At 40.3% G+C, this 72,089-nt stretch overlaps 1 protein-coding gene and 1 long non-coding RNA gene across 2 annotated transcripts; both read left to right on the top strand.

The window, feature by feature from the left end:
• Positions 1-1,556: 1,556 nt before the first annotated feature.
• On the top strand, positions 1,557-5,782 carry LOC123632087. Its single transcript, XR_006733281.1, has 3 exons — positions 1,557-1,826; positions 3,240-3,391; positions 5,546-5,782. It is a non-coding gene; the product is annotated as an uncharacterized LOC123632087 (long non-coding RNA).
• A 25,635-nt stretch (positions 5,783-31,417) lies between these two features.
• Positions 31,418-48,048, top strand: KLHL31 (kelch like family member 31). Its single transcript, XM_045543760.1, has 3 exons — positions 31,418-31,645; positions 44,227-45,431; positions 47,160-48,048. The coding sequence occupies exons 2-3, from the start codon at positions 44,260-44,262 to the stop codon at positions 47,890-47,892; spliced, it is 1,905 nt and encodes a 634-aa protein (XP_045399716.1). The 5' UTR covers positions 31,418-31,645; positions 44,227-44,259; the 3' UTR covers positions 47,893-48,048.
• Positions 48,049-72,089: the final 24,041 nt, after the last annotated feature.

The raw sequence follows: 72,089 nt of genomic DNA, 5'->3' as shown, positions 1-72,089 counted from the left end.
GGGCTGCAAAGTAAGCAAGTGCTGCTACAATGGGCCCCTTGTAAAGGTTTTTGTTTGATTGGTTTTATTTTATTTTTATCCAGGATGCCCCCCGCAGCTTATCACATAGGGAGAATAAGTGAAAATTTAACTAAGGTAGATTGATGGATGGAACCCTGAGAAAGGGGTAATCTTCTCACCTTCCAAAGATCCTTTCATGTAAAGCAGGGTTCTTTCTTTAATTACATTCTATCCTTTTGACTTCTCTTATTGTACCCATCTGTGACATTAATCTTGAGAACCGTAGCTTCTGACTTTTTCCATTGACCTTGTTCTCCAACCTAATCCTGGATTTCCTTCCTAATTTAATCACAGATTTGGGGATTCTACCCCAAAGGACCAAGGATGACCTCTTTCTAGCCTGTTTGACAGCCTTCAGGGCCCAGACATAATCTGTCACAGCCCAGAGCCCGTATGGAGAAGGACAGCCCACAGTACACAGAACTAGCCAACAAGCTGCCCGCTCTTCTCCCCACCATTGCTTGAGTTCCTTGCTGCCTGAATCAGCACGCACTTGCCAGATCTTGGGCACAACTTTGGGAGAAAGAGGAGATGACTTAGATTTATAAGTCTCTCCTGCTTAGCACTAGACCACGATCTAAGTTCATTATAGATTTGATGTAAACCAAGATCGACCTGAATTCTGAGGATTTATGTCAAGACTCTCTAACTGGCTGTTAGGGCTGAATCCAGCCCCATAAAAGTGTGCATTTGTTCAGAACAGCATTTAGGAGGTGGATGTGCATGTCTGGAGACAGGGCCGCGCCCCCCACACCCACGCCTGCTCAGTGCTTCCCATCTCTGCTGTCCTACAGCAGCCACCACACCCTCTCTGCACACACAATGCGTGTCACACGGTCCCTGGTGTGGAGCCCACTGGATCGTGCTCATTCCCTCCACTGCTGATAGTAATGGCTACTCCCCCGTTCCCACAGTTTCCTTTACTTATTACAGGGTCTTTCACCCACCCCTGTTGGTTTAAGAGATCTTATAATTTTTTTTCTCAGACTCTCCTTCCACCTTTCATCATACGTTCCTTTTTACTGTTCACTCAGCCACAAAATCCAATTGTTTTGGAGCCTGGTTGTGTCCATAATTTTTGTAGAGCGGGAGCCAGACTGAATCATGAGACCTGGCTTTATTCCGGACTCTGCCCTTGAGGAGCTGAGTGACACTGGCAAGTCACTTGGAACTCCAGCCTCTATTTCCCCATCCCAAAGTGAAGGGATAGGAGTCACGATCTCAGTTTCCTAGCAAGCGCCCCGTGGTGCACGTTTCTGACTTTTTTGGGTCATAATCCAAATAGAAGAAAATGTCAGGGAAAAAGCAATATCCACTTAATTCACTCGACAACTATTTGTTGAGAAAGGGGTAGGTGCTGGGGTTCCAGAGGCTTAGAAGACACACTAGGTCACAGCCTCTGTTGGAGGGAGGCGGTACACGAACGAACAAAGCGTGCCAGACCGTGGGGACGCTCTGCAGGGAGTGCAGCACATTAACCTGATGCAGGGCGACTGAGTAGTGATGAAGGAGGCCGGGGAGGGCATGGCTAAGCAGATGACATTTGAGCTGTGACCTGAGAGAGAAGTAGCAGCAAGCTATGCGAGGAACATTCATGGCCAAGAAACAGCGAGTGCAAAGGCCACAATGTGTGTTTGAGGAACAAAACGCAGGCCGGTGTGTCTGGAGTGTATTGGGCAAGGGAGCAGAAGGTATGAGGAGAGAAGGGAGAAGGACACAGACCATGAAGGGTATAGACGCTGACAATGGAAATCTACTGGAAGGTGGTAAGTGGGGAAGTAACGTGGAACTTTCTATGCGGTTGTTAATGGGTGCGAGTGGATGCAAGGAGATCAGTTAGGAGCTACTGGAGGAGTCTGTGGCAGTGGAGATGGAAAAAGGGGGCAAATTTGGTTATATTTTGGAGGTGGATCTAGCAGGACCTGCTGAAAGGTTGTAGGGTAGGGAAAGAGAGGGAGTCATCCAGAGTCACTGTTGGGTATTTGGATCGAGGAACTGCATGATGCTGGTGACACAGGGGCTGGTATTAACAGACCCTCAGATCACAAGCAATCAGTCCACAAGCCCTTCCAGTCTCCTCATATCTCCCTGCTCATCTCATAAACATGGGTTAAGACAGCTTTATTCTTCCATGTGGCATATAGTTATTGATTACCTACTATGTTTCAGGCACCATTTTAACGTAACATAGCTATTTGGTTAATTTTCAGTATGGTTGTTTTAAACAGCTTAAGTTGGAACCTACTTAATCAGTAATCTAAGCTACCAATGAAATGAATTCTTTTCTTAGCCTTGGCAGACCATTTGCAACACATGAAGAGGCCTTAGCTCAGTGCCAGCTGTGAGCAAATAGTTTGGGTTCTCAATTTGTACTATTCTAGAAATTCATAGGAGATAGCCAGGATGAGGCTGGGAATGTCTTGCCCTTGTCAGACGCTGCCCAGCTGTGTAGCTCAGCTCTCTCAACTGAAAATTCCATTTGCCGGACAGCAAAGGCACAGACTCAAAGGACTCTCCTGGAGCCTGTCATGGTGTCTATTAGTAGGGGATATGCTCAGTCCCACGATGACCCTCACTGCTGCTTTTGTAGGGTACAGGTCTGAGTAAGCTCCACGCAGTGTTTTTAGATACGCAAATCTGAAGCTGAGATCACCACTTATTAAGCCTCCAGGCATATAAAGTTACACTAATGAATTAAATGAGACCCTTTATAACTGAAGCAAGAGAAAAGTGAAGGTTGCTTAACTGGCTTGAAGGAAAAGAAAAAAAGAAACCACATGCAATTTCTGACTTATTCAACTATAGAAATATTTCTGCTCTCTTGGGATTATCATTTTAAGATTCTTCAGATAAACAGGTGCAAAGCCATGCATTGAGGTTGGCTCACTTCCAAATGGCAAAAGCCTCATCTAGACTTTGAGTATTTTCAGCTGCTGTTTGCAGACATTTCAGCTCATTTCCCCCGGAGCAAGGGCAGGGGCCCACGCTCATGTCCCAAGTTTACTCCTGCCATCAGTCCCTGTGTGATTGCAGCCACATTGGAAAGGCATCTACTTTCCACAGTCGAATGGCTCACAAACGCCTCCTCACACCCCAGATCTCTCCCTGCAAAACTCCTAGAGTGATAGCTATTACACCAGAGCAATAAGATATCAAGTAAATGCTTTTTCCTGTTGTAGAGAATTTTGCTAAGGCTCAAAGAGGAAGAAAATAGGTACCGCTATATCCTATGTCCGGCAGAAGGAGCCAGCCACAGATCGATGGAGAAATAACACTTCAAGAACTGATTCTTCTGTGCCCAACCCCATCCACTGCCCCTACCCCAGTCATTGTAAGAAGACAACCAGGTAGCAGGGGAAGGTGGTCCTCTGTCCCCAAACCCTGGGAAGAAAGGAAGCTTTGCTTCTCTTTCCTCAATTTCAATAGATCTCTCCAGCTGAGCCAGGGATAGAAGAATCGAGAGAGATGTGGGGCTGAGGGGGCAGTCGAGGAGCACCCTACATGCCCACTGTTTGGTAGGGTGGGCTGCACAAGTATCCCTTGAATGGAGAGGAACATGAAGTTCACTAGGACTCATTGTCTTTCTGGTGGCACTGGGCAAGAAGTGAAAAGGTGTGGGGTGGAGTAGGGCATTGGAAAATTCAGCATTGAAGTTAATTTTAACACAATACAGATAGTCCTCAATAGCCTCAAAACACATAAATATTACAATATTTCCTTCCTCTAGGATGTAGGGGGTAGAGAGTAACTAGGATAAAGGAAGTGCTTTTTGATATTTCAATTAGATAGCTCAAATAATTTAAATAATAAAGAAAGTGGGGAGAATTATTTGACAATTCACAGATAAGGAAATCTCCATGCCCCTACCCCTAATGGTTTTGTATATGGGGATGAGCAAGTGATATTTTTCTGTAAAGAATTTTTCTTATTACCAAGAAACTGAAATCGTCTTTACCAGGATAAAATTCTTCTTGAAGCTTATTATTTTCTTTAAACACATGAAACACCTAGGATTTTCCTTTATGACTTTGTTAAGAACATGCTGGGATTAAAATACACATTTTGAAGTATTTTCAGGCCCAAACTTCTGAGTGACAATGGCTTTGTGATACTGCAGTTTTAATGTTTGGTGTCAATTAAAAGACCACACAAGTCGCATTGAAAAAGATCTTTTCTATAAACTTGATCATCTCTCAATCATATATGTTGACATCTGGTTCCTCAAAGGCTAGTCAGATTCATTGCATGGTTTATGTGGACACATGAAAACAGTTTGGATATCACTTAAATTGTTGTGAGTTGGAGTCAGGAGGGCAAGCCATGCTCAATATGTAAAAATCATGTGAGTGTGTATGCATATGGAAGAATTTTATATATTATATATTTGCCAAACAAACCCAGATGCTGTGTGTATTTGCGAATACAGATATGAAAATAATGCACACCAAAATATTTAAATTTGAACCTTGCAAACGGGTATGGGCCAATATGATGTTTACCTTACATAACACCTGCTCTGCAAGTAAAGCATATTTTAGTCTTTTTTGGTTTTTTTCAATTAATCAACATTTTACCATATATCCTTTTGCATGGACTGAAAAAAATCATAAATGTTGTATAATAGAGCAAGATTCAGTCAGTAGCATAAGAGACTTAGGAGAAAGCTTGGAGCTGGACTATTGAGTGTGCTTACCCAAGTTTTCTAATACGTGGCATTTCTTGGTTTGGCCTTTCTTAATACACATTAATTCAGAACTTAGGTTCTGCTCATAGTGTGACAGTCAACTTGTTGAGTTGAGTGGACTATCCATTTTGATCTTGGTATTTAGATTTTATTTGTAATACAAGGGAGACCAAAAGAAGATGTGAATAGTACACATGTAACTAATCTATTTAAAATATATTTAGAATCCACTAGATTCTTCAAAAGCATTCGTAAGCTCATTGCAGGTAAATGAAAAAAAAAATGCTGGACGTCATACTTTCGCTGTTGTTGGTCGCATGACAGCCATGAAAGCATTTTGTACAGTGCAAACTACTACTTTGCTGGACATTCCATGTTAAACAAATTGGATCCCATGGCGCAGTCACCATCAGCCATAGGCCTAGTAAATCCTATGCCCCCTGTGCTTCCTTATCCCCCTTGCTCGGTCTAATTTTTCTGCATAGCCTTGACCACCATCTGATAGATGTTGAGAACCAGCCACTGCACAAGAGGATCCCAGGAGCAAGGGATTGCTGCTCCCTCTGCCTGGAATACTTCCTTCGGCATGGCTCCTTGTCAGTCATTGCTCAGTTCAAACATAATTCCTTGGAAAACCTTTGTCCTCTGGATCTCATGCTCAGAGCAAGAATGTTCACGCACCACTGGGTGGGGGACTGCGGGAAGGATGGATGGCAGGGGTGGGGTGAGGTAGGGGTGGGGTGAGGTAGGGAAGTGTTTGTTTATTACTTATTGTTTTTCTATCCCCCGCATTCTCTTCAGGAGAGCAGATGTTCCTGCCTGTTTTATTCATTGCTTCCCCTGCTCCAAGGACAGAGCCTGGCATGTGGCACCAGAGACAACCAATAAATAGTTATTGAATTCAAAAAAAGATGGAAAGAATGAACATGGGCTTTACTACTAGAGACAGGTTCAAAATGAACCTACACCACTTGCTGGTTGTGACCTGGGCAAGTCATTATTTTTATATTGTTAATAGCTTTTTATTTTTCTGATCATAAAAATGACACGTTTATTATAAAATAGATAATACAGAAAATGATAAAAATAGTAAAAAAAAAATACCCATAATCCCAACCCCTAAAAGTTGTTAGCATTTTTTAATATATAGCCTCTAAATGTTAAGTTTAGTTTCTATACATGAGAAATGGGGGATTATATAATGGCAATCAATTTTCAGAACTGTTGTGGAGATTAGAGATAATATATGGAAAATGACTTCCCCTACGTGCTCAAAAAATTAGATAGTTGCTATTATTTACCTAGATGGGAGACAAGCATATATTTATCTCCAGACACAAAGGAGACACTCTATAATTTTGAGACAAGTTCAAAAAAATTTAGCTCCATTTTCAGAGGTTTATGAGAGGTTTATTATAGAAAATAGTCACCATCAGAGATTATCATATCCCAAGGGATAACTTCTAATGCTGCTGGTAATATGAAGCTTGAGGAGAGGGGTCCTCTTGTCTCCTTTAAGAGATGATTACGTATGCAAATAAATAAAGATTACATTATGAAGTGTTTACTATATGCCAGGCTTTGTGTTAAGCACTGTTTTCAGGTATCTTCTTATCTAAGAGGCATAATCATCAGGAGCAGTAGTTACTAGTATTATCCCCATTTTACAAATGAGGAAACCGAAGCTTAAAGAGTTAGGTAGGGTCAGGTGAGGTGGCTCACACCTATAATCCCAGCACTTTGGGGGGCCTAGGTGGGAGGATTACTTGAGGCCAGGAGTTTGAAACCAGCCTGGGCAACATAGTGAGATCCCATCTTTATAAAACATATGAAAAATTAGCCGGGTATGGTGGTACACACCTGCTGTCCCAGCTACTTGGGAGGCTGAGGCAGGAGGATTTCTGGAGCCCAGGAGTTCAAGGCTGCAGTGAACTAGGATCATACCACTGCACTCCAGCCTAGGTGACAGAGTGAGACCCTGTCTCTTAAAAAAAAAAAAAAGATAGTAACTTCTCCAAGTTATAGGATTTGAAAGTAAAGAAATAAGAAATAATAATGTAAACCCAGGACCTGAATCCAGAGTCCTCACTCATAGAGCATTTTAGAGTAATATTCAGGGTGAAGGTGTTATAGAAGAGTGGGGGTCTACATGCAGTCTTGAGGATGCAAACTAAAAATGATGTTCAGAGGATGGAGGGGAGGGGTCTGTCTCATAATCAACAGGCAGGAGCATTGCGTTCCTTTCTGCTATAAATTTGCAGTAGGATTAATCAGTCAGTTGACTTTTATTAATATGAATCTGGCCCATAGATCCTGATCACCACTAGACAAACTGCTGAAAATACCATTCTTCAGACTCCAAAGTTCAGTTTCCAACCTTGAATTCATAATGACATCACTAAGGTGCAGCTCTCCACTGATGCCAAGATGGACCAGTTGCCCTATCTCAGCAGCAGTGTCGGTTATCTGATAGTGAAATCAAGAAAGATGACTGGAAAATGTATAGTTATGGTCAACAAAATGTCTTTCTGCAGTGATCAGAATCAAATTCCTGACATGTGAGTTAGCCCTTAGCAGGCTAATAATGGAAGGACCCTTTGAATGTCTGGGCAAACAGATCATTGTGATGGCCCGTCTGGGTAGAAGCTGGAGCACCCACAACTCCAGCTGTGTCCTCCTCTCCCTCCCAGCCCTAGCCTGCTTTCACCCCTGGGCCGCTGAACTCACATTCTATTTATTGCCTCCTGCTTCACCCAGATGCCGGTATCCTTACATCTAACATCAGTCCAGGACCCTGCCTTCTATTCTCCATGGCTCCCTTTGCTTGAATCCTTATTAGTGTTCTTTACCTTGGACCCCATCTCATTCTACTTTAACCCCAAAATTGGACTTTGCTGACAGTGCACACCCAGAAGGAAGAAATATTGTTGACAGATATAAAAGGACTTTAGTGTCAGACTGACTTGGACTGGAAGCTTTGTTACTCACTAGCCATGTGGGCTTGACTAAGTCCTGGGAACCAATTCCCTTTCCTGTGAAAATGGGGAAACTACCTGTCATCCTGTAGGCTATTGGAACTAAATGCAATGATGAGTGGGCAAGGGTCTGTGGCAGTGCTGGGACATTTTAGGCTCACAATAGTTGTAACTTTTTCTCTCAGAGATGCCTGCATGACCTTCTAGACCAGGGGTCAGCAAACTATTTCTGTAAAGGACCAGGGAGTAGATATTTTAGGCTTTGTGGGCCCATATAGACTCTGTCCCAACTGCTCATTCATGCCAGCACAGCTAATTAGGTACATAAATTTGGACCAAGTTGTGCATGAGTATTGCATTCCAGAATCAAATTGCAGCCCGATACCAGAATTACTTTAATTCAATCACTAAGAGATTCTCTAACTTTTTCTGTCTTCCTATAAGTCTTATGTACAAATATAAATTAAGAAGATCCTTTGTACCTCATTCTGCTTTTAATTTAGAGGCAAATCTATGCTGGCTTTGGGATGGCATAAACTGTCCTCAAATCTGCCCAGCTTTTATGGTCTTAGGTGTGAGTTGTCAATATGTGATAGTTTTCTGCTAGACACAGAATGTCTCCTCTTTGTTGCAGCACAGGGTAAAGCTACTCTAGGTATGAATTCTGGTCAGAAAAAATAATCAGAGAAAGTAAAATATGTCTATATTCCTTATAAGAGTTATTAAAAATTTTTATAAAGAAAACATATCACACATATGTGTAACTTAACTTTTCACCTTCAAAGAGCCTGAGTATATAGAAATTGCACAACACCTCCTCAGTCTCACCTGAATGTAACCCTAGTGGAGCTCAACAGCAATCACCAAAATCATTTTTCTTCATTCTTGACTAAACAATTCTTCATGGCCAGCAAATAGTTCTGGAGATATCACTGTGGTAATGAAAAGGACAATGTCATAAGGTTTATAAAATGACAAGAAGCAGTGCTATCAACATTTTATGGAAACTCTCATTAAGGACCTACTAAGTACCATGTATCCTTTAAAACAACCCTTCAGGATAGGTTGTCCCCATTTTATATTTGAAGATACTAAGGCTCAGAGTGTTTAGACATCTGCCCAAGTTCATCCAAATGTCAGTTAACCAAACTGGATTTAATATCCTGGACTTCCCAGTGTTGATGATCATGTTGCTTATATCACAGCTTAGATGTGTGTAAGATGTTCCTTACAAAGACTGGGAAAGTAATTTTATAGCAAGGAACTTTGAAAAATCCTTCTCTCAATGTGCCCCTTTGCGTTCTAATTAAAACTGTTTTTATTAATACTTAATCACCAGCATTCAAGAATATAAACCACTTCTTGAATTCCATTGTGCCTAATATTTTTCTATTCAAACAAATAGTTCAGCTACACTATGGGTTATATAGGGTTTCTTAAGCTAGTCTGAAAATTTAAATTTCTCTTCCCTTTGATAAATCTGCATAATTCCCAAGGTAACTGACCTATAAATATACATTTAGAATAGTATGCAATTTACATATTAGGGACTTCCAATGTCAATGAGTAAATATTGCCAGAATATTACATAAGAGTATTGTCAATAAAAAAAATTCTGCATTTCATTTGCATTTGTTCATTTTATTAGATTTTTAGCAATTCTGGACAGCTGCGGTTTATGATTAAGAGAGATGGGACAGTAAGTTAACATCAACATAAATCATAACTTTGGCTGTGCCTTGGAAGCACTTGGGCAGCTTTAAAATATACTGATCTCTGTGTCTGACACCTAGAGATTCTGATATAATTAGTCTGGTTGAAGCCTCAGTGTCAGGATTTTTTTAAGTCCCCTCCGTAATTCTAAAAAGCAGCTGAGAATGACTGAGAAATGAACAAAATAATTTCTTCTTCAATTTGGTGATAAGAAATGTAAATAGATATGGAAATATCACTAGGAAAATGTTTAGTCAAGATAAAATATTCATTTAAGCAGCTCTTTTAATTTTAAAGACTTTTTACATGATACATGAAAACATGCTTTTATTTATTTAGTTATTTATTTTGAGACAGAGTCTTGCTCTGTTGCCCAGTAGAGTGCTGTGGCGTCAGCTTAGTTCACAGCAACCTTAAGCTCCTGGGCTTGAGCAATCCTCCTGCCTCAGCCTCTCAAGTAGCTGGGACTACAGGTGTACGCCGCTACACCCAGCTAATTTTTTTATTTTTTATTTTTTAATTTTTAGTTGCCTGGCAAAATTTCTTTATATTTTTTTTTTAGTGGAGACAGAGTTGGAAAGAAAAGGATGGGTGACAAGAAAAAGAGATGCATAGATATTGGGAGGAAGTTAGACATATTTACAACACCAGCACTAATCAACTAGATAAAGTAAGGGAAGAAAGATATTATAAAAAAGAAAAAGCCAAAAAATAACACAAATAAGAAATGCACAATCACTATATTTTTCAAAAATTATGAGACTTTATTGAAAAACAAAAAGAAGACCTAAATGAAAGCATTGGGTGACTCAATATTCCAAAATGTCAATACTTTGCCAATGAATCAGTAAAGTAAATAAAATGCCAATCAGAATTATTAGGGGGTTATCTTATGGAATTTTTCAAGATGGTTGTAAAGTTTACCATGGAAGGTAAAATTAACAATAACAGACAAAGAAAATTTGACAAATAAAAACAGTGAGATGTCAATTGTCCTCCAGATACCAGAACATACTCTAAAGCTATAACAATTAAGACAGTGTGGCATTTGGCTCAAGAGTAGATAAATAAATCAACAGAACAAGAATCAATCAATAGAACAAGAATGAGTTTAAGTAAATTTATTTAATTAATTAATTATTATTATTATTTTTTAGAGATGGGGTCTTGCCCTGTTGCCCAGGCTCAAGTGCAGTGGCACGATCACAGCTCACTGAAGCCTTGAATTCCTGGGCTCAAGAGATCCTCCTCTCTCAGCCTCCTGAGTATCTGGGACTACAGGTACATGCCACCACACCTGGTTAGTTTTTCTTTTTTTTTTTTGCCCAGGCTGATCTCGAATTTCTAGCCTCAAGCGATCCTCCTGCCTTGGCCTCCCAAAGTGCTGGGATCATAGGGGTGAGCCCAGGTTAATTTAATTTATGTTGATGAAGAAGCATTTCTAGTAAGTGGAAATGCTTGATTTTTTCAGCAAATGAATTGGGACAATTACAAAAAATCAGTTTAGACCCATAATGCTATCTTGTTTAATTCTTACAATCTTACCAGTTAATGTTACATAGAAATGGTAGCATTAACTAAGGAACGACAGATGCAGAGAAGTAGGAAGTACAATGCACAGTTCTGTCTGTTGCTTCGTCACAAAAAGGAGTAAATTTTTAGACTCATACAATTTCTGTGTGATCCCCTCCAATAATGCCGTATGCGTTATTCAAAATATTTCAGAATTCATTCATTCAGTTGCTTGACAAGTATTTATTGTTCCTTAATCAAGGCACTTCTAGGGGCTGGGAATAAAGCAGTGAAGAAAATAAAGTTCTTCCCCTCATGGAGCTTGCTTTAATAAGAGACAGACAAGAAAAAAATATGTAAAAAAATAGAGAGGGATAAGTACAATGGAAAACTGTTAAGCAAAGTAAGAGAAATAATCCACTAAGGGGAAAGTAACCAAGAGGTAGTAAGATCCTTAGACCTGGGCAAGAGAGGCCCTGGGCCCCGCATATGCCTCCTGTAGCAGTGACCCTGCTCATAGGGCTGGAATTCTGAGCACCAATGGGAAATGCCCACCTGTAGCTCACAGAACTCTCCAAAATTATACTCTGAGTTGCCCAGGATCATGAAATTACCTGCTCAAAGACAGGGCCTGGTTGTCCTTATCCTTCCCAAAAGGAAGCCTACCACAGGTGCACCTGTAGGCCCAGGGGGAGGTCAAAGGCAGCTTTTTGAAGAGGTATGTCGGGGAACTAGGACAAGCTGACTTAAGCTTTAACGTGTGTGCACAAAGCCCTACTGGGCCTTTTAAATATTTGGACATAGGATACATGGGCCTCCGTCTATACTCTTGTCCAGCCCTGCGTAAGGGGAATTAGAGCAGGAAGTTCCCATTTTATATAAGCAGGGCCAGGAAATCCTGTTTGTTAAGGTGAATGAGCAAAGAGCTGATAGAATGAAAAAGAAATCCATGTAGGTAACAAAATAAACAAGCGAGGAAATCAAATTTAAAGTTATACAGAAGAAAAAAATAAATCAACCCATCCAAACCCTAGCCATATACACATTTGTGTAAAGGAGAGCAATATGAAAAATGTTTTTTGGTCATTTTGTTAGGAAATCTCAATTATGTGGATTGTGATCTAGTCAGCCTTATAAATGGAATTATAAACCCCTTGCGACCTCCACGTCGCCTGTGCTGTAAGAGCGATTCCGGTCGAGACCTGAAATGGAATGGCTGAGTGTGCAGTGAGGTCAGCAGCTATGTGTGGTGCGAGGAGAGAGGGCTTCCTTACATGAACTATAATTGGGTGGTATAAATGCCACCACGCCGGGCCCGCAGACAAAGAAGGGATGGAACTGAACTCGATAACTCTCAGGAGCACAAGTTACATTACCATTTCTTCATATTACTGAGAAGCACACAGCTCCTTAGAAAACAAACAAACCCCCAGTGAAAGTTTTGCTTGTTGAATGCATTTATTCTCTTAAAAAGTACACCCAGTTAATTATACCATGTGATTGAAATTATGCAGAAGAAACTATGCTAATATAAAAAGGTTACATATATATTGCCCATGTCCTGCCCATCCCCCCCGAGTCCGAGCTTCAAGCCAGTCCATTCCCCAGACGGTGGGCAACGCACTCATCATGTAGGTATACACCCATCCCCTCCCCCCACCCCCCACCTCAGTCCGATACCCAATTGGTGTTATTCCCAAATGTGCTCTTAGGTGATGATCAGGGAAACCAGTTTGCTGGTGAGTACATGTGGTGCTTTTTTTTCCCATTCTTGGGATACTTCACTTAATAGAATGGGTTCCAACTCTATCCAGGAGAACAAAAGGGACTCTATATCACCGTTATTTCTTATAGCTGAGTAATACTCCATGGTATACGTATACTAATCCTCTCATGAATTGATGGGCATTTGGGTTGTTTCCACATCTTTGCAATTGTGAATTGTGCTGCTATAAACATTCAGGTACAGGTGTCTTTGTTGTAGAATGACTTTTGTTCCTCTGGGTAGATGCCCAATAATGGTACTAAATGCCTACATCAAAAGAGTAGAAAGATTACAAATTAACAACCTAATATCACACCTCAAGGAACTAGAAAAACAAGAACAAACCAAACCCATGGCTAGCAGAAGAAAAGAAATAACAAAGATCAGAGCTAAATGAAATAGAGATCAAAATAGCAATACAAAGTATCAATGAAACAAAAAGTTAATGCTTCTTCAAAAACATAAACAAAATTGATAAAAACTAGCTAAACTAACAAAAGAAGAGAGATAATCCAAATAAACAAAATCAGAAATGAAAAAGGAGACATTACAACTGATACCACAGAAATACAAAAGATCATCAGAGACTATTATGAACATATATATGCTCACAAACTAGAAAATCTAGAGGAAATGGATAAATTCCTGGAAACATACAATCTTCTGAGATTGAACCAGGAAGAAATATAACTCCTTAACAGAACAATAATGAGTAGCAAGATGGAATCAGTAATGCAAAATCTGCCCCCTCAAAAAAGCCCAGGACCAGATGGATTCACAGCCAAATTCTACCAAACATGTAAAGAAGAACTAATACCAATCCTCCTGAAACTGTTCCCAAAAAAATCGAGGAGGAGGGAATTCTTACTACCTCATTCTCTGAGGCCAGTATTATCCTGATACCAAAAACAGACAAGGACACAACAAAAGAGAAAGACCAATATCCCTGATGAACACAGATGCAAAATACTAGTAAATCAAATCCAATGGCACATCAAAAGGATAACATCCCATGATCAAGTAGGTTTTATATCAGAGATGCAAGAATAGTTCAGTAACATATGCAAATCAATAAATGTGATACATCACATAAACAGAATCAAGGACAGAAACCATATGGTCATCTAATAGACACAGAAAAAGCATTTGATAAAATTTAGCACCGTTCATGATAAAAAAAAAAAATTCAACAAACTAGGCATAGAAGGAACATACCTCAAAATAATAAAGACCATATATGACAAACCCACAGCCAACATGATACTTAATGGGGAAAAGTTGAAAGCATTCCCCCCTAAGAACTGAAACAAGACAAGGATGTCCACTTTCACCACTCTTATTCAACATAATAGTGGAAGTCTTCACCAGGGCAATCAGGCAAGAGAAAATAAATACATAAATAAATGCCATGCAAATTGGAAAAGAGGAAGTTAAATTATCCCTGTTCACTGATGATATGATTTTATATCTAGAAAACCCTACAGACTCTACCAAAAAATTCTTAGACTTGATACATGAATTCAGTAAAGTTTCAGGATACAAAATGAATATATAGAAATCAGTACCATTCTTATATACCAATAATGATCTAGCCAAGGACCAAATCAAAAAAACAATCCCATTTATAATGCCTATAAAAATAAAATAAAATACCGAGGAATATATTTAACCTTGGAGGTTAATGGTATCTACAAGAAGCTACAAAACATAGATGAAAAAAATTGTAGATGACACCAACAAATGGGAAACATCTCATGCTCATGTGTTGGAGGAATAATAACATTAAAATGAATACATTGTCCAAAGCAATCTACAAGTTCAATGCAATCCTTATCAAAATACCAATATCATTTTTTGCAGAATTAGAAAAGACAATTCTAAAGTTTAGGTGGAACCAAAAAAAGACCCTGAATATTCAAAGAAATCTTGAGGGGGAAAAAAAAAACAAAGCTGGAGGCATCACATTGCCTAACTTCAACTTATACTACAAAGCTATAGTAACCAAAACAGGATGGTACTGGTATAAAAAAAAAAAAAAACAATAGATCAATGGAATAGACTAGAGAACCCAGAAATAAAGCCACATACTTACAGCCAACTGATCTTTGACAAAGTTGACAAGAACATACACTTGGGAAAGGGCATCCTTTTCAATAAATGGTGCTTGGAAAATTGGATTCCCATATACAGAAGACTGAAACTGGACCCCTATCTCTCACCATATAAAAAAATCAAGATAGATTAAAGACTTGAATGTAAGACCAAAAACTGTGAAAGTACTAGAATAAAACCAATGTCTTTCTGGACATTAGTCTAGGCAAAGAATTCATGACTAAGACCTCAAAAGGCAACAAAAACAGACAACAAAAACAAAAATAGCCAAATGGACTTAAAGTACAAAGCTTCTGCACAGCAGAATAAATAATCAGCACAGTGAACAGACAACATATAGAATGAGAGAAAATATTTGCAAACTATATATCTGACAGGTGACTAATATCCTGAACTTACAAAGAACTCAAACAACTCAACACAAAACCTCAAATAATCCGATTAAAATGTGGACCAAGGACATGAATAGACATTTCGCAAAAGAAGGCAAAGAAATGGCCAACAAGCATATGAAAAAATGTCTACCATCAATAATAATCAGAGAAATGCAAATTAAAGCCACAATGAGACATTTTCTTACACCAATCAGAATGGCCATTATTAAAAAGACAAAAAATAACATGTTGGTAAGGATGCAGAGAAAAGGGAACTCTCATACAATGTTTGTGGGAATGTAAATAGTGTAACCTCTCTGGAAAATAATATGCAGATTTCTCAAAGAATTAAAACTAGAGCTACCATTTGATCCAGCAATCCCATTACTGGGTATCTACCCAAAGGAAAAGAACTCAATATATAAAAAAAGATACCTGTACTCATTTGTTTGTCACAGCACTACTCACAATAGCAAAGATATATAAGCAACCTAAGTGTCCATCAACAGAGGATTGGATAAAGAAAATGTGTAGCATGAAATCATGTCTTTTGCAGCAACATGGATGGAACTGGAGGCTATTATCTTAAGTGAAAATACTCAGACACAGAAAGACAAATACTGCATGTTCTCATTTATAAGTGGGAGCTAAATAATGAGTATACACAGAAACAGAGTGTAGGATGATGGATAATGGAGACTCAGAGGGGTGTAGGTGTGGTAGGGGGGTGGATAATGGGAGATTGCTTGATGGGTACAATGTGTGTTCCTCCAGTGATGGATGCACTGAAGTTTCTGACTTCACCACAATGCAATATATCAATGTTGCAAAATTTCGCCTGTACCTCATGAATATACACAAATAAAAAATAAATTTTAAAAAACTGTGGGGTTTTTTTTGAAACACTAAATTGAATGCTTTTCAAAAGATCTGATAAATCCAAGTTTCTAAAAAAAAAAAAGGGTGTGGGTAAGACAACTGTAAAAGACAAGAGGAAAGAAATCATATGCATTTATAACTGCATTCAGGTTGCTTTGAAAGTTTCTTAAAATTGTCAATCCCAACCAAAATCAGAACTCATAGTTGATGTTTTATGGGTAAACTTAAGAAAGATCCATATACCTGTGCTCACACCAAAGGTCTTAGCTCTACATCAAAAGATTGGAGATGAGTGTACATTTATATGTCTCAAGTTAAAATGTTTCAGGTATGGATGGTTATCTCTTAAAAAAAAGATTTCCCATGTGGTCTGGTTACTGAAGGTTTGGAGCTCAATAAGATACAAAGAGAACTTTATCATCTCCTCTCCTCTCTCCTCCTTTCTATCCACTGCATGGGCTGCTCCTTTTCTTGTCCTTATATGAAGTCCCAAGCAGATCTCCCAGTCACTCTCAGGTATTAAGTCTTATTTTAATAATTACAATCTCCAGTTTAGTGTAATAATCAAATTCTAAACCTTTTACCCTGCCCAGGCTGAGGCCTGATTCAGGCCAAGAAGCCTTGGGTAGGGGTTGGAAGTCAGGGGCACAGAGGGCACAAGGGCATGGCTTGTATCTTCCCTCTTCCAATGCCCTCCCTCACTAGCTGCTTCTCCAATACCTTCGTGGTTGGGCCCAGGGCAAAGGAGTTAGCAAAGGGCACAGTCTTCCATGGATGGTATCTCTGCGATCTGGCATTGGCGCTCATTGGACTTTTGTATGTTCAAGGTTGACTCTCTCGAGGGGTCCTTTTCCCCGCGGGAGATCCCTACTGCAGTCTCCATGACAAGGGCAATCACTCCAATGCCTGCCCAATTTCACTGCCAACACTCAGCCCCCTGGCTTTCAGGTTGAGAGATCCTCTAGAAGGCTCTTTTTGTGGAGGCCTTCTCTCCAAGACTCAAGGCCAGTTCCCTCACATGGACCCACACAACCAACCTGAAAGACTCCCACATCCTTGTCCCATTGCTGGTGAAACTACTACTTGCTCTCAGTATCCCCCTTTTCCTCTTTGCTATTAAGTAATTGCAGCTCTAGCCATAATAGCTTACCTCTTGGAGTCAGACACCCCTGGTCTTCAAGTACAGTTGTACAGATTGTAAACACTGTTGTCTACGTGAATAGTACCTTCTAGAGCTGTGCAGTGTACAACCTGAATAGCCATCCTGAGTTCAGACACTAGTCCATTGAATTCCAGAAGACACAGATCAAGTTCCTTAAGTGACTCCCTCAAAGCCTTTCTCACTTGGATTAAGAAGAGAGGAAGCACCTCTATCCTCACAAAAAGAAAGGGAAAATGCCACAGCTCTCCAAGAACTTTTACCATAGGAATCCTTAATCCTCTTCCTTTGATCTCTTTAGCCTTCTCAACCTCTCAGCTACATCTTAAATCTCTCGTAAAGGTCACAAAAACAGTTTTTTTGGCCACCTGATTTGCAGAGGACACTTTGGAATATGAGTTTATATTTTCTTCTTAGAACGTATCCTTCAGCCCCCACAAATGGTACAGAAACTGTTCCTCTTAAACCTTTAAGTGACTTTTAAAATTAACTGAGGAACTGTGGATCCAGTTGCTGCTATACATGGAAATTCTATGTGTAAGACGATGAGCCAACAGAAAGAATTCAGCCATGCAAAAGTCTTTCACAGAAATGCTTTATTGCATGAACACAATTGAGATTATCCTTGAAATAGCTATCAGAATAAGTCTGAGTAGCTAGATAAGGAAGCCAGGGTAGGGGTGCTACTGGTTTAGAGAATGTCCATATTCATTCAAATTGTGTTATCATGTCTAATAAAACTTGGTCTGGAAAACATCAAAAAGACAAGAATGAAATAGTCTTAGCTCCTCTTACTGCTCTATAATTAAAATGGATGTCAGGAGTGACTATCATTGCTTTGGTGGCAGCCATATGATGTTTTGGCTGAACACATTCTGCTCACACACCACTCCAGGACACCCTTGCTTGAGCCACGACATAGTTGCTGTTTGGGTCCATTTCCACAAGCCCCGCCGTGTTTGCTGAAGCAGAGCACCAGGCCTGCTTTTAAAAACTACATTTTGGCTGGGTGTGGTGGTTCACACCTATAATCATAGCACTCTGGGAGGCCGAGATGGGAGGATCACTTGAGGTCAGGAGTTCAAGACCTGCCTGAGCAAGACTGAGACCCCGTCTCTACAAAAAATACAAAAATCAGCGGGGCGTGGTGCCATTCACCTGTAGTCCCAGCTACTTGGGAAGCTGGGGCAGGAGGATCATTTGAGCCCAGAAGTTTGAAGTTGCTGTGAGCTACAATGATGCTACTGTATTCTAGCCTGGGCAACAGAGCAAGACTATGTCTCAAAGAAAAAAAAAATTATGACATTTCACATGAAAATCTGAATTTCCTACTTGTCTTGAAATTATACTCTCTCTCCACATTCTGGGCCTGAATTCCTGCTTAAGAGCAGATAATTAAAACAGTGTTTCTTGGTACCCTGTGATATTAATAATAACTGCATTTGAAAATGTGGACCCTGAAATTGACAATGTCCAATGATAAGGTGAGTGAGTAAGCTTAAAATTAACTTGGAAAAGATTAGTCTGAAAGCAAAAGTCAAACTTGAAATTCTCGTTGAGGAATCATAGACTCCCAAGAATACACTTCAGATCCCTCCCTTATTGAAAGACACCCTAATGGAGTCCCCATGGTGCACTTGGCAGACTCCTCCAAATTCTTCTGGACTGTGCCAAACATTATCTCCTGTGCAAAACTCCCCCAGCTTCCTCAGGCAAATTCCCCGGGTTTCTTACTTAGCCTTTTCATGACTATGCAGTCATCATTCACTTGTCCCCACAACTGGACTGTGAGCAATTTGAGGGGAAAAGAGTATAATTCATAATACATTCCAAGCATCTGAGCCATAGTAGCTGAATAATGCTTATTTGATACATATTGTCCTTCAGGTCTCAAATTAAATACCATTTCTATAAAGAAAACTTTCCTGACTCAACCAACTTTCCAGAATCCCTTTTATGTCTCAAGATATGATAGACTTCTCATTCATAGCATTATAATAGTAGCTAATTGTTTTAGGGCAGAAGTCCCCAACCTTTTTGGCACCAGGGACTAGTTTCATGCAAGACAGTTTTTCCATGGACTGGGAAAGAGGATGATTCAAGTACATTGCATTTATTGTGCAGTCAAATCTCTCTGCTAGTGATAATCTGTATTTGCAGCCGCTCCCCAGTGCTAGCCTCAGCTCCTCCTCAGATCATCAGGCATTAGAGTCTGGTAGGGAGTGTGCAACCTAGATCCCTCGCATGCACAGTTTACGATAGAGTTCGTGCTCCTATGAGAATCTAATGCCACAGCTGATCTGACAGGAGGCAGAGCTCATGCAGTGATGTGAGCAATGGAGAGTGGCTGTAAATACAGATGAAGCTTTGCTCACTTGTCTCCCACTTACCTTCTGCTTTGCTGCTCAATTCCTAATAGGCCACAGACTGGTATTGGTCCATGACCTGGGGGTTGGGGATCACAGTTTTAGGGGGAATTATTTATCATTGCTTTCCCTACCAGATCCATGAGGCCAAGGCCCATATCTTCCTGTTCCCCTACGTGTTCACCCTTCTGCCTAGTACAACTCCCGAAGCTACTCTCAAGCTGTTGGATGGCTCATTCATAGCTGTCCTGGGTCATGAGCCTCTAGCACAAGGGTTCTGCACCTGCTGCTTGCTCCTATTCACTATCACCTACCTGCACCTGTAAGTTCCATGAGCAGGAGCCCATGCCTCCCTTTCTTTCCATGGTGTACCCAATCAGTGCCTGGTTTGGTGCCTGTGTGTATGAGACACTTCCTAGGCACCACTTCATACCCTCTCAGCCCCACCTGAATCCAGCTACTGCCTCAGCGGCCAGTTCTCTGCAAACTTAAACCCACTATGTGCAGATGCTATCTGTCTGTACCTCACCGGGGCTTAGGCCATGTACCTCTCCCTTCCTGTCCTTGGGTTTTTTTGCCAGAGGTATGTGATCTTGTGAACACCCCCCCCATCCCCGGACACACAAGCATGTAGAAACCAGAGTGCAGGGTGTTAATGCCTGTGGGACCACACTTGGCCAATGTGGGCAGTTATGAGGTCCACTTCAGAAAGCTTCTCGGGAGGCTCAGGGGGTTGGAGCACAATCACCCGCAGCACTGGTCAGGTCCGTAATGCATCCTCATGCTGTCTTTCCCTCCTTCCTTTTTTAGTCTCTAGCCTTTCCCTCCTGCTTCCTGGGATCACTTCCCAAATAAACTACCTGTCTCCAGCTCTGTTTTCAGAGAAATCCAGGTTAACACATGCTGCAATAAAGTTTTGTTCAATGAACAAGTGAATGAATAAAACTTTAACCATGTTGGATGCATGAGCATAATTGGGTCACCAAATACTTCATAAATGATTACTTGCATTTGGGTGGCAACATTTTGAAATTTGTACTTTTGTGATCTCAAATTATAAAATTCTGAGAACAAAATTACCTCCAATAGGAAGAAGAAAGGTTTTTGTCCCAAAGAACTCCTTTAAAAGAACTCACTTATTAAAAATCAAGAAGGCAACAGTGGTTGTCAAGAGCTACGGTGAAGGGAGAATGAGGAGTTTGTTTTTTTTTTTTGTAATGGGTACAGTTTCAGTTTGGGAAGATGAAAAATTTCTGGAGATAGACAGTAAGGATGGTTGTACAACAATGTGAATGCCATCTTGTCTCCTCTCGGGTCTGCCCAGGACATGGCTTCTGTTTGTAAGTCTCTAGTAAATGTTTCTTTCTGAGAAACTGGATATATCAGCCTCCTTCCTTGGCCTCTCAGTTTCCTCAAACTTTGGGGGTAGGTTTGCATAGACCTGCTGACCATGAAACATATGTGTATTTTACCACCATAAAAGATTATAAGTATAATGCGATTATAGCTGTTAAAAAAACACAATGGAAATAAAGAAATATTGACAAGAAATAAATACAAATGTTGATAATATTCATGAACGGGGGTGGAACTTTATAATTTATACTTTGTATTATCTAAATAGTCTCTACCAGTGTTGTACTATATTCCTAACCTAATAGCAACAATGACAAAGCTATTATTGTTGAGATGGCCCTAAAACATTTAAATATATATATATATTTTTATATACATATATATATAAAACATTAAACTCTGGGTACAAAAGGAAACATTGTTACTAAAAGCTCCGTACTTGTCCCTGAATCAATGAGAATGAAGAACAAGGACAAGTGGGTTCAGGAAAAGGAAAGAGAAATTTATTAATTTGCTGGCAAATGAGGAGGTCGGCAGACTAATGTCTCAAAGACCATCATCCTGCATTTAAGCAGAAAAACAGGGCTTTTTAAAGGGGTGTTTTGGCAATTGGGCTTGGGTCTATGTGACCAGTGTCACATGTCACAGCTTCAGAATGTTGTTGCTTAACTACAATTGGTGGTTTCGGTCTTCGGTTATCCTGACCTTATCTCTGGTGACGATGGTCTTGTGACCTTTGTCTAGACAATTCTGTTGAGCCATCTCTGGTGGTTTAAGATAACAGAGAACAAACAGCAAAGAAATTTTTCTGCTCCTCTGATTACTGGCCTCAGGAAGGAATGCAAATTTTAATTCCCAAGAAGGAGGGGTGGTTAAAAAGACAACTCATAAAACAGTTCATTGCCCTTTTTCAGACCTTTACCTCTGTTACAACATTAACTTTACTGCCTGCCTTTAATAATGATAATTTAATAATAATATTGGAGAATTTTGTTTTGTTCTATTCTATTTCCAGTTAATTAGTATCTAATTTTGACAGAAGATAGAAATTAGACCGTAACCATTCTATGGCTTGTTTTTATAAAGGATATGCTTATAACATATAGTATACTTTATATAAGATATGAACATTAAAGGAAGCAGTATGAAAGGCTCTTTATAAAAATATGACTAAACCCCATTTAATTACTTCCTTAATCTCCTTATTGTCTCCCATTTTTAATGATACCTATGTATTTTTATTATCATTGCTTCTGTGTTAACATTAATCTTCCTCTTTTAAGGTGACCAACGCTTTCTTCCTTCACTTTTGTGGATTTAACTAAGTTTATTTATCCCTGAATATTTTCCTAAATTTAGAGATCAGTATATGATATTCTATGAAACAGTCCATTGAACCCTACTAGAGGACAGAATTCTGGGATTTCGACCCAATTTCATCACAGCCACAATGTTTGTGTTCTTGGGCAAGTTGCTTTACTTTGCTTATGATGGACTTTTCAGGAATAATAGAAGACAAAATAGTAAAAGTTAGAAATCCCTAAGAATTTCTATATTCATTTTCCAAGGTTATTCTGTAGAACCTTGTGCCACAGTATAATCCAGGTTTTGTGGTCAAATATATGTAGCTGTCTCTATGAACAAATTTCAATGACCCCTATACATTTTTTATAATCCTCTCCCTTAACTAACTACTTGACATTTTGAGTTGTTTCCAAGAAATGGTGGATTTTCTGCAAGATAAAGGAGATGAGATTCTGAAGGCCCCTGGGCAGATGTCCTGACTCCAAGACTCATCTGTCCCCAATGCACTGTAACCCCTTGTTAATTGCACCACACGACTTGACCAAAACACATGGCCCTTCCTTAAAAAGCCCATGATTTGTTAGTCAGAGAGACGGATTTGAGGCAGCTTCTCCCAGTTCTGACAAGATGTCTTTCATATTAAAAATTCCTTTCTTCCTTAGCAAGCCTCATTGTCTCAATAATTGGATCTTTGTGCAATGAGCAACTTGACCCAGGCCAAAATCCCCTTGTGGTTTTGATAATATATATATGAAAAAAGAACACACTCTGCTTGCAGATCAACAATGCACAATAGTGTTCTACAGGCTCTGAGAAGTGCATCACTAAAAAAGGTAATTTATCTTTGCTGATAAGTATATATGTGACTGATCTATGAATTTTTTTTAATGTAACATCAATTTTAACATCCCTTGAAGCAAAAATTCAACAGAACATACCTTGGGAGACATTGGGTTTTATGTAAGTGAAAGTCATTAATTCTAGAAAGAAAAAAAAGCAAACAGATATTCTTGTGGAGCAGAGAACTTCCTGTCACTACAAAGACAGAAGTGATTAGCTGCTGACTGCTAGCTGAGGACATTCTAATCTCCTACCCAAGGAAGTTACTTTTATAAAAGTGCTTCTAATTTCAAAATGGTCTGACAATTAGAAAAATGTACCCTGATGGGAAACTCTTCATGGCAAACTCAGTTGCCATGTTCATGACCAGGCAGGATCAAGTAAACCCACCCAGGGGCAGGTGCTGGGCAAACCAAGGGTGGGTGATGGAAACTGTGAGGAATGAGGGTAAGTGCCCTGTTTAAAGGGTGCAGTCGCCACTCAGCTTCAGCTGCTGTTCTCACGTAGATAAGCAAGCCCAGTATTGCTAGATTGTACGATGACTCTTGAAAAGACAAAATAATTAGTACTTCGATGCAAAACTTCCTTATTTTTAAATATTAGCTCAATAAAATAAAAACACTGTAAATCCAAACAAAACCCTCATTAGGCCAAATTCACAGGGCAACAGTTCTAAGTCCTCTTGTGTTCATTAATGGGTGCCCTACCCTAGAAGATCTAAGACCAAGAAGATTTTGGAATTCCTTGCTTCGTTTTCATTAGTTTGCCCTAATCCTGGTTAACTGGTCACCTCTTGCTGTGCCTGTCTTCTTGCCTGCTTAGGAACCAGCTTTATCGGAGTATGTAAAAAAAAGTGAAAATGCAGTGAGTGAAGACATGAAGGGATCACCTATGTAGAAAAGCATGGATTTCAGAATAATGGACCTATAATATCTATTTTAGTAGTTCAGAGGCATTTTTTCAGCATCATATTCTTTCCAGCTGTTTTCTAGATAGTAAGGAGTCACTGTATTGCCTGAAAGGACTCAGACAGTCAACACGCTTTCAGAAGATAATTTTAATAAATTCTTCAGCTCAGAAATAACTCTTGCAATTTAAAGCTATTTTAAGACAACATATAATTGACCCCAACTTACATGAATACAAGTCACTATGGTTTCAAGATTTTATCATTTCAGGACTTTGAAAAAAAATAAAAGAGCAGCAATAAAAAATGATTATTAAAACCTCATTTTAAAAAAATAGCATGGCCGGGTGCGGTGGCTCACGCCTGTGTTCCTAGCACCCTGGGAGGCCGAGGCGGGTGGATTGCTTGAGGTCAGGAGTTCGAGACCAGCCTGAGCAAGAGCGAGACCCCGTCTCTACTAAAAATAGAAAGAAATTATCTGGCCAACTAAAATTATATATAGAAAAAAATTAGCCGGGCATGGTGGCGCATGCCTGTAGTCCCAGCTACTTGGGAGGCTGAGGCAGTAGGATCGCTCAAGCCCAGGAGTTTGAGGTTGCTGTGAGCTAGGCTGACGCCACGGCACTCACTCTAGCCCGGGCAACAGAGTGAGACTCTGTCTCAAAAAAAAAAAAAAAAAAAAAGCATTACATATCTCTTTTCAGCGTCTGTAAATCTTCCATTATGATACAGCTCTTAACCAGGGTGAGGAAGAGTATAAGTATTTTAATGACGTCAAAGCTCAGACTGTAGCTAAGTGGGTGAGAGGGGAGAAAGTGGCAGGTTGGCAAGCATGGGGTCGTCACTTAGGCAGGGCAGTGGGTGAAAAGATTTTTTGGTTCCTTAATTACCTTTTAAGGAAATTTGACAACGCAACTAAGGAGAGGGTGATCTTTGGGGTCTTGCTTAATCTTGTTTCAGTCATGTTTAATTCCAGAGTTAAGGAGTCGTGCATGCAAACAATGGGCCATCACTAGAGTGACAGACTTCCGGGAGCACCAACCATATGCCAGACACCATGCTGGGTGTGGAGATGCAAAAAATGACCATTACAAGCACCTTGTCCTCCAGGATCCCATAGGCCAGGGAGGAGAAAAACACAGTATTACAATGTGGTAAGTGCCAGGAGAGACAGAGACACCCATGGCATTGTGGAAGCACAGAGGCACAGAAGAAGCCACCTAACACAGGCTGGGTGGTGGGCAGGGGAGGAGGAGCCAGGCAGGTCAGGGAAGAAGACTCACAGGACGAAGGCAACTGGTGGAGGAAATACAACATTCAACACTTGTTAATAAAGAGAGTTAAGTCATTTTATTTCAATATGGCCACATGAGCCAGTCTCTGACTTTTATGAAGCCAAGTACTCTGCCAGGAAAGCAAGTTCTCTGAATAACAGGCTTCTACATTTTAGGAGGGGTGACTCTTTGATGGTGCTACACCAAATGAGAGTTAGTCTTCAGCTTTCATATGTAGATTTTTTTTTAGTATTTTATACCTAAAAGCAGCCCTGTTACTATAATCTTACAAACATTGGAAAAATGCATTCTTTGTTTTGAAAACTATGCCATACTTTCAGAAGTGCTTGCAATGAATACATTTTCTCCTTTCCAAGTGTATCTTGATACCAAAATGGTGCTGTTATCATCAAAATGTCACAACAGAGCATGTGGCTTGCAAGTGTCCACTTACATCAAGAACCTCTTGACTATATTGAACACAGCCCAAGCACAATTGGCACCTCTAGCTGTTATTAGGACAGGCTGTTTGAATTCACTGAATTAGCTACAGTTTCCATGAAAGTTTTCACTTCATCGATAGGCCCTATGTTTCTTTTCCAAAAGCAAGAATTTTTTGTGTTTTTGCCTGGCTTATCTTAGCTAATGCTTCCTGCTTAAAACCTATGTATTTGAAATAATACAACATATTCTTTTGTTTCACCTTGAAAAGGCAATGTCTTGTGTCTATTTTCAGAAAATTCTTGTCATACAGACTCTCCTATCTCTACTCCCGTTTGTTTGGGGAGTCACTAACAGCTCCTCTTTCAGGCAAAGATTAATTCTACCACGTAAAAGATGAGAAACAGCATTTGTTGTCCTCTGTGACCCATCTCTGAGCCAGTCCTTCTTGGTGAAGACAAATGGATGAAGACTTGTTTAACCCACATGTCAGCTGAGGTCTCCATGCCTTTTTGATATTTGAATAAAATTGAGTTGACCTTTCTAAGGCATAGCCGTTGGGAAGTTCTGTGTCCTTGCCAAGATTTCAGGGAATGGCCCAGGCCACAGGCTCATGTCTGTCCCTTCTGACTCCAAGTTACTGCCCTGTTGAACTCTCCCCCTCCCAGCCCAGCCATAGCTCTCCCATCGGGTCTGCCCTGTGCCAACTGGGGTGATTTTTCACTGATGACCACTCAACACAACCACCCAGCCATTTATGTGCAGGAGACTTTACTAAAACTTTTGTACTATGGATAGCATTTATAGCAGCAAAATGCAAACAGCTGAAAATGGACCATTAGGCACCTTTGTTGTTATGGCCCTTCAGCCGCATGGCCCCATCAGAAATTCCTTTGTTCCCGCAGACTACAGTGTCCTGTATGTATCACAGCCCCTGCTTCCCTCGAGACTCCCACCACCATCTTTTTGCTTCCTTGTTTTCCAGCTGTTTTCTCTCAGCTTCTCTCTCCCCGTCAGTTCCCCTGCAGTTTATCATGCTGACCAACTGGGCAACCATGTAGGAAAGGAGTCTTTTGAAATGATTAAATTAGTCTGTAGATAAAAAGCATACAGAAGGATACTGTATTAATTACCTATTGCTGTATAACTTAACAGCTTAAAACAACATACATTTTTTACCTCTCTGATTCTTTGGTCAGGGATCCAGGCAGAGCTTAACTACGTCCTCTTGATATAGGATCTCTCGAAGACTGAAATCAAGATGTTAGTCAGGGCTGGGGCCTCCTCTGAAGGCTAAACCGGGGAAGGGTCTAATTCCAAGTTCACCAATGATTGGCAGGATTCATGTCGTTGGTGATGTTGAACTGAGGGCTTCAGTTCCTGACTGGCTATCCCAGGTCTGAGCATCTCCAGCATGGCACTGGGCTTCATCAAATCCAGTAAGAGAGAAAGTCTGCTACTAGGACAGTAATCAGGATCTTTTGTAACCTAGTCACAGAAATGATATCCCCTCAAGTTTCTATTTTCTATTGGTGAGAAGCAAGTTACTCAAAGTTAGGAAATTATATAAGGCCACGAATCCCAGAAGGCAGAGATCATTTGGGGCCCATCTTAGAAGCTACCTACCTGGTATAGAGTAAGTATTATACTAATATGTGTTAGATTTTATTATTTATGGCATTTTTAGTCCACTGAGGAGTATTGAACTATGACATGAAAGGGGAAATAAAAGTCATTGTGGAAACAAAGAACCTGAGTTGAAGTTTCAAGCAAGGACTTCTTGAGTAAGTGATATTCAAGCAAAGATGCAAAAGATGAGTAAGGAATTCACTAGGCAAAAATGAGGAGAAAGACCATTCAGGCAATTGGAACAGCAAGTATGAAGGCCTTAAGACAGGAGAGTGAGTGTGCTGTGAGTACCATTAAATGGTGGTGGAAACTGGCCAGCAGATGGCAGGGGGCAGGCGGGTTGGGTACAGAACAGTGGGGAGAACTGACAGAGCAATGCTCCCGAACAGGTGATTGTGTCTGCAATCCAAAGCACTGACACAGGGGCTGAGATTGGAAGGGAGCTTGTCGGTTTTCAAAAGGCAAAGAAGGAAAGGTTGGAGACTTCTTCCAGGTAGGTTTGTAGATTTGGTATTGGAACATAGACTGTATTCTGATGGAATGGCTTCTATTGCCTTTTTAACAAACTCCTCTTTAGATGTTGAGTAGCTAAGTGCTCTAAATCATTGCTATTCAAAGTATGGTCCTTGAACCAGCAACATCAGCATTACCTGTGAGCTTGTTATAAAGGCAGAATCTCAGGCCCCACCTCAGACCTACCTTATTAGAGTCAATATTTTACAAGGTCACCAGGTAATTCCTGTATAGCATTCTAAAGGATTTCCTATTGGTGATAGGAATTGAGAACTGGCTAAATAATCAGAGTTGTAATCTATAATAGACAGGTATATTTTGGGGACCATGGGTTATTGTCCAGCTGCTTTTAGCTATAAAAGATTTTAGGCTGGGCAGGGTGGCTCACGCCTGTAATCCTAGCACTCTGGGAGGCCAAGGTGGGAGGATCGCTTGAGGTCAGGAGTTTGAGACCAGCCTGAGCAAGAGCGAGACTCTGTCTCTACCAAAAGTGGAAAAATTAGCTGGGCATGGTGGTGCATGCCTGTAGTCCCAGCTACTTGGGAGATTGAGGCAGGAGATCACCTGGGCCCAGGTGCTGGAGAGTTGCAGTGAGCCATGATGATGCCATTGTACTCTGGTCAGGGCAACAGAGCAAGACTGTCTCCAAAAAAAAAAAAAAAAAAAGACCCTCAGCCTGACAACAACACAGTGAGACCTTATCTCTACAAAAAAAAAAAAAAAAAAAAATTAGTAGGCGTGCTGGCACACACCTGTAGTCCCAGCTATTCAGAAGGCTGGGATGGGAGGATCACTGGATACTCAGGTGTTTGAGGTTACAGTGAACTATGATCATGCCACTGCACTCCAGCCTGGGCAACAGAGAGAGACCTGTCGCCGCCCCACCAACAAAAGGCATTTGTGTTTGCTAGAGAATCCTGTGAATTGTTATAAGTGATGGTCAGAATAAGTAAAAAGCAAAATATCACAATACTTTCCATCTTGGATTTTACAGTGTTGCTGGTATATATTTTTTTCACTCAACAAATATTTATTGAGCACCTACTATAAACTAGGCATTGTCTTGGTTCTGGGGTTACAGTAATAAACAAGAAAGATCCCCTGCCTTCAGGTCCTCATTTCCCTCCTTACTTGGCTCAGTGTTATGGCCTGCCATTATAATCCCTCCTTGCATACACTCGGAATTCGCTTGTCCTCTAACTTCATCTCACTCATCTCATTCAATATGCATTCCTTCATTCATTCATTTATGCAGTTAATAAACAATTACTCACCATCTTCCATGTGCCAGGCACTGTTATAGGCACTTGGGATTAACTGGTGAACACGATAAAGATCTTTACCCTCATGGAGCTCACATTTGAGCTGGCTCTGTGGCAGATGGAAGTGGAAGGCTGATGGAAGAGAGACAGATGCTAACAAAGGAAATAAATTATTTAATAGAAATTCTCTAAATTCTGCTAAGGTTATACTCCCAAATGCTAGAGTGTTCTTTCTAAAATGCCAATCTCATTATGGCACTCTTTTTTATTAAATAGACTTCACTGGGTAGGCCCCCATTGCTTTAAGGATAAAGGCCAGATTTCTTAAAATGTACTATACCAACTGCCCAGGCTCCTTCTACTCATGTTCCACACCCCTGTGTTTCCAGCACACCAGCCATAGCAGTAGTTGAATGCTTGCATATGGCAGCTACTCTAAAAATGTTTTTTTAAATTCTTGTGTCTCTTAGATTTTCCATTTTTGCCTTTTATTCTTCCACTTGTGTTCATACCCCTATGTCAAATGATATTTTATTGAAAGGAGTATATTAGCTGGGCGTGGTGGCTCATGCCTGTAATCCCAGCACTTTGGGAGGCCCAGGGAGGAGGATAGCTTCATGCTAGAAGTTTGAGACCAGCCTGAGCAACATAGCAAGACCCTGTTTCTAAAAAAACAAAACAAAAAAACACACACACACATACACAAAAAACACAATGGAGTACCTTAGTGTTGTTGAGGTAAAATTGGAATTAATAGTCTTGAATCCTTGATGACAATAGTATTGGTACCAACATCTGCTTCTTGAAGGCCCCTTCCATCATCATGTCATCACTATCATAAATACTGATCTAAAGTTGATTTTTATTACAGTAAAAATAGGTTTAAAGGCTCTGGCCTTTTACCTGAGTCAAGCAAGTGGAATCAAGGATTGCTTGGAAGTAAAATGTAACATAAGCTTCTTTGATTTGCTTCTGACACATTCAATGCTGGAGATCTATGGGTGGAAGAAAAGAATGTTTTCAAAAATCAAGATAGTTTTCCCTGCTAAAAAGCTGGCGAAATTCAACAGAAGTGCTCACTAAGACAGATGCTATCCAATGAGTTAAGAGGTGTCAGGAGAACTAGAGGCCAGGACACGTAGAATCACAGAGGCTTAGAGCTGAAAAGACATCAGAGATGACACAGCGCAAGCCTGCAGCCAGAGCGAGAGTCCCTTCGACATCACACTGGTCCTATAGCTTCTGTTACTTCCACCCTTCTAAAAATAGGGAGCTCTTTTACAAGGCTGCCATTTTCATCATTAGAACCTAGCTGTAATCAGAACTTTTCTTCCTTAGTTTTCATTTATGTCCCTGGAATTTCCACCCAGGGAGCCTAATTTTTGACATCTTAGGCTACGAAAATTTTCACTGAGTCCTCTTGCTGCACAGTGGCCCCACGACACTGCTTTCAGGAGTCTCCTCTATTCTTAGTCCTCTCTTAGTCGGACTTTTCTTCAGTTGTTCCCAATATTCACAGCTTCTGAAGTTTTTTTCATTCCAGCCCTCTTCAGTAGGATGCAGTAAGTTCTCAGTGTGCCAAGGTGGCTAAGCAATGCTTAACACATCATCTGACTAATGAAGAATAATTTTCCACTTATGAAGAACATTTATTTTCCATGATCTATTTTCTATTATTGCAGCTAATATCATGTTAACTTTTTTAGCAGCCATTTAACACTCTTGGTGCCTATTAAAAGCCTGCGGTCAATCATAATCCCTTGAATTTTTTTTTTTTTTCCCCACACGAAATGTCGCCAGGGGAGGTATTCCCCAACCTGCGTGTGTGCTGGAGTGTGTGTTAACCTCAGATCTCCCCCTGCGGATCGCTGGATAATCAAGGACTGCTCATAACCCTCATTTTAGCAAACTATAACATGGCCCGAATAACGCTAGTGCCATATGTGAGGTGCTACAGAAAGGACCATGTCCTGGTAAACATGTGCTCCTCTTATAAAGAACAGCCTATTTATGACCTCAGTCTTCTCAAAGCACCTGAGGGGAGCAGGCAATTTATCCTTCTAGAAACTAATTTTTATCCACAACCTTCCTTTCTTATTCTACTCTAATTCCTGCTTCCAACAATTAAACACCCACCCTCCTTATTTTTCTTTCCTCACACTCAGGTTAATTGAGCTCCTGACTTTTTTTTTCAAACAGCCGGTCTGGTCAGGAAACCCAACCCCTCTCCAGCAGCCAGAGCCCCGCCCCCTGGCCCCGGATGGCCCAGAGTTGAAGGCCAAAGAGGGAGAGGAGAGCTCAGGCCGCCACTCCAGGCCAGAGCACAGGCCTTAGCCAGTAGGACAGCAAAGGGTCACTCTAAAAATTGCTGCAGCTGGGCCTTGTCAGGTGGCTGCTGGTGGCTCCCGACCGGATTTTCCTTCTCCCTCTCTCTCTCTCTCTCCCCAGATCACTTCCCAAGAGGAGACTGCTGCTAAGACCTCATCATCTCAAGTCGGGCTGCCACTTCACACAGGAGGGTAAGGAGCTGGGACCATAGTCGCTGAGTCCTGTTTTCTGCATTCTAGATTAGAGCCATCTTCTGGGGGCGGGGGGTGGATGTGTGGGTGGGAGACAGCAGGGCGCCTGAGTGCTTGTGGTTGTAGAGCTATTTTCCGGAAGGGAGTCTAAGGCTGGGTCAGATTGTTCACGTCCCCAATCTGAAGTTGGGATGCAGAAAACATTTGTTTTTTTTTTTTTTTGGAAATCTGAGAAATGCGATATGTTAGGAGAGTGTCACAGTAACAGAAATGCATGAGAGCAATGCCCTATAAAAGTAAAGTTTCCTGTAACTTCTAATAATAATTTTAAGTCTCTGAAGCATAAGATATTTTTCTTTCACTAGCTTATAGAGAAGAGGAGATAGAGAAAATTCTTAAGCACTATTCACAAAGTTTACAATTCCATCTTTATTTTTATCAGGAATCATGTAAGCATCACTTTTGATACAATGGTGTCCGTTTTAACAATACTGGTAGCACAAAAATCAGACAACTCTTTTAATTGCCAGAAATATGACCTTTTGACAAAATAGAAATCCCTCCTGCAAAAAAAACCTCACAAATTTGTCATTTGGCTAAAAAACAGGTTTTTGTTTTAAATGCGCACATATGGATACACTGATATAAGTTTCATATTAAAAATCATGTTGGAAATGAAATGGTAAAGCGGAACCCCCCTCCCGAGTTTGACTTAAGATGTGGAGCAGCAGAAGCGGCAGGAGCCAGGGGTGTTTCTATTCCTGGAGGCAGTGCTGATGCAGCCCGACAGATGCAGCGGCTGGAATGTGGCAGGGACAGGGAGCAGGCGCAGCTGATTCTCCCCTTTGGCAAGAAGACATTCTGGGATTCCAGCTCACTGTGGCATGAGAGTGACAGTGACACTTTCGCACACATGGCTTTTCAGCCTGCCCCGTGTTGAGTCTCCCAGGAGGCAAGGGCGGAAGACAGCAGGAAGGAGAATGTTCTTAAGTATAAAGTAATAACTCTTCTATAACTAATTCTAGGAACTTTCATCTGGGATCAGTTTGGGGCCAGGGAGAAATTGATTTAAGTGTGATACTTTCACAGGGACTTGCCCACTTATAGGCAAGGGTACCATTTCTTGGTAATATTATTCTCAGTTTGGTGGTTCTGGATCTGTTTTGTGTTTTGAACCTTTTTGAGAACCTCATGAAAGCACTGAGCCCATGCTACAGGAAACTACACATAAGCACACATGCACAATATGTTTTGGAATATTCTGCAGGACTCATGGACCCACCCGAAACACAACCTAGAGCAGGATTGCTAGATAAAATATATTTTATCACCCAATGACACTTGAATTTCAGATAAATTGCAAATAAGTTTTCAGTATAAGTATGTCCCCAAAATTGCCTAGTATGTCCCAAATACTGCCTGGGACATACTATACTAAAATATGATTCGTGGTTTATCTGAAATTCAAATGTAACTGGACATCTTGTAATTTTTATTTGCTATATGTGGCAACTCAGACCAAGACACATAGGTCCCATGCAGAGAAACCCTATCTCAGTTGGTTCATCCCTATCTGATAAATGATCCCTATCTGATAAATAAATTCTAGGGTTATGGAAGTCCATGCTGGGGAAAGAAGTAATGATTTTGACAATTCTGACAGCAAAAGTCAGCTGTGTATTCTTAACTCTGTAAAATTTTAGAACTGAAAGGGACACACTCATTTCCTCGTTTGACAGATGAATTAAACTGAAATCCTGAAAATCTGGTTGTTTTGCCCCAGGCCTATCAAATGGTTAGAGCAGAATGAACAACAAAACCCAATTTTCAGTGCTATGATGATCAAAGAGACATCAGTCTCAAAAACTCAATTTCTAATCCCCTCCTGTACCCCCAACATACACAAAAGACTAGGAAAGAGAAAGATCCATTTTACTACAGTTTTCAACAAAACCCAAACTAAAAATTTTTGCACTAGATCCTTATGTTCTGAATCCAGACTCACAGAATAGAATCATAGTTGACTTTGTGTATAAAGTCTGTATACTTTATAGGTAAAAGCCAGACATGGCCTCTAGCTAAGTCAAACCATATGAAATTGACAATATTTAGTTGTTTTCTTAAAACAAAAAACAAAATCTAACACTTAAAAGGAAGTACTTGATTATCTGATCAACAAATGCATGCAAGCCCTCCTTGAACCTGTTTATTTGGCTTACCTAACCTATTGGAGTTTCACATTCTTACTACCCTTAATAGGGTAAAGAAATCCACAGGATCTATGTGTCTCAAAACAAATTTGTTTAACATTCAAAAAGGCAACTCCTTTATTTCAGTATTTGGAGCGAGAAATAACCATTTCTTGCTCTCCATATCCAAATTTTGATTCTATAAGCCTCAGTTCTATTTCACTCGTCCTCTATCTTCTCATGTTGTAAAAAGCTAACTTTTAACCCTCTACAGGTTTTACCCTACCCTGGATTTCAAGTGGGCATTAGAGGGAGCCAGGGTTTCACCCGAGTTTGAATCTTTGCACCAATACACACTGCACACTTACCTGTGTGACCTTGGACATGTTTTTTTTTTTTTTACTCTTTCTGAATCTTATTTCTTCATTTGTAAAAATGAACATAATATAACCTACCTTTTAGGATTTCTGTGATACTTAAATTAAAAAAATAAAATCATGTAAAGTACTTAACCCAGGGCTCAGCACACAGTAAGCTCTCAATGAATAAATGCTAGGTATATAACTATGATTTTAGGTAGAAACAGAGGTATGAGTTTACATGTAATATGTAATATGGGTTCATCTTGGTGATTTATATTTAGAAATTAATTATTAATATACTTAGATTTGGCGATTACAAAAGATGTTGAAAAATGAGATGACTTTGGTAATTCTGCTCAGCTGTTTATCAGGTGTTGAATACGTGATACTATCGTTACAGAAATGGCCCAAGAGCCAGGATCTGCAATGGGCAGTGGGGAGGGGAGTGTGGAATTACGTCTGTTACCCTTCTGCCCAGTTTCTAATGGGCAGCTCTTCCAGGGGATCCAAGAGGCTGTTCTGGGTAATAGTGGATGGAGCAAAAAGGGAAGAAGGCTGTGGAGTCCACCACCAGGAAAGGGGAATTCTCTGGGCTCCTACAGAATGAAGGGATAGCTCCACAAAGAGACATCTGCCTCAAAAACTCAATTTCTAATTTCTTCCTACCCCATGACATGCACAAAAGACTAGGAAAGAGAAAGAGCCATTTTACTAAAGTTTTCAACAAAACCAAAACTAAAAATTTTTGCTCTAGAAACTTCTGTATCCAGGCTCAGAGAAGAGAATCATAGTTGACTTTGTGTATCGAGTCTGTATACTTTATAGATAAAAGCCAGGCATAGCCTCTAGCTAAGTCAAACCATATGAAATTGACAATATTTAACAGTTTTAGCATCAGGACCCCTCTCCAACCCTTTGCACCCTGTGCAGAGTCTCTTCTTTGACTCAGAAAGGGAAGGGAAGGGAAGGGAAGGGACTGGCAGTGCCTCCAAATAGTTCCTCATCCCATTACACAACCTCAGCTGCTGTGGCTAAACCTGCTGCTCTTTCCAGAGTTTCCTACTATGGCAGGCACCATGTGAAAAGTGCAAGCCACCAACGGTCCCTGGGGGACTGTAAAGTTCTTCCTCCCTTCGATCACAAGGGACAGCTTGTTAGAACACTTCTGGGTAGGGAGGGACAATCAAGCCTGTTGTGGTTCAGGAAAAAGAAAGAAACAGCCTTGAAATTCTCCGAGCTACGGCAGCTCAGCAAGGGTGCACACCTTCCCATGCAGACCGTAACTTCAGCCAAAGCCCTCCCTAGGGCATGGTCACCATGGTGATGGCCCTGGCTACCAAGCTTGGGGACCCCCTGAGCAGCGGACCCCAAGGCATTCACTCAGTTAAAAAAAGAGAGAGAGCTTTAGAAAAAAACAACAGTAAGTAAAACCCTCATCCAACTTTAAGTTAAAACAGAAATTGAACCAAGAAGATTGAAACACTTTCAAAACGTATTGCTCAGCATCTAGGCTAAATTCTAGATTATATATGAATATCTCCATGCAACTCATTTTGTGACACCTCTTCCTCACAGCCACATTTTGGCTGTTACTGTGACCATGATTGGTGATCAGCTTATAATACGACTTGGAATGCATGGTGAACATTTGTGTAATGGTAGAAAAAAAAACAAGGAGAGTTCTTATACAGATTGTTCTTGACTACATGTTCACATATGACCTTGTTCCTGGGTAATAAATCTTTTAAAATATTCAATTCTTTCCCGATCACCCTCTGTTAGCCCATACGACCAGCCTCGAAGTCCAGCACCATGACTAAATGAGTAAATGGAAGTGAATTAAATGGCTCCACTTTCCTCTCATATACACATGTCCTCCTTTGCTACCCTTTTATGACTTCTTTCCTTTAGATTTCCCTGCTCTTACTTAAATATGACTGGGGGGGGGGAAATGTGACTGGTTAATCGAGTGGCACGCTGTGCATGTGCGCGTGTCTGCGCGTGTCTGTACTCCCCAGATAGCCCAGCGGGAGGGGCCTGGAGAGTCGCTGGAGCCTTCCCTGTCTGCCCCGTGAGAACAGAGCCTCTGGGTTCTAATCCCCCACAGAGAAGCAGCTAGTCTCCTCCGCAACAGGGCTCGGAGCACATGATGCAGCTGCCAGTATCCATTCCCACTGGCCTGCAGTCCTCCTTAAATTGAGAAAAGCAGTAGCTTTTGGGAGATGGAGAAGCGGGGCCAGAGGAAGAGCATTTTTGTTGGGATATAGGAACGAGTGAACATCTCTGCAGCCTTGATGACAACAGAGCTTTGCCCAGCTTCTAAGCAGTGATTCTGATCCTCAGGTTCCTCTGAGGCGTCTGCAGCAGTGTCCTTATTGGAGGACTATGAGAATACCTGGGCAGGCGGACAGACAGCCTTGCCTATGAGATGCAGACCCACGAACAGGATATAATGGTAGCTGTGTAAAGAAAGAATCAATTTATGAGTTTACCTAAGAAAATATGGCCACCAGGAAGGTGTCTGCAGGCTCCAATTTCAATAGTTTTTTGGGTTTATTTGTTTTTTATTTTTCTTTAGAGACAGGGTCTTGCTCTGTTGCTTAGGCTGGTTGCAGTAGCGTGATCATAGCTCACTGTAACCTCAAACTCCTGGGCTCAAACAATCCTGCCTCAGCTTCCCGAGTAGCTGGAATACAGGCATGCACTACAGTGCCTGGATAATTAAAAAAAAATTTTTTTTTGGTAGAGTCAGGGTCTCACTGTATTGCCCAGGCTGGTCTTGAACTCCTGGCCTCAAGTGATCCTCCCCCCTCAGCCTCCCAAGGTGGTAGGATTATGGGTGTGAGCCACCACATCCAACCTTCAGTAGTTTTTTAAATGGTCTCCTGCCTTTTCCTCTCCCTCTGCCTCCCCTAGAGAGCTAAAGAAGCCAATTACCTCTATAAAGTGGTTTCAAGGGCTCTAAAGGCCTTTTCTTATTTTAAAAAAAATACATATATGTATATACACACATGCACACACACACACACACACACACATATATGTGCCACAGAGGATACTCTGTTAGAAATTTTTATGTGAGTCATAGGACACTGGTTTAAAGAAAAAAAAAAGTAAGACTGGGTATAGTGATTCACGTCTGTAATCCCAGCACTTTGGGAGGCTGAGGTGGGAGGTTCACTTGAGGCCAAGAGTTCAAGACCAGCCTGGCAACATAGCAAGACTCTGTCTCTACAAAGAATAGAAAAATTAGTCAGGCATGGTGGCAGGTGCCTGTAGTCCTGGCTACTGAGGAGACTGAGGCTGGAGCCCCGGAGTTTGAGGTTGCAGTGAGCTATAATCGCACCACTGCATTCCAGCCTGGACAACAGAGTGAGACCCCATTTCTAAAACACAAAACAAAACATAACAAAAAGCATGCATATCTAGGAGGTAGAGTAGATTGCCCATTAACTGATTAGCTTGGATTCATTTGTCAGACTAGTTAATGTATCACCCAGTAGGGCCCTAGAGATATGGGACAAGATAAAGGATCATGGAAGCTCCCATGAGTGGAGCAGGCCAGGGATGGGTCAACAGAGGAAAAATGAGGGGCAGCGTGAAGGCCAGACCGTGGAGAAAAGAGACAACATCAACAGGAAATAAGACGAGAAAGAACATTTACTGATTTCACTATTTTGGCTAGGCTCAGGTTGCCCTCTTCTTTCCCGAGACGTCTTAATCCTTCTCAACTGCATATTAACTTATCAAATTCAAACCCTTCCTGGCATCCAACATCACATATGAATTGGCCTAACATTACCTGCCTGCTGTCTGCCTCTTCATCTCAGCCATGTTGGAGGGCAGGTGGCATGCTGAGTCTGCCTTCCTGCTTCCCCGTGAGACATTTCCTCTACTTGTCATAACCCTCTCCCTCCTATACCCACTCCTCTTTAAAACCCTCAGTTACCAAGACCCAACCAGATTCATGTTATCTTGCCATCCTAACACCACTCCACCAAAGTAGTACCTTTAATCTGAATCGTTAAATCCAGGCATGTAGATTCAATCTGTTGTTTTGCTTACCCAACCTATAAACAAATGTCCCCCACATTTTCTAAACTTCCAGGGTTACCCATACCATTCATATCAGAATAAAAATAATCTGTTCCTCAGCCTATGTAATTGCATGAATTTCAGTTCTCTCCCTGGTGTTTTGAAAAATCTCTTAGAAATATTTACCTGTTCCAGAAATCCCCGTTACTGTGTGCCACTTCTCATTCCGAGTCACTGTGTGCTTGTCCCATGTTGCCTCCTCCTTATGACTGCTTCTCCATGACGTGGGGGCTTTCTCTGATTTGCTTCACTCCAAAGCTTAAACAGGTTCCTTCCTTTATTCCCAAAGACACAACTAACGAAAACTGTTGCTTTTAATGAAAATAGTTCAAATTTTTTTGAGCATACACTCATTTTTTGCCAGGTACTCTGCTAAATGCTATTACAGATATTTATTTCCACATTAAGCTTTCAGCGACAACACTATGAGACAGACAGTATTGTTATCTTCACTTTAGAGATAAGTCAATGGAGACTCTGAGAGGTTAGTTAGGTAACCTACTGAAAGTCACATTGCAGATAAGTAGTGAGCTGGTATTTATGTTTTATTTTCATTATCATTCAGTTTCAAATATTATCTAATTTCCCTTGTGATTTTCTTCTTTGACTCTTGGATTATTTAAAAGTATATAGTTTAAATTTCAAATATTGAAAACTAAATGGTTTTCCCAGATAGCTTATTGTTACTAAATTCTAATTTAATTCCACTGAGATAAGAGAACATACTCTGTATGACTTCAATGCCTTTAAATTTGCTGAGTCATGTTTTGTGGCCTAACATTGGATCTGACTTGGTGAATGTACAAATTCTGCCCTTCGGAAGAATTTGTATTCTGCAGTTGTTGGGTATAATTTTCTATAAATATTAATTACGTCTGGGTGATTGATAATGTTATTCAGATAATCTATAATGCTACTATTTTTCTGTCTAGTTCTATCAATTGCTGAAAGTTATTAACATTTTCAAGTATAATTGCCAAAATGTCTATTTCTCCCTTTAATTCTGTCATTTGCTGATTTACGTATTTTGAAGCTATGTTATCAGGCATGTATACATTCAGGATTGTTATATCTTCATGGTGAATTTTTTTATCATTATTAGATTCCCTCATTATCCGTAGTAAAAGTTTTTTTCTTAAAAGTCTATTTTAGCTGATATTGATACAGCCACTCCAGCCTTTTTATGTTTATATCCATAGTACATTTTTTTCTATCCATTTATTTTCTACTTATTTGTGTCTTTGTATTTATAGTAAGCCTCTAGTAGACAGCATATATTTAGGTCTTGCTTTTTTTATCCATTCTGGTAATCTGTGCCTTTTAATTAGAATGTTTTGTCCATAAATGTTTAATATAATTATTAATATGGTTGGTTTTAGGTTTCCCATTAAATTACTTGTTTTCTGCTTATCCCCTCTGATTTTTGTTCCCTGCCCTCTTTTGAATTCCATTTAAAGTTATCTATTCGCTTTTCAGCTATACTTTGCATTTTTTAAAATGGTTGTTCTAAGGCTCTGCTGTCCAATACAATAGTCAACAGTCACATGTGGTTATTTAACACTTGACATATGGCTAGTCCAAAGTGACATGTACTGTGAGTATAAAATACATCCTGGATTTTGAAGATTCAATAGGAAAAAAAGCATGTAAAACATTAATATCACATTGATAATTGTATGTCAATTACATGTTGCAATGATACTAATTTGTATATATTAGATTGAGTAAGATCTATTACTAAAATTAACGTCACCTGTTCCTTTTATGTGGCTACTAGAAATTTTTAAATTTCATATGTGGCTCATGTAATGTTTCTATAGGACAGCATTGCTCTAGAGGTTATGATATGCAAAGTTAAGTTTTCACAGCCTACATAAGTTAATATTATGCAACTTCACATAAAATATAGAAACCTTGCCACTGTTTAGGTTCTCTTACCACCATCACCTTATCCTTTATGCTGTAATTGTCATACATACTACTATATCTACATACGTTATAATTCTCACAAGATAATGTTATCATGTTTGCTTTGAGGAGTCACATATATTTTAAAGAACTTTAGGGGGAAAATAGTCTTTTATATTCTTCCAGATATTTGCTATCTCTGATGTTCTTCATTCCTTCCTGAAGATTCAAGTTTTCACTGGGCTTCCCCTTTCTGTATCTCTCTTTTCCAGAATTCCCACTTCACTTCCCAGTGAATGGTGGTCTGGTTCTTCTCTGTGTTATTATATAAATATATCTCTGTATGAATATATGTCTATGAGGCATATGCCTAGATTTAGAATTTAGGGTCAAAGAGTAAAAATTGTTTTTACTTTTGATAAACTACCAAATTTTATCATTTTATCATTTTATCATTTAAAAGACTATGTCAATTATACTCCCAGCAACAATGTATGAAGAGTAATCTCATGAATATCTGATATTATTAATATGAATCTTTTAAAACTATTAACCATCTCTTAAGCAAACATTTTTTTAAAAGGCTGTCTGATCTGAAAAAAATGTAATGAAACACGATCCAAGAAATGATACTCCATCATGTTCACTAGTCTGCTAACATGCAAGGGAAGAGAATTATACCAGGTATATATATCAGGGAATGGGGATCTTGGGGTCTGTCTTAGAACTCTGCCCACCACTATTTATCCTCTGGATCCCAATGATTCACTTCCCTCCAAAGTGGAAAATACCCTCTCCCAAGTTTATTAAAATTCTTGTCCCATTAGAGAAGCAACTTAAGTCCCAAATCATATCATCTAAGGCTAAATCTCATTAGTCCAAGTCCATAATCTTAGCATCAAAATCATCTACTTCTACATCAGATGTGGATGAGGTTCCCAGGTTTCAGCCATCAAAAGCATTGTTCCTGGGCCACAAATTTTCTCCATCTTTGGACCTGTGAAACTAAAAACTAAGATGCCCAACACACCACATAAAATGGTGGGACAGATATAAGGTAACAGTTATAGATATTCTGGTTTGAAAAATGGAAAATGTTGTGAAGCTATATTTTGATGTATTAAATGACCATCATTTTTAGGAAATGTTGGTTCAAATCATTTACTGTGTGTGGGGAATAGTTTGACATTTTATACTGAATAGTAAGAATTCTTTATCAACTTACCAATTCTGGATAAAAATCATGTCCAACATAGAAAGTATGAATATTTTTACACAGTTGGTCCTCTCCTTTTTATTTTCTTAATGGTAAAATTTCAATCTTCAAAACTTCTGTTCAATCACAACAGAAGTTTTAAATTTTGAAGTCCAACTTATCAGTGTTTTTTTTTTTTGATGATTAAGTTCTTACAGTTTCATGTGTAGGATATCTTTGACTGAACTAAGGTTGTGAAAATGTTTTCTTATTTTTTATTCAGTGTTCTATAGATTTAAATTTTATCTTTAGATCTAGGATCCATTTAAGTTAATGTTTTTGTATGATGTGGTGTAAAGTTTAAGAATCCTCTTTTCCCATGAGCATACCAATTTTTTCTAGCACAATTTATTAAAAACGCTATTCTTTCCTTCATTAAATTACTTTATAACATTGTAGAAAGTCATTCAAACATACATCCCAGGATCTCTTTCTACAGCCTCTCTTTGGTTCTACTAATCTGTCTTTCCATACAGGAATGTCACATTTCCTTAATTACTATAGCTTGTAAGTTTCACAATAAGGTGGTATAAATTATCCAAATTTGTTCCCCCTTGGAAAGCTCTTTTGGCTGTTTAATGTCCTTTTCCTTTTGACATAAATTATAGAATCAACTTGTCAATTTTCTCAAAAAAACTCTGCTTGGATTTTGCTTGGAATTCTTCTGAATCTATAGATCTTTTTAAAGAGAAATAAATATCTTAGCAGTGTTGTCAGTCCATAAACATGGTATACATCTAAATTAAATTAGGTCTTCATTAATATTTCTCAGCAATATTTTATAGCATTTAATAAAAAGGTTTTATATCCTTTGATAAAATTATCCCCAATTATATAATATGTAATACTATGTTAATATTATTTTTACATTGTATGGTCCAAATATTGTTATTATATAGAAGCAAATTTGATTTTTCCCATTGGTCTTTTATCATATGACCTTATTAAATTTACTTCTTAATTCTAGTAACCTTTATATAAATTATTTAGGATTTTCTCCATATTCACAGTTACATAATTACTATATAAAAACAGTTTTACTTCAAAAAAACAAAATAAAATAAATAAATAAAAAAGATCTCTGGATTTCAGTTGCCAGTTCCCTAATTATTATTAAGTTTAGTTTTAAAGATGTATTTATTAACTATTTGTATTTTATCTTCTGTGAACTCCCTATTTATAGTCTTCACCATTTTTAAATTGGATTATCTTTTTCTTATTGATTTGTTGAAACTTTTAAAATATTATGGCAATTAACTACTAAAATGTTAAAAATTATTTGTGTGTATATATATAAAATATATACACAAATGGCATATATAATACATATATACACTATATGTATATATGTCATATATAAAATATATACACACCATATGTGTGTATGTATATATATATATATATATACACCATATATATCACTTGATCTTAGCCAAAAGACTGAGAAATGACATACTGTATATGTCTACACACACATACACACATATATATATGGGTTTCCACCCTTTATTTTATTAGAAATATGTATATAATATATATTTTTATATATTATTTACAATATATACTTACATATAAATATATATTCACATACATATTTTTTATGTATGGTTTTCTACCCTTCAATTTTTTTTTTTTTTTTTTCCGAGACAGAGTCTCACTCTGTTGCCCGGGCTAGAGTGCTGTGGCATCAGCCTAGCTCACAGCAACCTCAAACTCCTGGGCTTAAACGATCCTTCTGCCTCAGCCTCCCAAGTAGCTGGGAGTACAGGCATGTGCCACCATGCCCGGCTAATTTTTTCTATGTATATTTTTAGTTGGCCAGATAATTTCTTTCTATTTTCAGTAGAGACGGGGTCTTGCTCAGGCTGGTCTCGAACTCCTGACCTCCAGCGATCCACCCGCCTCGGCCTCCCACAGTGCTAGGATTACAGGCGTGAGCCACCGCGCCCGGCCTCTACCCTTCAATTTATCCACTAAATTTTTTTCCCTTCCTGACTCAGTATCACACATATTTAATTCCTGTAATTTTTTTATCTGGTAGTCCTTTAAACGAAATTCCTAGACGTTCTTTTATACTTACTCAGTTAAACTCTGGAATTATTTTATTCAGTTCCGAAAACAAAAAAATCTTGCACAGGGAGTAACTACAATATCACTGAATTGACATCCATCTGTCCATATAAGAATGTAGAGTCCCTCTTCTTTTAAATCCTCTGGCAAAATCCTATAGTGCTTACCATGGGTCTCACTAAATTCTAGTCAAGTACCTATGTCTCTTAAAATGTAACAGGTTTCATTGCTACTGTGAATAAAATCCTCTTTCCATAACATCTTCTACATTTTACATGGACACCTGAATTTTAGTATTTTATTGAGGAAAACCTTCAGAGTGGTTATAATTCACTTTTTCATGAGAGTAAATTAAGCACTTCAGATGATATTTAACTACTATTCTACAATAACTGCACAGCCAAATCGGAGGAAATTTCATCATTTCTGCTGTATAATAATTACTTGGCAATACACCTACTGAGAGATCTCAATTGATAATATAAATCTTTCTAAAATTGTCTTCAACATTTGACACTGAAGTAAACTGCAATAAAATGTGCATCTAGTTTGCTGTAAGTCTTTAAATCTATTTTTGAGGATTAATATACTTTATGCCATTAAAAACAATTATTTTATGAAAAAGAAGAGTTTCTCAATGCGGTATTTCAAAGTCCAAAGCACAATTAAAATAAAATCATACCTTTTTTTTTTTTTTTTTAGCAAGCTCTTGCCTGTGACAGTGTCTTTGCCAACATGGCACCCAAAAAGAAGATTGTCAAAAAGAACAAAGGCGATATCAATGAGATGACTATAATTGTAGAAGATAGCCCCCTAAACAAACTGAACGCTCTGAATGGGCTCCTAGAGGGAGGCAATGGCCTTAGCTGCATTTCTTCTGAATTAACAGATGCTTCTTATGGCCCCAACCTCTTGGAAGGTTTAAGTAAAATGCGGCAGGAGGGCTTCCTCTGTGACTTAGTCATTGGTACCAAAACCAAATCCTTTGATGTTCATAAGTCAGTGATGGCTTCATGCAGTGCATATTTTTACAACATCCTTAAAAAAGATCCATCAATTCAGAGAGTGGATCTTAATGACATCGCACCACTAGGCCTGGCCACTGTCATTGCATATGCCTACACTGGAAAGCTGACTCTGTCCTTGTATACAATAGGAAGCATTATTTCTGCTGCTGTTTATCTTCAGATCCATACTCTTGTAAAGATGTGCAGCGATTTTCTGATACGGGAGATGAGTGTTGAGAATTGCATGTACGTTGTTAACATTGCAGAAACATACTCCCTGAAAAACGCAAAAGCAGCAGCCCAGAAATTTATCCGGGATAACTTCCTTGAATTTGCAGAATCAGATCAGTTTATGAAACTTACATTTGAACAAATTAATGAACTTCTTATAGATGATGACTTACAGTTGCCTTCTGAGATAGTAGCATTCCAGATTGCAATGAAATGGTTAGAATTTGACCAAAAGAGAGTGAAATATGCCGCAGATCTTTTGAGCAACATTCGCTTTGGTACCATCTCTGCGCAAGACCTGGTCAATTATGTTCAATCTGTACCAAGAATGATGCAAGATGCTGATTGTCACAAACTTCTCGTAGATGCTATGAACTACCACTTACTTCCGTATCATCAAAACACATTGCAATCTAGGCGAACGAGAATTCGAGGGGGATGCCGAGTCCTCGTCACTGTTGGGGGTCGCCCAGGCCTTACTGAGAAGTCCCTTAGTAGAGACATCTTGTATAGAGACCCTGAAAATGGATGGAGCAAGCTTACAGAAATGCCAGCCAAGAGTTTTAATCAGTGTGTGGCTGTGATGGATGGATTTCTTTATGTGGCCGGTGGAGAAGACCAGAATGATGCAAGAAATCAAGCCAAGCATGCAGTCAGCAATTTCTGCAGGTATTTGATCTTTTATTAGGAACTGAAATGGTTCGATATTATGGAGAAACTGCCCTTGTATAGAAGTAAATTAATCATGCCTATTAGCTTAGTTCATTGTCTCAGTAAATAATAATAATAATGCCACCTGATATATGTACAGCACTTTATATAAAGTGCATTCATGTATATGATGCACTCGAGATTTCTGAAACAAGGCTTTGAGGTGGACAGGGAAGATACGATTATTCTGATTTTACGTATCAGAAACCTGATACCCAGAGAAGTTTTAACACTAGTAAGTGGCAATTCACATTTACTCATTTCTAGTTGACTACTCTTCACAATACACTGACTTTTGAAAGAAACTGGATAAAAATTTAGTTTTTTACATTACATGGTAAAAAAAAAGAATAAAATAAAACAAGATTCTTTTAAGTTATTGCTACTGACAACTGTCAGATTCATAATTGGCAAATAGAATGATTATTAAAATTGTGCCACCTAATTAATTTAAAATATTTATTTGAAGACTGAATAATGGAAAATGTTAGTATTTTTGACACATGTAGAAAGAATGAAAGCATAAGAAATCCTTCATAAAAATGAAATTCCAATTGCCATATAATTTTGTAAAAGTGAAACTTCCAATATATATGAAATGTTCAGAAAGTCATGCTTTTATCAAGACAGTAGTACAAAGTCAAACATAACTAAAGAGTAAGACTGAAAATGTGTACAGTATCTCATGAAAAATATTCTTTATTATTTCATTCTGTGTGTGTGCAATCATCAAACACTTAATTGATTTTTAGCCTCTAACTTAGAACTGCAGTTAAGTTTTTGATTTGGGAGTTAAATGAGACAAAGACGAACGTCAACCTGAAGGTGTGAGTTCTGTACTTACAATACTTTTGAACTGTGTAAACAGAAAAGCATCAGTTCTCTATGCCTGCTTATTTTCCTCCTGCCGACAACCCACCTATTATCATTCAGGCCGCTGTTTTTGCAGTATTGATTTGAGTGCTTATAAAACAATAGTTCTGAGCACTGAAAAAATATATATGTCCCTAAACTAAAAGGTCTTATCTATGGATAAGTGCTGGAAAATAGAAAAGTATCAAAAGTTAAGCCTTAGTTGATGCTCTTAGACATGAACTCCATTGGTCTCATTGTAACAGATGAGCGAAGACTTGGGGGAGCGGCGTGGCCCTACCGTGGCAGTGGCCAAGATAGGCGTGGGAATAAGGGGTCTGTGGGAAAAGGAGAAATCCAGTCAGTCCACTCCTATCTTAATTAAGCACTAAGAGTGAGCTAGCGATGGCTGGTGTCTGAAGATAATGTGGAATTGACTTTAAAGAAGCGTGTTTCCTCCTCTGATTGCCACAAACACGCAGCTCTCCCCACGTGCACATCTCATAAGTCGCACTGGATGACAGATATCTGAAAATGGAGGAAAGGGGGCTGAAGCTCGGCCTCTGTGGGCTCTTCTCCAAGTGGCCCAACAAAAAGAGTGGTGTTATAAAAGGAGGAGGGGGCTGGGAGTCACTAATGCCTGCCTTGCCTTTTCCAAGAGTCACACATTTTTACTGGCTAAGAGAGAAACCCCAGCCCCCAGGAGAGGCGGTGCGATGGGCCCCCCCGCCTCCTTGCAGGGTTAGTGTCGGGATTTCCGCATTATGGTTTGCGGAGTAACAGAGTCCCTGGCTGCCACCGACAAAGCCGTCACACTTCTTTTGCCATTTCCAGGTACGATCCGCGCTTCAACACCTGGATACACCTGGCCAGCATGAACCAGAAGCGCACGCACTTCAGCCTGAGCGTGTTCAACGGGCTGCTGTACGCCGTGGGCGGCCGCAACGCCGAGGGCAGCCTGGCCTCGCTGGAGTGCTACGTGCCCTCCACCAATCAGTGGCAGCCGAAGGCGCCCCTGGAGGTGGCGCGCTGCTGCCACGCCAGCGCAGTCGCCGACGGCCGGGTGCTGGTGACCGGCGGCTACATCGCCAACGCGTACTCGCGCTCCGTGTGCGCCTTCGACCCGGCCAGCGACTCGTGGCAGGAGCTGCCGAACCTGAGCACGCCCCGAGGCTGGCACTGCGCTGTCACGCTGGGCGACAGGGTGTACGTGATGGGGGGCAGCCAGGTGGGGCCGCGCGGGGAGCGCGTGGACGTGCTGACGGTGGAGTGCTACAGCCCCGCCACCGGCCAGTGGGGCTACGCGGCGCCGCTGCAGGTGGGCGTGAGCACGGCGGGCGCCTCGGCGCTGCACGGCCGCGCCTACCTGGTGGGGGGCTGGAACGAGGGCGAGAAGAAGTACAAGAAGTGCATCCAGTGCTTCAACCCCGAGCTCAACGAGTGGACGGAGGACGACGAGCTGCCCGAGGCCACCGTGGGCGTGTCCTGCTGCACCCTCTCGATGCCCAACAGCGTGACTCGGGAATCCCGGGCCAGTTCGGTGTCCTCTGTGCCAGTCAGCATCTGATCCCAGGTAGTTGCGGGGACGCAGGAAGAACACGTGTTCACGTGGTTGCCCTTTGAGTTCGGGAAAAGGAAAATATGTAACATTTACTACACTGATTGTATTTTGAAATACATCGAGGTATATGCCCTGATGGTTTCAAATTCCTGGTATGGCATAATCTACCTCTGTGTCTTTTTTTTTTTTTTTTAAAAAAAAAAAAAAAGCAAAATACAGTGCCATAGCCAACAAAAGAAGTAGAATTTATTTCAGCGGCCACTGGGTGGCAGACGGAATTCGTTTGTAGGCACTCATCCAACGTGGCATGTTTCCTGAATGTATAGCGGTTACACCCACATTTGAGATTTTTCTTCTACACTTTAGTACACACGAAGCTTATGTGAGTAAGCGATCTCACGTTCAAAAGTGTATTTTCCTCTCTCTCTTTTTTTTCTTTAGGAAGTTGAAAATGCTCATTTATAGGTTTTATTTAAAAATGGAAATTGTCTATATCCGTATAGACTTAAGATTTAATTCTAAGTCTCAACGCAATTTTTCCCCTCTACTTGATCGAGTAAAGGATTTTGAAAGGCATCCCATGACAAAGCCATAGAACTTATAACATAATCTGACCGAAAAGGAATAGGGATCCCACCCAGGGACTGTCAAGTTGGGACCTTTGGGTTAGCATGCCTCCCCTCTTCCTCCATGCCTCAGGCCCCAGTGTATTTTGTCATAAAATCTTGCTCTCAAAGAAGAAACTGACATTAGTCGTATAATTATAGTGTAAATCATTTGGGGGCATTTAAAATGTAAATCATTTTAAGTCATTGTGTTGTTTCTCCTAGAAGTATTCACACTTTATCCCTTGTCCTCTATTACTGCGGTCCCCAAGCCCCAGGCAGTGTCTGGGGCCTGTTAGGAACCGGGCTGCTCCGGTGGGCCAGCGAAGCTTCATCTGTATTTGCAGCCCTCCCCGTCGCTCGCTTCACTGCCTGAGCTCTGCCTCCCATCAGATCAGCGGAGGCATTAGATTCTGCATTATGGTGAGTTGTATAATTATTTCATTACATATTACAATGTAATAATGATAGAAATAAAGTGCACAATAAATGTAATGTGCTTGAATCATCCCCAAACCATCCCCCGCCGCCCTGTCAGTGGAAAAATTGTCTTCCATGAAACCTGTCCCTGGGGCCAAAAAGGTTGGGGACCACTGCTAGATTAAAGGAATTTCAAGTATCCTGGGAGCCTTACCCTCACCCTAAAAGCTACACCAACATGGTTAAAAGCAACCTTGACCCTAATGTGAGCACTGGGAAGATCACCAAATAAAACTATGTCCTTAAGGACCATTAACTTAAAGCTTGGATAGGCTGAATCTTATACAACCAATAACAATATTTTGATTTTCCCACTCTTTTATATGATGAGAATGAAGGAAACATTTAGAATTCTTAGATTTGGCAATACCTGGATGAGTGAGTTCTCCTGTTGGTAAATGCCTTTGTTTCACATTTCATATCAATCCTCCTGATTTCTTAATTAAAAATCTAACACACTCATTTCACATAGAAATATTAAAAGAATATATGCCCATTCTGTCCTATTTTTGTTAATCTCATCTGCTCCAAATTAGCTTTGGAAATCAGAGTGTATCCACTTGATATCGTTTTTCTTACATGTTTGCCAAGTTTCGGGGAACGAGAATGATTGCAGTAAATGATACATGTTTTCCTTTCTTGTTATTTATCACTTTATTCTTTGATAGCTTATTTGTTTTGGAGAGGAAGTGGCCTATCAATTATGGGTTCTGTGCAATTGGATTTTGAAAAATAAAACAAACCATTTAAAGGGTTAAACATAAGATATGTGGAAATATAACTTGGTTTTTATTAATCCTATCCTCTCCCACCTTGTATAGATAGGTTATTGCTGGAGTTATGGTATTTATATCTAAATTATTTTGTTTGAACTATGAACAGTGGTTCATATAGTACACTTTGTGGAACAATTTTATATCATTGCCCCTTATGAAAAGTTCAGTCTGAGTATTTAACGGTAGCACTCAGATAAAGGCTATCAACACTGTAAATTAAGAACAAGATATTATTAATGCAAAAACATAGGGCTATTTTCTAACCCCACACAGAGTATGAGGAGTTTCACCACGTATGAAGCAGATCTAAAGGCACCCGCTCCTTTGCCTCCTTGGATGCCCAGGCTGGAAAATAAAGCTTTGTAAGAAACTAGCTTATGGAGCTAGTTAAATCACGGAGCTCTTAATTTACCAATGGTGAAATCTATGCATAGCCTTTTGTCCTTGCAACAGCATTGATAAAATAAACTTGTCATTTTTTTTTTTTATCATTTTGGTCACTACTTGCAAAGCCTATGTGAGGTTTTACAACATCTTTTGCTATGTATGTGTATGTGTAGTTCATTACCTTGGTATATGTATATGTGTGTGTGTATATATCACAAACATATATACCCACATACACAAACGTATATACACACATATACTCATGAAACTGAGAAGTCTATAGTGCTAATTTTGAGAGAAAAAAGTGTTTTATTAGGGATTGCAGATCATAAGTGGGCAAATAGATGTAATTCCTTGATGCACACTAATAGATGTATCTCCCCTTGAAATCTTAGAAGAATTATATGAAGAAGAGGACCTAGGGCTTGAAATGAAATAAGAATCAATCAATTGTAACATTATATGATGGAAGAATGAGAAGAGATATTGAAACTAGAGGATTTTTCATCTTTCAGAACTTGATAAGATAGGTTGTGCAAAAACTTGGCAGTGGCTTTCTGGAGATGAAACTGGAACATGTTGGAGCTGGATAAATCATTTGAAATTACCATTTCACGTATTTTCTGCATCGTTTATCTGAAGACTCAGAAAATACACATACTTGAGCTTACCAAAATCCTGGGTGCATTGCTGTTCTATCTTCTGCTTCAGCAGTTAGGTCAATAAAGACCCATATGCATTTGCAATGCCAGGGTTTCAGACATAACACATTGGTAGGGAGTATGGAACATAAAGGTTCATGAAAGTTTTATATCATGGAACATCCTGGACCACTGATTGAAAGACACAAAACTATACAGAATCAAAATAATGTGTATCACCTTTCATGTGTGAATGAAACATATTCTTTAACCCACATATTGAAGCAGTCGCTCCTAGAAAACATGACAGTTTCTCCATGTTTCCCAACTGGAAATTTTTTATGTTTTAAGTTTACATTCAATTACACTCCCAAATCTTAGAATCCAACCATATACTTCCTTTTATTTTTCTTAAAAAAAAGGACTTCTTATTTTTGTAATGCCTGAACCTTATAATTAAATAAAAGCATGGGTTCAATGTATCAGAGAAATAGCATGTTACCCAGCAGCTGAAATAATAAAACTCAAGCTCTCTTTTTCTGAATGGGCCAGAGACCTGATGAAAGTCTCCAGGAAGCCAGACTCTAAAGTAGTTTGTCCACTTTTAGTTAGGCTCTTGGTGCTAAGTTGTCATCCCTGGTGTACTAGTAGCTTTCAGTGAGTTGAATGAGTTTTATTTTGAATTCCTATATTGTAAGAATAGTTATGAATAGAAGGTCAGTGATGGTACGGATTAACATAATTTAAAGCAATGAGTAGATGGTAGTGGAGTGTTATGAGTGAGGAAGTATAATTGAGGTAATAAGGAAGTGAGTACTGAGTGGTTCTATGGTTTAAGGCAGAGCAGCAATTATAGCAAGTGCATTTTACAAACATTGATGTAAATAGAGGTTTACCTGGAAATATGAAATATGTAAGAGGTCAACTTTTTTTTTTTACTGGTTGTCCTGGCCAAGTGTCTTCAAAATTCATCCAAGTTATCCAATTTTTCCCTTAGTTACAACCACATGAATTTGTGCAATCTCTGAATGAGCTAGATCCCCATCCCAGCCACTGATGAATATGTTCTCTAGCACAAGGCAGAATTAAAAGGAATTACCTTTCAGTATTTCTTTTCATTCCAATAAAAATTATAGCATAATTTTCCAAAAACACCTTCATGAGTAATTATGAAAACTAAAGACTCTAAAATATCAAAAATTTACCTTCCAGGACATTCAGAGGGTAAATACCATTTATTTTTACCTCTCAGGGAATTTGAAATAAAATACTTGTCTTGGATATTCCTAAAACACTTTTTATTTATTCAGCAAATTTTGGCAAAAAAAATTCTTTGTTTTCTTAAAATATTCTGGTACTATATAATGAACAGCAAACTAAAATGTATGTAGCGTTATTTTGTAACCTCATCACTATCAATAAAGCTGCATTCAATAAGAACTTGGTCAATGATTAAATGTGGGCAGTTTTGAAGCATCCTTTCTGTGATGATTGGAGTGTTTGGGGCTTTTTCTCTATTTAGTTTTCATGATGATTCACCCATACACAACAGCAACAACAAAATGACAAATCATTGAAAAAGTGTTTCAATAGCTTAAAGACTAGTAAAAGAAAAAGGTATAAAACATGAGTAGAGACTTGCTTTGTAACTCAAAAGCCAGCCCAACTCTGGACTAGCTCAGCTCTGAGCATTTAGAAGTCACAGATTAAGTGTGGTTTCTAGTCTCGTTTCAGCCCTGATCTTAGCCAGCCTGACACAGGCTCAGTTGCATCATCATTTGCAATTAAACAACTTGTTAGGAAATAAAATTGTACTGCTGTACAGACAAGCCTTCACAGCCTTTCTCTTCCACCTCACCCTTCCAAATGAGCAAGTGAAAGGCAACCAACATGAGATGTGCAACCTTTGCTCTAAGTTAGTACTTACATAATAACATTCAGTTGAGGCTATAATATCTAGAAAATCCTACCTAGCAGCAATACTTTTCTTAAACTTCTCCAAGCTCCATAACAATATAAGCAGACTATACTAGCCCCAAACAGAAACCAGCTGGTGCCACATTCTCGGTTTTGATCATACTAGCCAGGCACCCCATAATTTGAGTTTTCTTTAAACTCCCACATAACTCCAAGCTTCCCTACAAGTTTTCAAGGCTTCCCACATTCACTTATCGGTCCATCTATCCAACTCATGACACATAAAATTATTTAATGACACTAATTACATCTAAAGTATTCTAGGATGTATTAAAGGAATACCATTTTGCACAGAGTATTTTTGGCAAGCTTGGTAGGAAGACTAGAGACTGAAGGATATTCAGTCCCATCTCTGGGCTTTCCTCTCCTCAGGGTGGTATGGAATCAGATTATAATAGAAGGTCCATTTCAGGAAAGGGAACAGGTTTTGAAGGAGAGAGGTTATCTGACCCGTGGTCCTTAGAAACACTCTACTCAGCCCTTTAATTTCCTTTCTAGCCACATTCACAGCTTGGTTTATGAACCTAGGTGTAAGGTGCATCCCTCCTTATGCCAACACCGATCTTCCACCAAGTTTCAGACCAGACATGCTCCTTAGACAATAGTGAGGAAGGGAAGGCACTTTTCTCGAACCGCTTTGGATAGATGCAGTGGCCTTTGGCCTAAAGATCTTACACAAGTCCTTTGCTTATCCCTTCCAGGGAAGCACCTTATAAAGTCAAGCTGACTCATCCTGGAGAAACCACCATTCTGATTTTGCTTTATTCAATCATAGCTACAGAAGTAATCTATCAATCTTCAAAAAAAGAAAGCATTTTCCATTGCATTATTTAGCCCAGAAATTGTAATATATCAAAAAGGAAGAGGCAAGACTTTGATTATAGCAACTAACATTTCTCTCCACCCCACCCCTGTCCCCACCCTTGCAACATGGACCCAGAGGAGGACAGTGTCCAGTGATATGAGTGGAGGACTTTTCATCTGTTTTTGCTTTGTGCTCACCTTTAGGTTTTCACCAAAGGCTCTACATTCAGGAATCCTGTGTCATTCCATCTTGGGGCTATTTCTATTCTTGATTATTGGGGGAAATGAAGCAGAATCTATTTTTTGCTGGGCCAGGTACAGAAAAGATCTACATCAATTCCACCCACATCCCTTTGGCCAAACCAAACATCTGGCTCTACCTAGATGCAAAGGAGCTGGGAAAAAGGTCTCCATGTGAGCCAGGAGGAAAAAGTAAACTTTTCAACATAGCATTGTCTCTGCACAATGGATGGTTACTCATCTTCAAGGAGTTTTCCAAACTGCCTCCCCTCAACCATGCTCCTCTGGCTCTGCCCACACCATAACAGTGCTCTCCTCTGCCTTTCCTGGGTAACAAGGCATGCACTCAGCTCCCCTATAGTCCATGCCTTTCCCTTTTGAAGAACCAAGCCCACACAACTCTTGCAGCCTTTTCTCAATTCAGTGCCCTTACAGGTCTAGAGCATGTATTAAATGTGTTCTGCAAGCCTTGATTATTTACACAAATCTCATTCCCACAAACCATTAAGGAAACCCATCTAATATCAAGAAGTACTCTCCTTACCCCTCTCTCCCTGGGTCTCCTTGTTCTTCCTCTTCTGGAATCCTCTTAATTCTTATTGATTTTACCTCTTCTAGAACAATGTTAATTGGAAATTCTATATCTGTGATTTAATTCCTCTCCCTCCAGCCATACGAAGAAGTTCCCAATACGTGATGGTTTGGGGAGAAGACAACACATTATGAAGAGTGTAAAAGAGGACATACATGCAACTATTCTTAACCACCATTAAGAGAAAAAGGTTCCTGAGGGAGAGAGAAGGAAGGAAATTAAAATAGTTGTCGTATGCCACCCCAACTTTAATGAAAACTTTCCACTTATTGCAACGTTCCAAGTTCATAAATCTTTTATTCTATTACAATTCTGCATATGGGTAGGAAAGGAAATTCTGTATGCCAAAAGAAGCCTTTCATTGTTTAGCAAATGTTCATTAGACGTAACCATGCAGCAAGCATGCTGCTGGAATACCATTGTGAACAAGATACTGTGTTTCCCTGGGGACCATAAAGAACCAGAATCCCCAGGTGACGGATGCCCAAGGCACATTCATTTAGATGAGCAGAGCCAACCCTACAAAGTGCAATTAAATTAACAAGCGTTTACTTCTTACCAAGCTTTGTGCTCCCTAAGTCCTGTCGGTAGAGAGAGGTAAATCCAACTCAGTGCTTGCCATCAAGGAGCGTAGAAGTGGTAAAAGTTTTCTAATTGACTCCATGTGGATGTTATTCTCCTATTATGTCCCAGCCCCATATCCCGGATCATACTGCCTTTCTCTGCCCTGCTCTGTGCTCTGGAGGCTGACCTCTAGGGACGGCATCACCCAAGATCAGACTGTTCAGCCAGGACATTATATTCATCCAATGGGAGGCACCGAAGGTCAGAGGGCAGGAGCCAGTGGCTAGGATATCTTTTGCTGCCCTCTTCGGGCTTCAGCACTGTGCTTCTGGCCATGGCTGCAGCTCTCCACAGCTACAGCTCCTGCCAGGGGACCTCTCTACCTGCCTCCGACTCTCACCGGGCTCACTTGACACCACAGCTTACCACCTCCAAATGTTTTCTTGTTGGTTTATGTTCTGCCACCCCTTTTAGGAGACATTCTCTGTCTTACTCACTGCTGCACCTCCAGTGTCCAGAGCAATGCTTGATGTAGAGAAGGAGATCAATATTTTTTTGTGAAGTAAACGAATGGGCGAATGAGTGACTGAAATAATAGAACCATCATGACTTATGGCTTACCAATTCCTATTCCAATATTACTCATTTATTGAATCAAGAAATACTGAGCATCTACTACATGCAAAGCACTTTCCCTTACCCCAGGAATCACTAGAGGTGAGCAGAATAAAGTACACAACCATGATAACTAGGACTTTTCTAAACAAGCTGGAAGCCAAAAATATAATTGCTAAGATATATCACAGGTAAAAGGAGCTATGCAGCCAAACCTTTACATTTCTTTAAAAAAAAAAAAGAAACCTCAGAAGATTGATATCTTTATAGCTATTTATCTATTAAATTTTTAAAAATTACATGCATTCTCTCTGCAATTGCCAAATGTTCAAAAACAGGTTAGGACTAGTTTTAGCATTTAGCTAGTAAGCGTTTATTCAGTGCTTACTAAGTGCATACACACACACATATCTTTTGAATGTGTGTGTATACATATACTGTACACATACATAAATATAATACATATGGCACCATGTTGCTACATGCTTGCATTCTGAGATTAAGAGACATTCTGATTCCATCACCTTACCTTACATGAGAGCTAAACAGGTTATTAGGTAATGTTCATTGCTTTAAATACTTCTTGTGGGCATCTGTGTTCCCAGAGACATGGAGAAACCTAAGGTGCAACCTACCCACAGACACCCAGAGGGCTTCTTCCAACTTAGGAATGAGAGACAGAGGGACTCCTATGAGCAGCACACTTGCAGCCCAAACCCTGGTGCCCTTCAGAACCCCCAGACCAGTCCCCATCAATAGTCTTTCCTTGATGGGTAAAGGTACTGAGCACAAGTCATTTATGGCAGAACCCTGGGGGATGGACAGTGAAGCTCCAGACCTGAGTCTGTCAGAGTCACTAGGAGAGTGAGATGTTGTATAAAGAAACAGAAGGTGACAAATTCAGCTGCAAGAGGACCTGCTCCTGCTGCAGAGGCGCTCCACAGAGGCATGTTCTGAAGATGGTGAGGTAGACTGGAGCATCGTCTCTGGGGCAACTTTGGGAGCTACACACTGAAGACTGGAGAGCCACAAATGGAAAGGGTTACCCTTGGAAGAGAGTCTCTCCATCCAGAAATGTTCATTTTGAATAGAGACAAACTGGCTTACAGAAAATCCATGAAATGTTAAGACACTGCCAATTCCCATTAATTTCTCCTGAATTCTCATAATGGAAATCCAACTCAATTAACTCAGTGCCTTAGATGAAGCTATTCGGTCCTCTGCCCTGCCTGCCTGCACTGACCAAATACAAAAGAAAGAGGGAATCTTCAGGGCAGGGAGAGCCCTGCGACATTAGTAGGCAGATCAGGGTTCCAGGCTGCAGAAGCAAACTTTAAATCAGAAGAAGAATGAGCCTTACCCAGGGAGGAAGGCACATGAGTCCCCTGCTACAGCATGTGCCGCCATTATGCCCAGGCATGCTTGTGTGCAGAGAATGGGTTATTGCACAGCAGTGCTTTGATCTCTCCCAGGTTTGATGTAGGGCCAAGTGGAGCTTGGAGTGACCAGAGCTCACAGGCTGGTTCCTCTGGCTACAGCCAGCCTTTTCCATTTTTCCAGAATGCATTCTACAGATAATATCTCTTTCCACTTGTGCAGCAGGCAGAGCAAAGTTACAGAGCACTATTTTATAAAACCTGGCTTCCCCATCTACCAGCCCCATGGACGGTCCACCCTTGTTGCTGGGCATGTGTTCGACTCAGAGACAGAACACTCAGCAGGGTTCAGTGTGTTCAGTTGTGGCTCACAGAATACTGGCAACCAGAGGCAGAGCTGCAATGCTCATTAGAGCCGTGGAGAGCCTGCACACTGCCACAAAAATATCTTGCAACAGTCCTGGAATATCTGCGCAGTGTTCTGCTGTTGTCTGAATGCTAGAGACAGCACTCAACTCTTTTTAAGCTTCCCAGAGATTCTGGTATCTGTTGCTATGACAGTTTTTGTAATAAAGAACCAACATCTTTTAATGACGGGGAAAAAGAGCTAGCAAAAAAATTTTCTGGCCGGGTTGAAGAATATGGTAAAGGCAGTGAGAAGACAGATGTGATAAACCAGACTAAGAAGCCCTCAGGTCACCCCCAGTGGACACCAGTTCTCTAAAGTTATAACCACTGTGTTTGGCAGCACTTGACAAAAATCTGAGTAAGTCCATCTCTGCACTTGAAGATGCAGTAGACCTTCTCAACATAGAAAGGCAAGACTCATAAACTTTTATTTCATGGAATGATGATGGCACACCTTCAAGAATAGACACAGTCACTGGAAGATACATCAAGGGCACTTCAATCCCAAGTGACTGACACCAAAAGTATCTTAAAGGCATCCCAGAAGGATGTAGAACAACTTCAGAGGGAAATGATGGGGGGTTTGGATGAAAATGCCCACTTTCAGGAAAGCCTAAAGTGAGTTCCCCAAGCAGCTCTGGGATGAATGAAAAGAGTTCAGGAATCAAAGGACAGGAAAAAAAAAGTTTGAAAACTCAAACACTAATGAAACTGGCTGTAAATGATAGAGGGAGCCAGTTAGAGTCTCTGACGGAAACTGCTGAGATGATAAATTTGCCTGCTCTACACAGCAGATTACACGGATGGTGGCAACTTGGAATGAGACAAAAAGGAGTGAGTCAGAAAATGAAGGCTGCTTAGACCGTCAATCAGAAGTCAATGTGATATTTAAAGTAAGAAAAAAAAAAGAGTTTTACTTGGGTAAAAAGGGCTACTACCAACAAGAATTTTAGATTTTTATAAAAATAGCAGATGCCTCCTTCTTATGTGCAGTCTGAGAGGACTGAACTGGGCTTGTTTCACAACATCCTGGAATGCTACAAATAGAAAGTGGAATGGGAAACATTCCAAACATAGGGTTAGGTGTCCTCAGGTCATCCCCTTCTCTTTCATGATTTTTCATCCTTTTATCTTTCTGGAACACTGAGGTCTGTTGAGATACTGGAATTTTCTAGGATGATTTGGTCTTGGTGCAGCTAGAGCTTTTATTAAATTTTTTTTTTTTTTTTGCCAAAGGCACAGCACATTTTATTTGTAAGATCAATTCCACATAAAAAGTATACTAAATTCTTAATTTAAGTGAAAACATACTTTTTTCCGCAAAGTAAACATGCACTAAAATTCTAACTGCAAAGGAAATGAAGACATAGGCATAGGAGAAGCCCTCCCTTTTGGCAAAAGGTCTAGTGAAGGGATTTCATTCCAGTCCACTCTGTAGGGCAATGGATGGTTAAAGACCACCCCAAATAGAAAGCGACATCGGACGTACATACTAGTAAAGCACTGTTCATCCAGCCACTGAGGACCACTTCCCCCAACCTCCACTCACAACTTGGCTTTAGTGGGAATTCCCAAAGCTAAGTATTGGGTTAAATAAAAGGAAGTATTTCTCCATGAGATAAATACAGTACATGGATTTTGTTACTCAGATCATAAGAAGACTAGAAAAATAATAAATATATATATACAAGTTTAAAGATGACACCCCGACAAGTGGGTTATTGAGAGAAATTAGACCCATTTAAGCTTTATTATCTAGTTAAAGGCAAAAACAAAAATAAAACCACACAGCCCAGGATGCCACTCTCAGAAAGACAATTAGGTTAAATCGAACAATATGATGGTCCACATGTTTGTAGTGATGATGTTAAATAAATATTTTATGTCCAAAAAAAGAAAAGAAGTCAATATGGAGAAACTCACTCATGCTGCTAACACAAATGTTTGCTTTAAAAGGCTTGAAGGAGAAAAATAAAGTTATTTTTAAATTACATGAAGAAAATAAAATAAATGAAGTGCCTACAGATCACATGAAAAGTATCCAAACTGAATAAGCATCTGAAAATTCACTGCTTGAAGGTAAGATTCAAAAGCTTTGGCCGAAACTTCAAATACTGACTACATGACATCAAGAACATATAATGAAGCTTGGCAGAAAACCAACTGAGGATATAGTTTACCTCTTAGAAATAGAGAATAAACTTTTAAGAATGTAGTGATACATCACCAGTATAAATCGGAAGCACAACCCCTATAGGAAGATGAACAAAGATTTGGAGAAATAATTGCAAAGAACAACTTCCTTCTATCAAAGCTAAGTTAATTATTTCCCATGAGAAAATAAAAACAAAAACCCTCGAGAAAATGTTTATCAGATCTCTCAACTAAGAGGAAGCTCAAGGAGCTGAGAAAAGAAAATGGTCACAACAGACTAAAATTGGCTGAAGCAGAGTTTAAATGTAGTTTTTCCAAGCAGCCCTGTGGCAGGCCAATCAATGTCACCATTTCCCCCACATGTCCACACCCTAATCTCTGGATCCTGTGTATATGTTATCCTACATGGCAAGAGGCACTTAATGGCATTAAGGTTATGGATCTTGAGGTGCAGAGATTATCCTGGACTAACCAGATGGGCCCAATCTAATCACCTGAGCCCTTAAAAGCAGAGAAATTTCTCCAGCTCAAGTCAGACATGTAGCAGAAGAGGAAATCCAGGCGCCTTCAAGTGTGAGATGAATTTAATGTGCTATTGTTGTCTCTGAGATGTAGGTGCCCACATACAAAGCTGAAAAGAGGTTTCTAAGACCTTATGGAGGCCCCCAGCCAGCAGCCAGCAGGGGAAAGGAGACCTCAGTCTGCAAGAAACTGAATTTTTCCCACAATCTGAATGAGCCTCCCTGGAAGAGTCCATGCTGTCAACATTTAGATTATAGCCTCATGAAATCCGCAGCAGAGAAACCCGCTGAGATAACCAGACTTCTGACCTACAGAACTACGAGATAATAAATTTATGCTGCTATAAAATTCTAAATTGTGGTGATTTGTCCAGCAGCAGGAGAAAACAAATGCCCCTACTGTTCACCAAATAGCCCTGGGTACAGGCCTGAGAGAATCAGGATGTCCCTGGCTCATCAGGGAGGAGGAGTTGTTAAGCTGCAAAGACAACTGAAAAGAAATAAATCAAAGTGACTTTTAAGGAGAGAGAATGCCGGCAAATCTCCTGTGGCTGTGGAGGTACAGGAGTCTTTATATAAAAAGACTTCTTGAGCTTTTGTTATGTCTGGAAACCTGTTAGATACCTGAGACCCAGAGATGAATAGACCTTGTCTCGCTGTCTCTGGGGGTCGGGGGAAGTGGAGGAGGAGAGGCTGGGGAGACAAACAGGTAAACAACTTGCTGCTGTAGGATGCAATACCTGTAATTCCAAGGAGCATGTGCAGAGCCTCGTGGGATTGCTGCAGGAGTGGCAAATTCTATCTGGAGGGGTCAAAGCAAGAGGTAACTTTGGAGGTGAATTTTTAAAAAAGATTTAGAAATTCAAGATTACTATGGATTGTGAACTACGTTCAGAGAGTATTACAAAATCTATACTCCTGCTTCTTGAGTTTTACCAAGAAATTTAGCAAGGATTATGACTTAATTGCCTCTGCTATGGTCTTTGGAAAGCAGTCTAAACTGGGACTCGGAAGACTGGAATTTCATACTCAGATCCAACATTTGCTAAACAAATTATTAATACTTGGGCCTCAGTTTCCACATCTGTAAAATGAATCATAACCACTCTGTTTACTTCATAGGACGATTAAGAAGATTAAATTAGATAATATGTGTGAAAACACTTTAAAAACACCCAGGCACTCTACATATTTGTTCAAGTCAGGACATGTCTATCCTGAGTTGCTTATGGCCAATAATAATCACTACTCTGCATTGAAGTAGCAGATTAATCAGAGTAATCAAATATGTGATTCATTAGAGTTCCGTAGCACATTTCTTCTGAAGCTGGGCACATTTGCTCTCTCTCTGGTTTCCTAAGGTCTTTGAAGGATAAGCTGGGGCCTGTCCTATTACTCCAGATTGCGGGAGAATGAGGAACACACAGAAGCCCACGGTCCCAGGGCTGAATCAGAACTTGAGCTCCAGCTCCTGCCTTCACACCATCCCTTTACGCACATAGTGCCCAGAGCACCAGGTGGGAATGACAGTGGTGGTGCTTTCTAACAAACTACTTTCATAGCTGCTCAGAACAGATAAAGACATATTTATTCTAATTACAGATGCTCAACGGTAAAGTTCATCCTTTTCAACATTCAACTGAAGGGGGAAAAAAATCATGCCTCTAAAATTTGAAAGAAGAAAGCACTACCTGACTGAACACCTCAACTCCTTATGCCCAGGTCCCAATTTTCTCCCAGTGGTTTAGACACTGTGGAGAGCTTTTTGTTCTTCTGCTCTAGTAATTCTGGGGTGCAAAATTCCTTTCCCCATCTCCACCTGTAGAAATTTCTCCCATCCCTAAGTTCAGCTCAAATGCCACTCATCCCTGATCCCAGCTGCTAGAAGCATCTCCCTAGTTTGAAGTCACTCAGCTTAGACTGGTAAGAATGAACCCAGGCCCCTAAGGCAGTCTGCCTGCATCTAACTCTCAGCCCTGCTACTTTTTAGCAACGCCTCTGCCCCGATCTCTTATCTGTAAGTGGGAAGCTGGGGTGGTAATGTTAATAATACTTGGTCATCATAGGGTTATTAAAAAAGATTAATAACAGGCAACAAAAGCAAAAATAGACAAATAGGATTATATCAAACTAAAAAGCTTCTGCACAGCAAAGGAAACAATCAACAGAGTGAAGAGAAAACCTGCAGAACGAGAGAAAATATTTGTGATCCATACATTGGATAAGGGGTTAATATCCAAAATATGTAAGGAACTCAAACAATAGCAAGAAAATAAATAACACATTTTTTAAATGAACAAAAGACCTGAAGAGATATTTCTCAAAAGAAGACACATATGGCCAATGGGTATATGAAAAAAAAAATGGTCAACATCACTAATCATCAGAGAAATGCAAATTAAAATCACAATGACATGTGATCTGATACTTGCTAGAAGAATTATTATCTAAAAGATGATAGATAAGTGTTGGTGAGGATATAGAGAAAAGAGAACCCTTGCATGCTGTTGGCCGGAATGTAAATAAGTCCAGCCATTATGGAAAGCAGTATAGTAGTTCCCTCAAAAATTGAAAGTAGACCTAGCATATGATTCAGCAATCCCACTTCTGGGTATATATACAAAGAAAATAAAATCAGTATGTGGAAGATATCTGCACTCTCATGTTTATTGCAGCACTATTTACAATAGCCAAGATAAGGAATCAACCTAAGTGTCCAAAAATAGTTGAATGGATAGAGAAAATGTGGTATATATATATATATATATACACAATAGAATACTATTCAGTCTTAAAAAGAAGGAAATCCTATAATTTGCAACAACATGAATGAACCTGGAGGACATTGTGTTAGGTGAAATAAGCCAGACACAGAAAGACAAATACCACATTGTCTCACTTATATGTAGAATCTAAAAAATGTTGAACTTCTAGGAGCAGAAAGTAAAATGGTGGTTACAAGGAGCTGGGGAGCAGGAGAGGGAGGGATTGGAAAGACATTAGCCAAATGATACAAGATTTCAATTAGGCAGGAGAAAGGAGTTCAAGAAATCTATTGTACAACATAGTGACTACAGATAATAACAATGTATTGTATACTTGAAAATCACTGAGAGTAGATTTTGTGTTCTCACTACAAAAATAAGTCTGTGAGGTAATTCATATGCTAATTAGCTCAATTTAGCCATTCCACAATGTACACGCATTTCAAAACATCATGATGTTTTGAAATATATACAACATACACAATTTTTATTTATCAATTTTTAGAAGTAAAAATTAATAATATACATAAAGCACACTTGCTGACACGTGGCAATATTCAACAAATATTAGCTACCAAATTCTCCTCTATTCCTATGCAGGTTTTTTGTCCTGTACTAGGTAGCCAGTTTTCTGAGAATAGGAAATGGTTCCATACCCCACTTACTTCTTGCATAAAAGTACATTCCCGCTCTGTCATTATGAGCTCTGCAAACTTGGCCTATCATTTAATTTCTTTAAGTCTCAATTTCTCATCTGTAAAATGGGGATAAGATGAAAATTAAAGGCAATGAGTTATAATGCCTTTAATGGCACAGTGCTGGCCAGATAGTAAGTAAGCAGTACATTTGAACCATCATTTGGTACTTAAGAGTCTATATTAAAACCATATTAAAGTATTAAAGCTCTGATATCACAGTGCTCCTCAGACAGTAATTTCTGACCTGTACAGTTGAAATTACAGATCCAAATTTGGAGATTAAAAAAAAAAAAAAAAGGCCAGGCCACCGTATTTCTAGCATTCTGGGAGGCCGAGTCCAGAAGATCGCTTGAGCTCAGGAGTTCGAGACTAGCCTGAGCAAGAGCAAGACCCCACCTCTACAAAAAAATAGAAAAATTAGCTGAGCGTGGTGGCATGCACCTGTAGTCCCAGCTGCTTGGGAGGCTGAGGCAGGAGGATGGCTTGAGCCCAGGAGTTTGAAGTTGCTGTAAGCTAGGCTGAAGTCACAGTGCTCTACTCAGGGCAACGGAGTCAGACTCTGTCTGAAAAAAAAAAAAAAAAACAGAGAGAGAGAGCACAGTGTCAGGAGGCCCAGGGCTGGGAAGACGGCAGCAGGCAGTCACATGAGGGGTACTCTCCACAAGAAACAAGGAGCCCTCCACTCGACAGTAGCATAAGGCCATCACTTCCTCCCTGATGAAGCGGGGAAGGAGGAGAAGATGAGGGCAGGCAAGTAGTGGAGAAAGCAAGGGAACACGTGAGATAAATCCCCCCTCTGGCCCCGGGATAGAGGAGCATGGAGAAGAGGAGGAGGAAGAGGAGTGAGAGAGGAGACAGCGAGGACAAGAGAGATCTGCTCACCAGTAAGCTTTCGCCTAACGGCTGTTACCTAATGTGCCCCACCTCTGGAAGGGGGGTTGCAAATTTAAGGGAGCATTGCTTGTCCCAGCAATTGAAGGTCAGACATGGTAAATATTGTGAAATGCATGAGACAGCCCCACACTACAAACAGCAGTGCCACATACTGCTTAACTTTTGATACCATTAGCACCTGTGTCACAGGGTTGTTGTGAGAATGAAAAACGTTATCCTCTCAAGCACCTAAAGGAATGTTTGGTACATGGGAATCACTCAGTAAGTGTCAGCAATTATTCTTCTTCTTATGAAATTTCCTACCTTTGACTCTACATTGGGCCCATCAGAACAGTGCAACATTGGAGAACGGCTTTAGCGGTGCCTGTATGTGCTTCTTATACCCATGTTATCAAATAGAGATAAAATTGAGGGGAAGCTCTAAAAGAAAACAGAGATACCAGAGAATTCCCTCCTGACAGGCACAGACTAAGACAACAGGAGTTACATGAACAACAGCTGTATGCTCAGAAGAGTTTAGACAGAGCAATGCTTTGTTATATTTCATGAGCTCAGAGTACCCAAAGAATCTAATACAGTAGAACAATAGCTGATGTAACAGGTTTTGCAGTCATGTCATCAGTTGCTGACCGTTTGCCAAACTGCGCTTGGTGTTGGCCTTACAGTCACATAACAAAAAGAGGAAAAATATTAAAATGATCACTTCCCATTTGACTTTAAAAATCTGAATGAAAGGTAAATCAAAGTGAAACCAGTGAGTAGCTTGTGTATACAGACAGTCAGGGTTGTTAAGTTTGTTCCATTACTGAGGTATCTAAGCAGTAAGGAGCAAGATGTTTATTAAAATTAAAGTGAGGGGAACATTCTACAGAGTGTATTTGAGTTACTATTTTACTTCAGCCCATGGCTGGTATATTCATTTCCTAGGGCTGGCAGAAAAAATTACCACAAACTGAGTGGCTTAAAACAATAGAAATTTATTTTTTTGTAGTTCTGGAGGCTATAAATCCAATGTCAAGGTGCCAGCAAGGTTGATTCCTTCCGGAGTGCACTGAGGAACAGTTCCATGCATCTGTCAGCGGTTACTGCCCATCCTTGGCATTCCTCAGCCTGTAGGTGCAGCACTCCAATCTCTTCTGTCTCATGGCTGTCCTCTCCCTCTGTCTTTGTGTCTTCATACAGCGTTCTCCTCTGTGTGTGTATCTGCACCCAAATTTCCCTCTTCTTATAAGAAAACCAGTCCTATTGGATTGGGGCCCAACCCAGTGATCTCAAATTAACTTGATTCCACCTGTAAAGATCCTATTTCCAAATAAGGTAACATTTACAGGTTTCAAGGATTAGGATTTCAACACATCTTTTTGGAGGATACATATTCAACCAGTAACAGGTGGTAATTTGCTAATTGCTTAAGAGAATGTAGAATTGATCAAGTTCTGCCCATTGGCCTGAACATCTTCATTCCTTAGATAAGGGAGGCAAACATGTTTAACCTTTGGACTTGATGTTGGCTGGAATAATTCTCCTCTAGTAGTTTTTCATTCAAATATTATTTTGATGTTTTTTTTTTCCTCAGGTTTTAGAAGAAATGATATTTACCTTGTCTTTAGACCTATTAACTCTTTATGTGTATAAGCCACCCTGAAGAAAAGTAAAATTACAGAAGGTGTTTCGTTGGCCATTGTTACCAATGAGGTAAACAAGAGTAGACGCCATCCAGGGGAAGTAACCAAGCTCTTACCAGAGGCCTGCTGTGTGCAAAGAACTTCACTAGATTGGAGGGGAAAAGTAGCAAATGGGGACCCTCTCTTTCAAGGAAACCTGGAATAGGACATTCCAGCCCTTTCTGTATCTTAAAAGCAGAAAGGAAGTTTGGATTCCGGCTATTAGCTTCCAAAGTTATAAATGTAAGATACAAGAGAAATGGCAGTGGTTCCATGCAGGCAAAATGGTTCCTCCTTTCCCCCATCCTTTAGGAAAGAACAATAAAGAGAAAAAAATCCTCATGGAGACTGGGCTTGGTGACTCATGATTGTAATCCCAGCACTTTGGGAGGCCAAAGGGCCCAGGAGTTCAAGATCAGCCTGGGCAACATAGCAAGACCCCATCTCTACAAAAAATGAAAAAAAATTAGCCTAGCCTGGTGGCCTGCACTTGTAGTCCCAGCTACCTGAGAGGCTGAGGTGGGAGGATCAGTTAAGCCCAGGAGTTCCAGGTTACAGTGAGCTAGAATCACGCCACTGTACTCCAGCCTGGACAACAGATTAAGACCCTGTCTCTAAAAAAAACAATACTCATGGAGAGTATGAAATTTAGTTTTCTCTTTTTATATCATGAGTTGGCAACTAAGGCCCACATATCAAATGTGATTGCTGCCTGTTTTGTGAATAAGGTTTTACTGGAACACAGTCACACCTATTTGTTTTATTGTCTATGACTGCTTCTCATTATGATGCAGAATCTAACGTTGCCCACAAGGCCCAAAATATTTACTCTACGGCTTTTAACAGAAAAAGTTTGCTAACCCTGTACTTAGATTGCTACATAGGGAATTAGAAACAGAGAATACCACAAGATATCAAACACCCTGCACATGGATTACAGGTAGTAACTTGCAATGACTCTCTTGGCACCACCAATTCTTTGCCAAACCTATGAGCTTAGTGATGATAAAAGTTTGGCATTAGGGCCCATTAGTAAACGCCAAGTAGGGTTTAAGCAACTGAAAATCCTTAGTAATCATAAGAATAAACATGCCAAAAATCAGTTCAGTTACTAATGAGAATCAGAATCCCACACTGATAGAAAAAGAGACTGAATCACAGTCCAGCACCTCTTTCTAGGATTAAAGCAGGGGATAAAAATCTTCGGACTCTTGTTTAGAACCACGTTTTGGTGTTGGGATGAAACCTGGCACAACTTCTCCCCGCTATTGTCTTTCTTGTCATTTTCCCCTCCTTTGCGGAGAATACCAAACCATGGGAGGGTGTGTCCAAACAGTGCTAGAGACCCCATGCCCTTCACAGGGTCCTCCCAGAGCGCCCCAGACCCCAGCACCCTGGAGAAACCACCGACTCCTTTGCCCCAGGCCTGGGGCTTCTCTGCAGGCTCCTGCATCTACCCCATTCCCCAGACCTCTTGCTTTGATCTGGCGTGCCTGTACTCTCAACCCAAACTGTACCTTGCGACAAGCCCCTGGGAATGAATGGCTCAAACTGTCTCAGATGAACTGGCTTCGCATCAGATCATCTTTGATTCCAGGCTCTACGGCAAAAGCACCAGACCTGATCTATCAGAGTCTGCTCTGACCTCATCGTTTTTCCCCTAAGGGCACAAACGTACAGTTTCTACCACTAAGCCACAGGGACATCTACATAACATTGGCTGTTCCCTTTTTACTGAATCCATCTTCCCGTGAAAGTTTCTGAGTTAACTCGTCTTAGAATACACCAGAACCTGAAGGGTCTGCTAATACTTTATGGACTGTGAGAATAAATAGATTATTAATAGTATATATACAGCACTTAGAAGTGTGCCTGACTATAATAAGCACCTTAATTTTGGTTAGCCATTATCTGATCAAGGTCTGAGCCAGCAATTGTAGCTTCCTCAGTGCCACGTGGTGTTCAGAGAGCTTCTCGAATCTAGTATCTGCTTCTAAGAACAGGATTCATCTTCAGGTTGCTGAAATGTTAGTCTTCTCTAGTATCTCCTTGGAATATTTCTCAATTTCTGTTTTCAAGTAGCGAAGAGAGCCTTCAGAAATGTGCTTTTAGGTAGAATGAGAAGGATAATACTATTTCTTTTTCTACTATTTATTTTTCTTTATTTTTAAGCCACTGAAACCCAGTTTTTCCAATAAATGGGTGATCCTTGAACTTTCACAAGTTTTGTCTAAAACAGAAGCATTTTTCCATCTTCTTAACAGAATGTTTGTTATAATTTTGCATGCAGCAAGAATTATCTTTCCCCAATTCTTGCTGAAAGAACTGCCAAGAGTGAGACAGCATATTTATCCAGGATAACTGCAGTCCCCCTGACAAGGACCATCTATATCCATGTGCTGTTGAGCTGTCCACGACTATGATGCACTGAGCACACACTGCTCATGTCTTGAGCTTCGAGTCTCTCCTTTCCTGATTTCTCGTCTTTTGAGCTCTTCACGCAGCTGGCGATGAGGGCCGGGCTGGCGGAAGGAGGAGGCTAGAAACCAGGAAGTGAAAGTGCTGGTTCTCCCGCAACAGCCAGACTGGGAACAAGGCTGTGTCCTAAAGACCATTTGGGACAAACACACACTGTACTGTTCCTGACATTATCTGTCCGGTGTCTCATCCAGAAGTAGCAAGGACAGACGAATGATAATTAAGGGATCTGTCTGTAGGGACCAGACCAATAGCTCGACAGCCACTAGGAAATTTCAGACAGCCGGCCTGACTCCTGACATGAGATAATCTGTGATCTTTAGACTCAGGTCTCTTTTAGAACATCTGGAGCTGGAATTGGGCCCATACTTGTCTCTAGGTAAAAGGTCTCCTGGAGACATTTTGTCCAACACAAAACCCAGAAGATTTTTTTTTATTTTGTACTTTATTATTGCCCTTATCATACAATATCACATCCATCTTCTCCATTAAACTCCAAGCTCTGTAACAGTTAAGATCATGTGATTTTCATGTTTAAATCTCCAGTGGCCAGCAATCAATCAATTCATTAATCAATCAATCAATTTTATGTCAAAAATTTTTAAAAAATAAAAGAAACTTCACACCTCAATTAGACCAAACACTAATGGGACTTAGGGACTCCTGTGGGGGGATCAAAAGTGATACCTTCCTTTGCCCTGTCCCATTCTCTTGGGTCATTCACAAATGGGCCAGGAATGTTGGCCCCATTCTTGCCTTAAAACCAAAAGGCTCTGGAATGTGAGGCCCTGGAATAATAGAACTAACAAAACTTCTCCCATCCACCCACCAGGTGGCATGGACTCCCTCTAAGCCTGCTTATTGTAATTTATTATGTCATCTTTTTCTAGGAAAGAAGAAAATTGTGTCCATATCTCTGTGTCCCTAAATGTTCTTTATCGAATCTGACCAAAGTCTTCTCTTGGCCTTTTGATGCCGTCAGCACTGGCCATCCCAGCCGCTCCCAGGATCACTCAGACCAAACACTCTGGAAAGGTGCGGGATTGGTTGAGTCCTACTGTCTGGAAGTTGCAACAGTCGTAGGGACAGTACAGTCGGGCAGAGTGACAGCAATGCGGGTGGCCAGTCTGCAATTACCAGAGAACCAAGACCACTACAAATTCTTTCCATTTTTTAATCCCCTTACAAATACTTTATGTTCTTATTCTTTTTAAATAAACCCAGATTGCCCTTTCAGTTCCTTGATCTTAGTCTCTCACTCTAGATATGTTTAGATTCCGTGCCCTTCATGTAGCAAACCCACTGGTTTTCCATCTGGGTCTGATGTTCTGGACTCTGATCTCTGGTCAAATCTGTAATCAAATATTTGGTACAAGGATGAAGAGGACACTTTAAAACTTTCAAAAGATAAGAACCAGAGCAGCATGCCCAACCCTTACAGGTTGCCATATATCTCAGACATTCCCCGACAAGGCAGAAATAACTATCTGGGCCGGGCCCAGCGGCTCACACCTGTAATCCTCGCACTCTGGGAGGCTGAGGTAGGAGGATTGCTTGAGGTCAGGAGTTTGAGAGAGCCTGAGCAACATAGTGAAACCCTGTCTCTACAAAAAAATAGAAAAATTATCCAGGTGTGGTGGTGCGTAGTCTCAGCTACTTGGGAAGCTGAGGTAGGAGGATTGCTTGAGCCCAGGGGTTTGAGGCTGCAATGAGCTATGATGACACCACTGCACTCTAGCCCAGGTGACAGAGCAAGACTGCCTAAAAAAAGAAAAAAGAAAAGAAATAACTATCTGGATGTTAAAAGGCTAGATAGAAAGACCTTACACTCCACATTCCCCCAGTTAAACTGAGATGTTATAAGAAGGAGGCAGGAAATAGAGGAGGGAATAGGAGAACAAATTAAGAGGTGTGCTCATGTGTTGGCTTGAAGCCACACGCTTTGCAGGGGAATGAATTCTTTGACCACCCCCAACAATAGAGACTTTCAATCTCTTTGGAATCTTGGCACACTGTCATTATCTACTTGATTATCTAGTCTTGATATGACAATCTCCACTCCTGCACTTGCAGGAAAAAAACAATACAGCTAGGTTAATTTCACTTTTTGTTAATGAACGTGAGTGAGCATGACTTTTATTGCAAGCATTTTATAGCGTTCCTTGAAACAACTTGCATTACCCTGGCTAAAAGGAACATTTTCCCCCCGTAAACTTGAGCAGTTGTGTAGCTAACACAGCACTACAGTCAGTAAGGGATCATTACTGCAGCAGCCCCAGGGGCTAGAGAGCAGTTCTGACCTCAGCCAGGGAGACAGTGTGAGAGAGGGAGAGTTTCCAGGAGACTCGGACACATTTTCTGCAAACGAGTTCCAGGACACTTCCTCATGTCCTTCCAGTGAACCCCCCTTCACCTGAGCTTAACCAGTTTGTTTTCTACCCTAGCAAAGAAATGACCCTGGTCTAGATCATGCTGAATTGGCGCTCAGAAAAAGGAGACCAGCAAAAAGCCTTGGCAGACCCACCTCCTACCTTCTCTCTTCCAACCCGTGGAGCACAGATACCTTGTGGGGAGTGGACGAGTGAGAGGGAGGTTGCCTCGGTGTCTGGGACCATTTATGTGCTGCCTCATTTTCCTATAACCAGATCTTGCGCTCTCCTGCCTAACAGAGCCTCCTACCCATATCTGAAATATTTAACTCTAGAGAAAAGGGGGTGTTGTGCTTGGCTTCTTTGATTGGTATCTTTGGATAGAGCAAAGGAAAAAGAGACATGAAATAACACGGAGAGGAAAGATAAAACAAAACATGGAAAAGTGTGGCAAATATAACCCCACCCAGACAAGCACACTTCATTCTACAGAGCACACAAAAGAAAAGATCCTAGATCTAGAAAAAGACTCTGTTCCATCAGAGTAGATTCTTACTGGTCTTTTCAACAAAAATTTCTTTGTGCTACAGACTGGTCCGGCTGCCTCATTTCTGCCATGAAACAAGCTCCAACATGCTCTGGCCTTAAGAGGGGAAGGCGAAGTTTGAATATGTTTATTTCCCCAGCTTCTTTCAGTGCCCTGCCTCCACTTTAGTGGGGTTACTGTCTTGACTTCCACCCCCAGGTGCCCGTAACTGCTTTATTCCCTCATGCTGGTGGCCTGTTCAACATGTAGTGGTGGTGGTCCCTTTCCTCGAGGCTCTGCTTTCTACGATGTAACCGCGGGCGTTACTAGTTTCCACAAGCAGCAGCACTGTGGACAGCAGGCTGTGGATTAGACAGGCTGGCAGCACACAGCGAGGTGGCCCAGAGCCTTCTCTGGGCCTCAGTTTCCTCATGTATAAAATGGATATTTCCGTACTCGGAGGGTTGTGGACAGGACCAAAGGGGATAACAAATGCAGAGCTCCTGGCTCAGGGGGCAGGTGCGTGGACCTCACCGCACAGCAGGAGGGTCCTGGCCTTCCCTCCAGAGGTAGCAAAGTGCTTGCTCCTGAGAGTTAGTGTAAGTGGGTCCAACAAGTGCATGGACTTTGAGGAAAAGTTTACAAGGCAGTGGGCAGAGGGAGGACTTT

The sequence above is a fragment of the Lemur catta genome, chromosome 2, assembly GCF_020740605.2.
Source record: "Lemur catta isolate mLemCat1 chromosome 2, mLemCat1.pri, whole genome shotgun sequence".
Lineage (NCBI taxonomy): Eukaryota > Metazoa > Chordata > Mammalia > Primates > Lemuridae > Lemur > Lemur catta.
This window is presented reverse-complemented; position numbering and strand designations above follow the sequence as displayed.

Excerpts from the sequence above, each read along its gene's own strand:
- KLHL31 (XM_045543760.1), top strand. The coding sequence starts at position 44,260 with ATGGCACCCAAAAAGAAGATTGTCAAAAAGAACAAAGGCGATATCAAT. Across the intron at positions 45,432-47,159 it reads GCAGTCAGCAATTTCTGCAG|GTACGATCCGCGCTTCAACA; the intron begins GTATTTGATCTT and ends TGCCATTTCCAG.